Source organism: Osmerus mordax, chromosome 10 (assembly GCF_038355195.1).
Source record: "Osmerus mordax isolate fOsmMor3 chromosome 10, fOsmMor3.pri, whole genome shotgun sequence".
NCBI lineage: Eukaryota > Metazoa > Chordata > Actinopteri > Osmeriformes > Osmeridae > Osmerus > Osmerus mordax.
The window spans coordinates 1,184,158-1,256,246 of record NC_090059.1 but is presented as its reverse complement, the minus strand read 5'-3'; the positions used below and the strand labels follow the sequence as shown (position 1 = coordinate 1,256,246).

General features: G+C 41.9%; 1 protein-coding gene across 1 annotated transcript; it reads left to right on the top strand.

Moving 5' to 3' along the window:
• The first annotated feature begins 13,745 nt into the window (after nucleotides 1-13,745).
• slc4a1b (solute carrier family 4 member 1b (Diego blood group)) lies at nucleotides 13,746-50,150 on the top strand. The gene is made up of 18 exons (XM_067244161.1): nucleotides 13,746-13,787; nucleotides 16,893-17,073; nucleotides 18,405-18,540; nucleotides 18,647-18,719; nucleotides 18,818-18,860; nucleotides 19,008-19,192; nucleotides 36,872-37,082; nucleotides 39,906-40,143; nucleotides 40,274-40,281; nucleotides 40,580-40,728; nucleotides 40,936-41,130; nucleotides 41,561-41,809; nucleotides 41,919-42,008; nucleotides 46,920-47,086; nucleotides 47,248-47,489; nucleotides 47,621-47,790; nucleotides 48,417-48,590; nucleotides 49,114-50,150. Exons 2-18 carry the CDS (start codon nucleotides 16,917-16,919, stop codon nucleotides 49,192-49,194), a joined length of 2,568 nt encoding a protein of 855 aa, XP_067100262.1. The 5' UTR covers nucleotides 13,746-13,787; nucleotides 16,893-16,916; the 3' UTR covers nucleotides 49,195-50,150.
• Nucleotides 50,151-72,089: the final 21,939 nt, after the last annotated feature.

Below are 72,089 nucleotides of genomic sequence, written 5' to 3'. Positions count from 1 at the left end.
CAATCAAGAACCCATTTCCAAGATGGTCCAAGATGGCGCCGATGGCGCCGATGATGGCTGCCTCTGTCGTTAGGTGCGCTCTTTTTTGTTAATTCAGTGTTCTGCCAAGATTTCCGGGGTTCTCTAACTAGAGAAGTACTTCTAAACATCAGGACTACAACTCCTGTGGATTTATTTCCCACTTTTCTGCTTCCAGCGGCGGAATTAGTGGGAATTATAGTCAAAGCCGCCCTCGGCTTTGTCCTAGCAGCGAAGCGCCGTAGGAGAAGCAAACGAGCCGGTGCTCTGGTGCGACTCCGTCGGCGTGGGGCACGCACAGCGTTACCGGGGATATTTCTCTCCAACGTGCGTTCACTGAGCAACAAACTGGATGAACTTCAGCTACTGGTGTGGAAAAACAGAGACTTTCATTCATCTTCCGTTTTGTGCTTTACGGAGACATGGCTGAGTGAACTGATCCCAGACTCTGCGCTACAGCTAGCAGGTTTCAAACTGCTGAGAGCGGATCGTGACCCTGTGCTCTCTGGCAAAACGAAAGGCGGTGGTATTTGTTTTTACATTAACAGTGGCTGGTGTGAAGATGTGACAGTGATTCTGCAGCACTGTTCTCCTGATCTGGAATCATTTTTTATTAACTGTAGATCTTTTTACTCGCCACGAGAGTTTGCATCATTCATTCTGGTTGGCGTCTACATGCCTCCGCAGGCTAGCGTCAACGAGGCTCAACGTGTGCTCGCCAGCCAGATACTGAGTGTGGAGCATGAAAATCCGGATTCCTTGGTTATTGTGCTAGGCGACTTTAACAAAGGCAATCTCACTCAAGAACTCCCAAAATATAGACAATTCATCAAATTCCCTACCAGAGAAGGAAACACCTTGGATCACTGCTACTCTACAATCAGCAAAGCATACCATGCGGTCCCCCGAGCAGCACTGGGTCACTCTGACCACGCCATGGTCCACCTGATTCCTGCATACAGGCAGAAGCTAAAGCGCTGTAAGCCTGCTGTGAGGACATCAAAACAGTGGACCAGTGAAGCTATGGAGGATCTGCGGGCGTGCTTGGACTGCACTGACTGGGACATGTTCACGACAGCTACCAATAGTCTGGATGAGCTCACAGAGGCTGTGACATCATACATCAGCTTCTGTGAGGACTGCTGTATACCAACACGCACCAGGGTAAGCTACAACAACGACAAACCCTGGTTTACAGCTAAACTCAGAAGGTTGAGGTCAGAGAAAGAGGCCGCGTTTAGGAGTGGGGACAAAGACAGTTTCAAGGAGTCGAAGAACAGGTTTAGCAAGGCGGTGAGGGAGGCTGAACGACTGTACTCAGAGAGGCTAAAACACCAATTCTCTGCAAACGACTCTGCTTCTGTCTGGAGAGGGCTCAGGCAAATTACCAACTACAAGCCCAGAGCCCCCCACTCCACTAACGACTCCCGCCTGGCCAACAACCTGAATGAGTTCTACTGCAGATTTGAAAGACAGTTGGACAGTCCTGAACTACCCCTTCCCACCCAGGAGGCCTCCCACCTCCCCCCCTCTACAGTGACGACTCTCTCCATTCAGGAGGGTGAAGTTAACAGACTTTTCAAGAGGCAGAATCCCCGCAAAGCAGCTGGGCCGGACTCTGTCTCTCCAGCCACCCTCAAGCACTGCGCTGACCAGCTGTCTCTGGTGTTTATCTACATCTTTAACACCTCCCTTGAGACATGCCATGTGCCAGCCTGTCTCAAGTCCTCCACCATCATCCCTGTGCCCAAAAAGCCAAGGCCAACAGGACATAATGACTACAGACCCGTCGCCCTGACCTCTGTGGTAATGAAGTCTTTCGAGCGCCTGGTGCTGGCACACCTTAAATCCATCACTGACCCTCTACTGGACCCCCTGCAGTTTGCCTACAGAGCCAACAGGTCTGTGGACGATGCGGTTAACATGGCCCTCCACTTCACCCTACAGCACCTGGACTCCCCAGCATCCTATGCCAGGATCCTGTTTGTGGACTTCAGCTCTGCCTTCAATACCATCATCCCCGCCCTGCTTCAGGACAAGCTCTCCCAGCTGAACGTGCCTGATTCCACCTGCAGGTGGATCACAGACTTCCTGTCTGACAGGAAGCAGTGCGTTAAGCTGGGAACACAAGTCTCTGACTCCCGGTCCATCAGCACCGGATCACCTCAGGGCTGCGTCCTTTCTCCTCTGCTCTTCTCCCTGTACACCAACAGTTGCACCTCCAGTCATCCGTCCGTCAAACTCCTGAAGTTTGCGGACGACACCACCCTTATTGGGCTCATCTCTGGTGGAGACGAGTCTGATTATAGGTGGGAAGCGGCCAACCTGGTGACCTGGTGCAGCCAGAACAACTTAGAGCTCAATGCTCTTACGACAGTGGAGATGGTTGTGGACTTCAGGAGGAACACAGCCCCACTCACCCCCATCACCCTGTGTGACTCCCCAGTCAACACTGTGGAGTCCTTCCGCTTCCTGGGCACTATCCTCTCCCAGGACCTCAAGTGGGAACTGAACATCAGCTCCCTCATCAAGAAAGCACGACAGAGGATGTACTTCCTTCGGCAGCTGAAGAAGTTCAACCTGCCAAAGACAATGATGGTGCACTTCTACTCAGCCATCATTGAGTCCATCCTCACCTCCTCCATCACCGTCTGGTACGCTGCTGCCACTGCCAAGGACAAGAGCAGACTGCAGCGTATCATCCGTACTGCTGAGAAGGTGATTGGCTGCAATCTGCCTACCCTCGAGGACCTGCACACCTCGAGGACCCTGAGGCGAGCGAGGAAGATTGTGGCCGACTCCTCCCACCCTGGACACTGTTTCAGTCACTCCCCTCCGGCAGAAGGCTGCGGTCTATTAGGACCAATACCTCACGCCACAAAAACAGTTTCTTCCCTTCCGATGTTGGCCTCTTCAACAAGGCCAAGGGACCACACTGACTCAAATGACTTCTTGCTTAAAACACTCTGCTTTTTGCACTGCATTACAACATGGTATCTTGTACATTTGTATTTTTTGTAATATTTGTATTTTTGTATTTTTATATTGTAATTTACGGCAACTTATATTTTATTGTATATTTAACTCTATTCTAATCCCACTTAGTACGGCTAGTTTATGTACCCTTAGTATAGTTAGTCCACATATTTAAATTTTAGGTATATGTTTATTGTATTTACATTTACATTTAGTCATTTAGCAGACGCTCTTATCCAGAGCGACTTACAGTAAGTACAGGGACATTCCCCCGAGGCAAGTAGGGTGAAGTGCCTTGCCCAAGGACACAACGTCAGTTGGCATGACCGGGAATCGAACTGGAAACCTTCGGATTATTAGCCCGATTCCCTCACCGCTCAGCCACCTGACTCGCCATGTATGCACCTTCCTGCCAAAGCAAATTCCTTGTCTGTGCAAACTTTCATGGCGAATAAATCCCTTTCTGATATCTGTGTTTAATCATTGGTGTTCGACTGTTTGCATCTCATTTGACTCAGTTACTGCTTGATCATGGGAGATAAGGTGATGCTGGGACTGTAACTCTTTTCTGCTTCAGGACGAGTCAGACCGGCGGGTCTGACTACCTAACCCCTGTTCTAAGGCCCCATTCCCCTGGAGACCATGTCCCCCCCTTTCTCACTGGATGATCTACCCCTTCCCCTTGAAGACCCTGTCCCACCTGCCCCAATACATCATCAGATGTTCGGGGAAGCCTGTTGTACATTTATGGACAGGACCATTCAAGGTCATCGAGAGAACCTTGCACGCCCTAAGGGTGCTGGGGAAAGGAAGTACGTGGTACCACTGGAGCATGTGTTGTGCTGCTCCAGAATACAGTTGTACGTTGCAGGAGTTGGTGGAGAAGGGCCAGTGAACCTTTTGCTATTGCTACGAATGTGAGAGTCTGGAAAAGAGGGTTACGACTAGGTCAAGAGTGATACTGCTTGACCACACTAGAATAGTACTGGACTAAGAAGGTTTCCGCTATTTTACTTAAGAGTGGGCTATATCAATATCAACATGATTGTTGCTCTATCCCGTGTATCAGGTCCCTGTGCAACCAGATCATTGGCTCAGCTGTGGAGAACCCAAAGACGGGGTTCCAAATGCCGTTGCTGGGGCTGGCTGACCAGGACGAGGAGGCGGTGGTTGGTCCGGGCTATGTTGATTGATCTCTGGTGTTTTCAGAGATCAAAAGAGGGATTAAAGAATATATTGTGCTTATTAAAGTTTTGCATTGTGCTTATTAAAGTTATGAACTTAGAAGTGTTATCAGGCTTAAACATTGTGTCTCACACTGAGTGTGGGAAGCAGGCTGTTCTTTGTGTCTTTGTAATTTTGAGTATGTACTTGTAATTAAAACTACTGTTTTTGTTAGTATTCCTATTATTATTATATTTCTCCGTTAAATGGCTCAATAGTTCAAAAAGTCCTTGACCCGATTTTTTCAAATTTGGCCCAATGATACAACAGGTCACTCACTACTCCCAGACCGCTAATGGCCCATGTACGCCCATAGGTGGCGCTATAAGCCACGCCCAAAGTCTACGTGATTTCCCCAGTGCCCCATTATTCCAAAATGCCTGAAAATTGGTATCCATGCCTTATTTCTCATGGGGAACATAAAAGTCTCAAGAACCCATAAGGTCCGCCATGATAGATTTTGCTGTACTGTCCAAATTTGGTACAACCTTCAAAACCCTTCTCCTCAAGAACCATAGATCCAATCGACTTGAAAATTGTTACAGATTTGTAGAATACATGTCTTTCTATAGGGTGAAATTGAATAAGGAATGCAATACAAAATGGCTGAAAGAAGTGTATTTATGTAAATGTCCACATTGCCACAATATCTTTGTGTTAATAAATCAAATATAATTTTGACTGATGGTTTTTCAAACCTTTGTGCCTTCAAGATGACATCATTCTGAAGTACCATACGCAATTTAATCTTGATATGTCAATATATGATTGAATTCAATTGAATTGCTCCACAGCGCGTGTGCTCCAAATTCTCAGACTCATCCTGCCCCTTGACACTAGGGTGACCACCTGTCACGCTTTGCGTTGTGTTGCACAGCATTTTCACCCCTTGTCCCGCACGTCCCATATTGAAAATGCTGTGCGATACAGCGCAAAGCGGGACAGGTGGTCACCCTACTTGACACACGCGCGAGCTTGGCAAGACGCACACACATCCTTTCTGGAAATTGTGTGCTGACCAAGCCCCCACCCTCTGCTTTTAGCTCCTGTTTCATTTAGCTTCCAATCGCAGCTCGCCATTACGAATATAAATTATTTTTCGGCGGCCATTGTTGTTTTCAACTGGAATCGCCTGATAGTGTTGGAGGCAGCCACGTTCGGTAAGTCCTGTTTTTACACATTTTAAGCTAGAATCAATGATTGGTTTCGTGAAAGTACACTACTCTTGAATTATGGTGAAGGTTTTAGTACTTTTAGACCTTTAAATCGTGAGTCTGAAGTGACGGAAAACCGAACTCGAAAAGTAGCTACTGTAGCTCTAGCTTTTTTCCTCTTGTGTTTTTAATTAGTGAGTCATTTTGCATGTCGGCTAATTGTTCATCAAAAAGGTCGAGGAGGGTAGCCTTTAGGAGAAAAAGCAATTCCCCACAGACCTGTCGGCTCAGAATTTTGATTTGGGGCGTGAAAGTCTTTGTAATAAGCCTATGCGCCAGGGAGACCGCATAGGCTTAGGCGGCAGCCATGTTTTGGTCACGTCATGTTCATAAGTTCACCATTTTACAGTTAGGTCTTAAAGAATGTATAATACATTACAACACATATTCTAGAACTGTAATCACCAGCTGCATATCAGGCACGGAACTAACTATGATCCCAGTTATTAATATGTGTGGCATTTTAATCACTGAATGCATCACGGGCACTGTGCACGAGTGAATATAACAACATGATTTATGAAGGATGCATGTCCTAAAGTTATGTATTGTGCTTATTAAAGTTATGTCTTATGAAACTTAGAAGTGTGCTCAGGCTTAAACATAGGGTCTCACACTGAGTGTGGGAAGCAGGCTGTTCTTTGTGTCTCTATCTTTTCATTTTCAGAAACAACCTTGAATCTGGGTGGAGATGGCACCCGAGCAGGTGGGACGCGGAGGCAAGAACAACTCCCTGATGCACGAGAGAACAAGCTCAACCCTTTTTTGATACTTGTGTTTTCAATTCCATTGTATATGATATGCTGGGGAAGGGAAAGATAGCCAGTTGGACTTCGTGAACCAGCCCAAACTCTGTTGCGGGTAGGGAAACGTAGACAGCCCCAGAGCTCTGTACCTGTTGATTTCCAACTGCTGCATTAAAGCTGATATTATCGGACCTCTGCGACTCCAGACCACTCTTTCTAGAACACAGATTTCTGTCATAGAATACCATCATTACATATTGGAATAGACACAAAGATTTGGAATCCTTCAAAAGGCAGGAATGACTTCCTGTGGCGCTCTGTGGTGCTTTTTGGGAGGATGAGTCTTCCGCTGAAGGTACTCCTTTGCTTGACCAGCATGTCATGGAGTGGGTGGGAGACACTGTCCAAGATGGCATGTAGCTTGGCCAGCATCCTCCTCTCTGACACCACCGCCAGAGAGTCCAGCTCCACCCCCACAATGTCACTGGCCTTACGGATCAGTTTGTTGAGTCTGTTGGCGTCCCCTACCCGTAACCTGCTGCCCCAGCATGCAACAGCATACAGGATAGCACTGGCCACCACAGACTCATAAAACATCTTCAGCATTGTCCGGCAGATGTTGAAAGACGTCAGCCTCCTTAGAAAATAGAGGCGGCTCTGGCCCTTCCTGTAAACAGCTTGAGTGTTCTTGGCCCAGTCCAGTTTATTGTCTAAGTGTACTCCCAGGTACTTGTAATCCTCAACAATGTCCACACTGACCCCCTGGATGGAAACCAGGGTCACTGGTGCCTTGGCCCTCCGTAGATCCACAACCAGCTCCTTGGACTTTGTCGCATCAATGCAGTGGTCTCTGTGATTGGCTAGCACTGGTCAGTGACAGTTAAGACAATATAACCCCCCAGGCCAAGTGTCCAAAGTCCTTTGATGTCACAGCTCCCTCTCTAAATGAGGATAGTAAAGATACCTTTAATGAAACACAAACAGGACACAGGACACAATCTCCTTGGCCAAAAGGTCAGAGCTGCTAGATCAACTGATCCATCTAAACTTCTCCCTTTAGGCCACGGGAACTCAAGAATCCCCCAACCTCCGTGCCTCCAGCTTCTTTAGTTAGGCATCATAAAACAACACCATAAATACCTTAAGACCAACTGCTACATCCATTCTACAGAGCTTGCATCCTACAAAGCCCCAGTTCATTACATTACCTATCTACAGTATGTAAAACACATACATTGTAACTATATTCTAAATTTGCACCACATCGCGTAGCCATGATCCGAGATCTATCCACTCCATCACAGTGGAGGTACATGAGCTCCAAGCAAAATCCAGCGGATGATGTCACAAGGAGATTGAATGCAAACGCTTTCCTGAAGAACGAGCGATGGCTTTTTGGTCCTGACTTTCTACGAAGGCCTGAAGCCAAATGGCCGCGGATTCCTGCTGGAGCGACCACACTGTCTTCAGATGATCCAGAAATCAGAAAAGAGGCTGTTGTCAACACTATTAGTCTTGAAGAAAGAAAGCCAATGAGCAGACTTTTTGAATATTTTTCTAACTGGAATGGCCTCCTGCGAGCCGTAGCATGAATGCACAGACTACGGAGCACTCTTAGACAGTTGTGTGGGAAACGAAAGGAGATGATTAAACAAACCAACACAAATCGGAGAACAGATGACCATGTTCAAAGGTACACCAGCGTCTTACAGTGGAGGATTTGGAATGAGCTGAGAAGCATGTTATCTGTTATGTGCAACGACAACACTATGAAGAAGAGCTCTGCAACCTAAAGGGGAACAAAGGCTGTGCCAAAAGAAGCCCGATCATGATGCTGGATCCAGTTGTGGTGGATGGCATTCTGAGGGTTGGTGAATGATTGAGCAAGAGCACAATGCAACTGGAGCTGAAGCACCCAATGATCATCCCCAAGGATTCCCATGTCTCCAAATTTCTACTGCAGCACATCCATGAAAGAGTGGGTCACTGGTCAAAATCATATGCTGTCCAGATTGAGTCAAAGATACTTGATACCTTGTGGAAATTCTGATTCCAATTCCAAATGCAATCCTGAATGATGGAGTAACATGGAAGTTCAACCCTCCACCAGGAGCACATCATGGAGGTTTTTGGGAGAGGTTAATTAGATTGGTCAAGAAGATATTGTGTTCTGTTGTCAGAGAGCAGACGCTGGATGATGAAGGTCTACAGACGGCTTTGTGTGAAGTGGAGGCCATTATGAACGATAGACCTATAACACCTGTTTCATCTGATCCCAATGATCTACAAGCCCTAACACCAAATCACTTACTCCAGATGAAGGGCAAGCCTCTCATGCCACCTGGTGTTTTTGAGAGGACTGATCTTTATAGCAAGAGAAGATGGAAACAGGTGCAATACATCTCGGATCTCTTCTGGAAAAGATGGATAAGACAGTATCTGCCTCTCATGCAAGAGAAACGCAAATGGAACTATCTGAAGGGAAACCTCTCAATAGGCGATCTTGTGTTCATAGTGGATGACACAGCCCCACGGAATACATGGCTGATGGGACGTATAGTAAAGACGTTGCCAGATTCCAGAGGTTGTGTGCGAAGTGTCATTGTCAAAACAAAGACGGGCATCCTTCAGAGACCTAATAGCAAACTTTGCCTTCTGATAGCGGCAGCAAGCTAACAAACAAGATAGGGTTTGGCCTTTTAAGTCAAATTAATTTTATTATCTGAAGTGCTGAACCAAACCAAAATGACTGAAAGTGTGTCATTGTTCAAAAATGTATGATGCTCAGTGTGTATCACAGAGAATCTCACAGAATACTGCTTAAAGATACTTCAATGTAATCTACCCCCCTGACTAATGTAGCATGCAATGTATGCAGGCCTACATCTGGCCATCTATCTTAGTTCTTTACCTCTGTGGTGTTTCTTTGTATGGCCCCTTTGTGGGATGGACCGTGGTTAGGGAGGGGATGATCGCTGGTGGGATAGCTAACTGTATTAGCCAGATGCAAGATGGTGATAAAGGACGCCCCCTGAACAGTTGGGTTTATCTTCAACTCATCCATGGAGACCTGTTTGGGGGAGGAGATGTCGATAAACTTCTGTCCATCTGTAAGCACTGTCTTGGAATCAGTTTGTTCATTCTCTATCTTTTTGATATGATAACTTGAAAATGGAACAAGAGACCTGGATTCAGTGTTTAGGGAGACTGTTCAGAACCTCCAAAGAGAGTCCCCTGAGAGCTGGACGTACATGCAGTCTCATCAGTAATCCACACAGAATGAGCTGCACACCTGCATGGTGCCACATCTGGAACACTTCTGCCTAAGGTAAAATTTACTTTAATATGTTTTTATAAATCTATTTATTGTATATGTCAAAGTCCTTTTTTATGGCAATCAGTACTTTTTTGTTGTAAAAATGACTGGATAATTTGTAATTGCTTTAGGGATGTACATTACAACCATACCACATCACATCCTCCACACATTGGTCAATTTTCATTGTTTTGGTCTTCTACAAAGTTTAGAGAAACTGATGAGTCTACGGCATATTTAATCATAAAACAATAATACACTCAATTAGTTTTCCATTTGTAATTCTTCTTTTTTTTGCAGACTAAAAACACGGCATCGGCATTCTGAAAATGCAACTGAATATCAGAGCAAAATAGAGTACAATACTGCAGAAACAACATTTCTTTCTTTTATATATATAAAAAAGCACCCTTCCCTCTGCCTGTGCATGTCACCTTTCTGAAAATACATTTGATTAACTAATGGCTGAGACTGCCACAATGGCAAACCTGTAATTGCTTACAAAGTTTTTATCTAACTGACTAACATCAACTCAGCACCTTATTGTTATTCACAATGGTTAGCATATTTAGTACACAGCTGCACAGTGTGCACAGCCTCGGTCACTTATCCTGATTCTCGAGACTGAAGTACAAGCCACAGAACAGTACATAACAAAAGGTGCAGGCAATGACACTTTACGGAAACACATACTAATACTCACAGATTTAATGTATAAAGATAATGTATAAAAGATCATAATGACAAGACATTCATCAAAAGTATTTCAGAACATAGACAGATTGATCTTGGGCAGCATATTGTGATGAACAATTTCAAGTTTGTGATTCAATAGGTATATTTATGTAGTGAAAATGAATACTTAAATTTTATAATTTTATAAACATTCTAAAATTGTTTATTAGAAAAACATTCACTATTAGTAACTGCTGTTAGGGCGGTCCCCCCAAGTGGATGACGGGCTCCTGCCTACATCGCTCCACCACTTTTTGCTTGTGGTAGATTATGGTAGATTGTGTAAAAACAGTGTCTCTGCTCTCATTGTAAATGCATACATAAAAACTACACTTGCTCACTCACTTTCATTTCACATTCAGTACTTTTTAAAATACCAATAATCCACATCAAAATACCATGAATCCACTTCAGACATCCCTCTTTCATGTTGTCTCTTTATGTCATGCTCTCTCCCTCCATCTCACCAGTGTAATAATATGGCTCTTAAGAAGTAGGACTCCTTCCTCAACATACCTTTCAAAAGGTGAGGCATCTGTTTGTCCTCTTGTCTACATTCCACTTGGCTCCAGGTGGAGACTTTCATTGGTGCATATCATCAATGGGGCTCCTTTAAGTATCTTGAAATTGAATTGTCAAGAAAAATTCACATTTTGGCCCATTTAGTATAAAGACTGAAGATACGTACACTACAGCTGAACTGATCATGTTAAGAAACTGACTGCCCATTCTGCTACACCAGAATCATGGAGTTCTTCATACTTACTGCACTTGTTTTGTAAAAATTCATGTGCATGCATGTAAAAGGCACTTTTTTATTTAAACCTTTTATGACACCTTTAAACAGTTTCATGACAGATTCACATTAAACAGGTCTTTGTCACACAGGTCTCAGTTTGGGGAATCTTACTGCTATAAAATGTCAATGGGACAGGATGAGGAAGGAATGGAGGAGGATGACAGAGACTCCTTCTTTCAAAGCTTCAACATCTATGAGGATCTTGAAGGTGAACATGTCTAGGGTGGCCCCTAGCCTTTGTTTATCCCAAACATGACCAACAAATATGATAAGATGGAGGTGGGATAATGGGACAGTACGTCTGGTCTATAGTTATCAAGAACCCTATTTACTATCAATATTATGGGTGAGATCAGGAACACATGCCCTGTGTGTGTGTATGTGTTCCATTCATCCTATAAGTCGGATATTACACCTCATCTTTATACACTGTTATAAAGAGGAGGTGTTTGTATAGTTGGCTTCTGTTCTGAAAAGTAATTCCCCTAGTCACTGTGGTTGGATTAGTGTGCAGGTAAGGAAAAACTTTTATATCACTTTTGTTTGTATTACTCTTATCATGTACTAACACAAGAATATGTCAGTAAAAAGTAATTAAGATATATGTCATACATAGTGATTCAATAATAAAGCATATTATTGTCCTATTCCTAGTATTGTGACAATGAAACTTAGGGACTTCCATAAAAATCAATGATTCATAATATTGTATGAAATATAACATTAGACACTAGCCATACTATTAAAGAGCCTTGTTCAGAGATTGCAGGGTTCTACATAAGACCACTTGACTGTAAGTTTACAGCTGTCATCACACAGAAGCTCCATCAGTTACTTCTTGATGATGTGGTGACGAGCTTTGCCTTACATAATTAAATTATCCAATTGCAACACCTGTTGATTAGCAACAACAAAAAACGCAATTTAAAATGACAGACATTGATAGACGGTTCTCACATCTCTGTTGTGCACTGAGATGAGCTGAGGGAGCTGAGGGAGGGGACTGTCAGTCAGATCCTGTAGATTTTAGGACAGCACATATTTTGTTCTTATTCTTGTGTTAAGTCTGGGTTTGTAAAAATCCTCAAAAGAAAACTGAAGTAAATAGCAACCATAACACCAATTACATGTACACAACCTTTACATCTTTTACAATCCTATTATACAGCTGTGTTGAGAATCATGTCCTGACGTTTACTCAGTATTTCTCCTGGTCGGTTGAAATTCAGAATTCACTTCTCCAACAGGTTATACTTTCATGTATGTATGCAAGAAGTTACAGTTGTAGGAGTGGATAGGAAATTTAAACAATAGTTGATAGGATTTATACTGTATTTCAGATAGGGATAATGTCACAATGTTTGTTTGCTGTTGTGTCCTTAATAAAAGAGGCAAAATAATAATAGTTTAATCTTGATGTTTTAATTAATTTTGATTAGAAATCAAATATGATGGATACATTACAGTGAGACGGAAATTCTATTGACCTCATATTGTTGGAGGGGCAAAGAGGTTCAGCATTTAAAATGTTTTTATTACATTTAGTCATTTAGCAGACGCTCTTATCCAGAGCTCATATTGCTCATGGGAAGCATGCTTGAATTGCAGCTAATGCACACAAGTGAAATGTAAATATAGCATTCAAAAACATAGTGTACAAATATTACTCGGAATGCACTGCTAGTGAAATTAGAGTATATCCTAATAAACGGGTTATGCTAGCAAGCCATACTATCACTGTTGCCCCGAAAATTGTAAGCTTGTTTGGTAGCTAGGTATTTTTGCTTGGCTGCCAGGCAGTGGGCAGACCTACCTCAAGTCATAAACTGGTCCAATTATTTGTGGCATTTGTTTTACTTTACTTACCAAATCAAATTAAATCAAAATGTATTTGTATAGCCCATGTCACAGAGGGCTTCACATACGCCCATAGAACTGCCCCTCAACCAACCCAAACCCTCAAGGAAGACAGGAAAAACTCCCAGAAAAAACTCACTTGAGGAGAAAAAATGGAAGAAACCTTGGGAGGAGCAATTCAGTGAGGGATCCCCTCCAGGGACGGTTGGTGAAAGAGAGGAGCAGAACACAAGCTTAAAATAGTCATACAGCAGGGAAGTGTCAATGGGTGTTGAAACACCTAAATCCATTGTTAACACACAGCAAAGCCAGAGAAACAATGAAACTGTGAAAGAAACCATGTCTTTCAATGCAGTTAATAAAATGTGTTCTTTGTAAAAAAATTATTACAACAGAAGTCCACACATTCTCTCAAAGCAGACATTATGGATCGTTCTTCACTCACCTAGTGTCGGGGCATTGAAGATTTTGTAAACACAGGCATGTGCAGATACACACCAAGAACACAGTCTAGTCAGTCAGATCTGTCTCTTCTAACCTTGACTTTGTTTTGTTTTGTGTTGTAAGAAAGACATGCTGTTGTCAGATACAACAGAGAAGGATTTATGTAACAAGGAAGATGGAATATTGCAGATAATGCACATGCCATTTGCCAAACTATATAATCTGAATCCGCCCAAGAATTTACTCATCCCAAATTCCCTAAATTTTTTATCCATTCTACTGCATCTGATTATAGTGAAGTTAATAGTCTCTTTTAATTCATCCTGAACTTTTTATACATTCTACTGCACCCAATTTTAGTGAAGATGATAGTCCATCTTAAAAAATGATTTCTCTCTTCCTGTGTTCCAGCTGCTCTTAACGTGAATACCAACGCCAATCCCAGAGGAGAGTGTCAGGTGAGGTTGTGATACACGGTGGCTTTGATGGGTTACAATTGGTGTGCCTATTCATGGGAGGCTTGAAAAAGATATAGGAAGTGTCAATTCTTTTTTCTTGTGCCACAGTAGAACATAATACACTATTATACACATACACAAATATTCCCCATGCAAACACAGATACAATTACACATGTAATAAACATGTAATAAAAGTCAAACACACTCCACTGTCCTTTGAAGCCACAGGCACACATTGTGTGTTTACAATCCAAACATGCTCAACAAGTCATCAGTCATCTTTATATCGGAAACTGTTGGAGCAATAGAACATCGGACGCTTGTGACAAGCCTGGCGAAAAGTCACAATGTTGTGTAAAGTCACCCTGCCACCATGTTTACATTATAGACACAACTGGCCATCATCGTTGTCGTGACCACAAGCAGAGCATGATGGTGCCTTGGTCAATTCCCTCCTCACTTTACTCTCTCCATGTCTGAGGGACTGTGTGTCCACGCTGTGTAGAAAACAAACACTTTGTTGAAAGTTCTAAAGGAGGTCCCTTGAGTGATCACGGTCTCACATGATCTCATCCTGAATACATTGAAAATTATAGCTACCATTGATTCACCAAAAAGCCTTTTCCTTTTTTGAACTTCTTTTACTTATTACTCGGTAGATCAAGCAAATATGGATATATATTTTAAATTTGATTAACAATTTTGTAAAGCCTTCTGAAGTATAATACCCGAAACAGGAAATTGACAGGTCCCCTTTTTAACATAATTTTTCTTTGGACTAAAAAAGTATCAAATAGAAACTAAACATCACTACTGTTGCACAGAAATATCAGACATGCAAATAAAAACATCATGAACCTGCATAGTCATCTTGGATTATGTTTTGGAAAAGCAGCAGCAATTTGGTGCTGTCTAAAGTAAACAATGTTGTTTGACAAATGGTACTGGCAAAATTGACAGTAACTGGAATTTTGCTTGCATAGTTTGAAACAGTAATCTGTGTCAGTCAAATTGATTTGTGGAAGGTTCTTAATTCCCTTTCCCACTTCTCACACATCTATCTAATCTGCCAGAAATCTGTGTATGTGTCTGTGTATTTTTATAATGGAAGTTTAGGGCAGCGAGTTCCCCACGATTATCTTGAGGACCGGGCACTGTGCAGAGTTCAAATTTTGCAAGGGTCCTTTTCAGAATCCAAGGGAGGGAAGTATCCCTGGGGTTGACGTTGATAGGATAAACACTTGGGGGATAAAAAATGTCCTCTTGTTTCGCAATTGATCCCTTTCAGCTATGTTGAGCAGGCACTATAGATAGCATTGAGCTGCACCACAGACTACACAGCATTTAGCATAGCTCAACTAAGCTCTTGAACAACAGGGTTGTCTTTATAGATGAAATGCTGGCTAGCTAACTAAGAGAAAGACAATAATATTGTATGTGACAATAATATTAAAAATGATCAGCTACGATGTGATTAAACAACTGATCTCACGCGATAGGCCTACTGTGTGGAGTTGAAATCCTGTGTAGAGTTGAAATCCTGTGTATTGCTCTGATGAGTGGTTTGTGGAAATTAAATAGTCCTACAAAGTGAATAGCTTTCTATGACAAACTCTTTAAAGAAAAGCAGACAAGCGAGAGATTGCGAATGCCAATACGGCCAGGTGAGCATGGATTTCAGTTTGGATGAAATGCTGGCTATCTAATGTTGTAGCAGAATTTGCCACCAGACTAAGACGATATTTAAAGTGGATACTTTATTTCAGTAGGTACAGCTGGAAGAGTATTAGCTACAATTGTTGTTGTGTAGACTTAGACTTGAAACCAAGGGGTATGTTATACTGCGCTACCTGCAACAATGGCGGACAGATGATCCAGAGAGTCCATTTAATATTTTCGGCTTAAATAATTGATTAAAAAAAAATGATGACAGTCTTGTTTGGTACTTTACACAGTCCTGTACATATGTATTTGCAACCATGTTCTTAATTGAAACGTTTTTAAAAATAGCTAGTTTGCTACACTAACGTTACATTGCTGATTTGCACAACAGTCCCGCATTTCTCTGATTAGCCTTGAATGGACTTCATGCATGTCTACCGTTTTAATTAAACTCCATTAGCAGCAAATTTCAAAGGAATTTTGTTTGATATCAGTGCATAACATTACTTGCTTTGGAGATCAATATACTGTAACGACCCTGTGTTGTAGTTATTGTTTTCATGCATTCAGAGTTCAGGGGAGACAGTAAGGTTGGGGGGGATGTTGGGTAATCTCGCGGGGTTGGGAAGTTATAAATCAGAGCGACTGTCTTGATATCTCTCTCTTGTGTTTTGGCTTGAAGAGTGAGAAGACGTGTTTGATTTACTGTTTGTTTCTAGCGTGCTGGTTAAGCGGCGTGGGCTGTGGCCAGAACAACAGCCCAGTTGTGCAAATAAAGATAAAGATAAATAACTGTGGACATCCAAGTCGTCTTGACTCGTTCATACGACCATAGTCGTGGTTGTTACAATACGTAACCGTAACCAAGTGGTGTCTCATTTCATATGGCTATGTAGCCCTTACCCCTCAGTTTCGAGACACAAGGGCTGGGGTAAACTAAGGGCCATAAGGGGTAGGGGTTAGACAGAGTATTGGGATTCGTCCGAAGTCTACACAAAAAACTCTACGGTTTCGCCTGATTTCCATTGCTTAAGGCATCATCCAACGAGGACTTACTTGCTGGAAAACCTTTCAATTGGCAATTCACAAATTGGGGTATATGAATGCAACTTCACTTCCTTCAGAGCATAAAATGTGAACAGACAAAAATGGCATGTTAAGTGATGGAGCTAACTCATGCACAGAATATCAAATGGCTACCTTGTAGGTTATCATGAAGAACAGTACATTTTCAAAATGAACCAAATCATTGCTCAACCAGTAAACTTGTTTTGTGCTGCAATGTCCAGAGTAGATGTATTTGACTTACATGTCAAAAACATAGGAACATGCCATTCATATATTTGCCAACAGAACACATTGGCTTCAACTTTGGTATTTCTGGAAATATGTGATTGTCTAAATCATGCCAGTCATTTTTAGTACTTGCATGTTTCTTCAGGCTTATGTGGAATTGAACGAGCTAATGAAGAAGCAGGACCAGCAGGGCTACTGGCAGGAGACTGGCCGATGGATGGGCTATGAAGAGAACTACAACCCTGATGCTGGAGGATGGGGTCCCTCACACATCTCATACCTAACATTCAAGAGCCTGATTCAACTCCGACGCACCATGAACACAGGTCAGGATTCAACTGCACTATAAAAGCCTTGTTTACCTGCTTTTTTAATCAGTTTGACACCGTTTGCTGGACAGTCCCCGAACTGTGCTTTAGAAGTCTAGGTGTTACAGAATACTTCTCGTCTCCCTTGCTTTCACAGCGCATTACAAACAGACAGACACAGCTACTTTGGCTCTGACATGGTACTCGGTCTCACATACTAAGTAACTGCATCCTTAGATTTCAGAATGGAGAACTTTAAAGTACTTCTTTAACCTACTGGAGAGCAACACGCCCTCTCAACTCTCAATTCAGCGGTGGTAGAATTATAAATGATTCCAAGATATAGTAGATATATTGGAGTTCTATAACTCTATCTCACAACAGCAACCGTGTTGTGTGGTGTCAGCTTTTCATAGAATGCATATATTTATTCTAATCTATTGTAGGGAGTCAGGCTGAGCGGTTAGAGAATCAGGCTAGTAATCAGAAGGTCGCTGGTTCAATTCCTGGCCGTGCCGGACACAAATGACATTGTGTCCTTGGGCAAGGCACGTCACCCTACTTGCCTCGGGGGAATGTCACTGTACTTACTGTAAGTCACTCTGGATAAGAGTGTCTGCTAAATGACTAAATGTAAATGTTATGTAAATGTACATAATTCAATGCAGTACCTAGTAGATTACAATTGCGCAACCAGTGCTTAAATAAAGCGCTGAAAAGTTTTATGGATTTTCAATGATACAATCCTTTCTTGAAATTGGTCTTTATAAAATACATGTATGACTCACATTATTTTGCATTCCTGTATAATATCAAATCACTGTTGTAACTACAAGAACAAATATACAAACAAGTATATCATTTGGCTGATTATCCAAATGTATCTAAAAAACTATGTAGTGTAATATTATCCTGCAATGACATTATTGCAGGAGTTGTCATTACAACATAATATAGATAGTATATACTATAGAACTAATATAGTTTCACATTTTCTATTAATCTCTTTGCCTCGAGATCATGCTCAAATTAATAAAAAAATTCCATCCATGTAATTAACACACACCAACTGACTGCAGGGCATTTTGCACCAGTGCAGATCACAGACCTGAAATCTATGACCATTTTGCAGATAGTAGGTTCACTATTGACAATGTGTATTTGGCAAATGTTTTTCATATATAATTTTTTTTAATGATCTGGCAGTACAATGTAAGGTATTCAAACGCAGTTCTTTCCATTTTCAACCTCTTTTCTACACACGTTCTTTTTCACTCACGGAATGCATCTTTACATTTCTATTGAGACTTACACACATTTGACATTTGCTGTGGTAATGATGTTTTCAGGTGTAGTGATGTTGGATCATGAAGAGAGAAGTCTATCCAGTATAGCTGAGAAAATGGTGGATGCTCTAGTCAGCAAGAAGGAAATCAGGTCTGGTGACCGGGATGGGGTCCTCAGAGCTCTACTGCAGAACCGCAGGTCAAATATGATAATACAGGTGGAACTAGACTAGCATAAGTATACTTAACTAACTTGAAGTAACATTATGTTAAGGCTAATTCAATGTGGAATTATTTCTGCTTAGTCAATCAAGCACTTCAGAGAGCCAAGCCTTGACGACCGGAACGGAGATGCAGACCTTCTCAGTTAAAGAGATGGTAAGTTCAGTAGTGTATTGTGGCACCTCACTCACTAGTCTACACACTCAAAGTGCTAATTTATTTAAAGTTGTTATCATAAATCATAATTTTTTCAGAGAGATGTATCTGACAGTATAGAAGCCTCCATGGTTCTAGTAGGTAAGTAAACATATGTGATGACATGATCTCACTGATGAACAGGACTGCCTTCATTTAGCAACTTTTGGTCAAATAATGGTGCCCTGTAGTCCTGTATGTTGGTCTTAACTGACTACTGTTTGTATGTGTGTGTGTGTGTGAGTCCAGGAGCTCTTGACTTCCTGCAGCGCCCTACAATGGCATTTGTGCGTCTGAAGGAGGCAGTGGTCCTGGACTCGGCTCTGGAAGCCCCTGTGCCTGTCCGATTTGTTTTTGTCCTGGTGGGCCCAAACAAGAGTGACATGGACTACCATGAGACTGGACGAGCTATGGCAGCGCTAATGGCTGACAAAGTGAGTGCTTGAATGAAAGAATGTATCAAGTAAGCAAGACAAGGGAGAAATAGATCATAATTTCCATTAAAGATCCTGTAAAGTGGAATTAAAAACGAGTTTCAAGTTCACCACACCACCGAATAATGTGTTATTAACTACCCATCCAAATTTGAATGAAAAGAAACACCGACAAGTATGTTAAATTAGGCTTTGAAATCGTAAGAAGATTAGCAGTCTCCTCTGTTCGAGACTGGGGGGGCGTGTCGCCTGAAGGAGCTGAAGCTCGGCCCCCTCGCTGGAAGGCGCCGCCTCTCTCAAGTAAGCTCCCTACGACCCAGATAATGGACGCTACGTCAAGCCGAACAAAACAGTATAGAATTAGAATGTAGCCTATTTGTTCAATGAGTGAAACATACAGATGCATATAAATGAAATATTCCCCTGAGCTGTAACACAGGAGTAAACATTTACAGTAGAGACAGCAGACAGTGAGCTCTCCAACTACTTCTAGCACATTAGCTACCATTTCACCAAAATACCATCATTCTATACCGAGTAGTAGCGGTTTGCACTAACTATAGCAGAGATACCTCTATAAAAAAGTGTTTGCGGCGGTGGATGGTCCAGGTGCGACCGGAGGATGAACGGCCGGGGGGGCGATGCTCGGTACGGCTCCGCGCTGCAAGAGAAGCCGTGTGTTGGTGAACCCCGTCTGTCTGGTCCATGTTAAAACTGTCCGCCGTGAAATGGTCAGTGGCGCAGAGGCGGCTGTTGGAGTTTATCCAAAGCTTTCCATGAGCGTGGCTCTTCACAACATCTATCCACCTATTTTTCCTTTCATTATCAACAGGGAACTTAAATGGCGTTGCAGCGCAGCTGGAGTTCTTGCATCCAGGGAAGAGGCAGTTTCGGGTGGTGGGAGACATCCTGAAGCTAGCTAGCTAGCTGATGTAAGCTACAATAACAGTACAGCAGGAGGAGCCATTCAGTGATCTGACGTAGATGGGGCAAAATGACGTAGATAGGGCATTTTTTGGCTCCGCCCATTAAAACCTGATCTGAAAACAGAAGAGAAACTCGGTCTAACTCCACATTTCAGTGCGACAAAGTTTTAGCGCTTTGCACATGCTTTCAGGAACTCATTTCACACATATATAATGTACTTAGAAGCAAAACATGGTATTTACTTTACAGGATCTTTAAAATAAAACGTAGTTATGTAAGTTTATATAATAATTTAACAGTTTTATAGTATTGTAATGACCTGACTAGGTCAGACAGCAACAATTGTCCAGGCATGCGATGACGTTTCAGAATCTCCAGTTTAATCACCCAACGGTACACAGGCTACTGTTTGGCCGTAGCCTACGCCAAATAAAAGAATGGTAACACACAGGACAATCGTGACCGGCTCTCTTAAAACCCAGGCGTAACAGGAAGAACAAAAAGGCTAAACCTGGTCTTAACAATGCCCCATCCCTTCTGCCCAACCCCCCTCCATGCCCCTCCACCAACCACCAGGATGCCCTGCAACAGAACATTCTGGGCCTTCCTGTGATTGGCAGATAGTAGGTTGATTGGCATGTCAGAACCCCGCGAACACTGAACAATGGCAACACAACACAACCAACAGCCCAACATGCAACACACATCTGTCTGTGCGGGTCGCTACAGTATTATATATAAGTATATATAAAACTATAGAACTGAGTTGACACAAAGGGGATTACACCTCTTTATTTGTGTAAATAAGGGTGCAAGGCATGTCTCCTTTCCTCTTAGGCAGGGGGGCAACTACCCAGTGTCAGAGGGGTATGCAGCAACAATTTTGGCGCCCTCCCCCGGTCATGCTACCATTACGGTGACTAAGGCTATGTGTGCATATCCTTAACGTCGCATACCATCTGATGTGCGGCCCGCTGAGCCGGCCCACGCGCACGGCCCTCAAGACCATCCGCCCCCTGCACCGACCATCTTTCCGGTACCCTTCTCATCCGACGCGTGATGGATGTACGGGAAGGCAGCACCATGCTGGAATGGGGATATGTTATCTAGTGGGAAGGAAAACGAAATTTGTGACAGCACAAAGGCACCGCGCCCACACCATGCTGTTCCTGGCCGGTATCCGGGTATCTCCTGAGGTACTCCCCGATTGCCTTAGAGCGTGCACATGCATTCGCATTGGCAACGGAGTTCCCAAGAGACATTCTAGCACTAATGATCCAGTAGCCTTCTCATCTTATACAGGGCAGATTTATGCCACCTCTTTATGCCCTCTAGCACCCGTCGGCGACCCCAAGGATGTATGCAAAGGCGCCTGTGTACGTGCACCAGATATGGGATGTTACATGAGGATGTGAGATAAATGTGTCAGCGGAGCATCCGCTGTTCCCTGGGAGTCCAGGTCATCTCAACGGATATCTCCATGCAGACACTGTGGATTCTGATGCTACTTAGCGCATCAGAGCACGTCTGCGGATCACCACTGCTACATGGAGATCCGAAGACACATACTACCATTGGCAATGTACGAAGCCACCCACCACGGGATACATGCGGATCACATTGGTCGCTGAAGTTCTCAGACCTGCTCAGCTCGAGCGCCTAGGTAAGAATACTGAGCGTTGTCTAATCAAGCATTTAATTGCGAAACAGCTGTACAGACATAGCTCACACGGTCTACGCATAGGTGTCTGTTCATGCGCTCATCAGCTTCTGCGCATCCACAATGTCCGATGCGTTGGGGTGCACGTAGCGCTCGTAAGCCGATGACGACCAACGGCCCATCAGTTTCAGCGTAGACGTGGGCACCTTCGCAGAAGCCGAGGTGGCCGCCCCAATCCGGAAGGAATGCGCTGTGTGCAGCTCCGGGGACAGGCCACATTGCTCGGAAAGGTTCCGGAGCCGCTGCGAGAACCACGATCTGGTCATGGTCTTGCCAACTGCGTCGCTGGTTAACAGGGGCTCATCGGGTGTCGCCCGGGGGCGGCATGACAGGTACCGCAGATGGAGGAAAATGGACAGAAGGCACAGTTAGTTTGACCAATCACAATGGGAGTGCCCTTACATGTTGCATCCGTTTTGCTGTGCTTCAGGACTATGGTGAACACCCCACTTCCCATTCACGAGTTCAGTAATCACACCATAGATTGAATAGATAGCTTTTATTGAAGCAGAGCTGGTAGCAGAGCCAAGCCCGATGGTGGAGGAGGCCGGTAGCAGAGCCGGGCCTGGTGTCCGGGCATGGACTCGGGGTGTGGCGGAGAGTCCTAATGGGTCACTGCCGAGCAGCAGCTCAAGCAGATCCCCTGGGAAGCCTGGATAGATGACAGGGAGAAGCAGAGAAGAAAGGGAAGGGTGGGAGGGTGACAACAACATGCTAGCACAGGGACCAGAGGAATGGAAGATACTTTATACAGAACTCTTAATTGACCAAAGGGAGTTTGGTCGCATTCTTCCGTGCTTTACTGGGCTGATGCGTATTAGTTTGATTGGAGAAGGAGGAGTCTTGGTGTGCCACCTTCCTCCCGAACTTTAGTTAACCCTTTCAGGCCTAACTCCATTTATTAAATCGGACATGGTGAGATCGCAAGACGGATCGAAGGCAGCGCATCTAGTGGTGTATTCGCCGCACCGCAGAAACACGTAGAATGCCGTGAGAAACTCCGTTTCGAGCAGAGCGTCGACGTAAACCCCAAAGCATCCCCGTCTTAGAGCAGACACCAGTTTGTGCAGTATAGGGAGTGTGATGGGGAGACGTTTGTCTTTCCTTTCGGGCCTTTGCTTCCGTAGACCGTTAATGAGGAGGCGGACAGCCGGGCTCCCCAGAAGGCTGCATGCCGAAAGATCCACGCACCGAAGGTGAACTGGACACCTGCCATCAATGCCTTGATGGACGATGGTTGCAGCTTACGGGATTCGAAGCAGTGCACCATGAAAGCGCAGTGCACCATGAAAGCGCACAGCACGGACAGATTCATAGGCAAAGGGCTCACAGAGAAAGCACCGCAGTACGTAGAAAATTGAAGCCAGGCAGAATCGTATTAGGATTTTTTTATGTGGAGGTGCACACACCCAAACTCATGTAGCGACAGGCGGACAAAACATGCTGCTGTAGCACCTCAGCTGATCCAGCCGACCCTAGTCTAGCACGGCTTGGTGGAACTTGGGGCATACCAGGCCGGTTGGCGACGCGTGAAGGCGTAGCACGCGGAATTCCTGTAATTTGAAGCGAGATAGGGAATCAGCGCATTGGTTGGCAAGCCCAGGGACGTAGGCTGCGCGCAATACAAAATTGCCCAGGACGCTCGTCCAAGTGAGGCGTCTGACCAGTCGGTTAATGAACGGCACCGAAGACCTTCCCTTGTTGATTATACAGACCGCCGCTTCGTTGTCGCAGAACACGGAGATCTTTTTCCTGCACCATAAATGCCCCCACAAAAGACAGGAGATGACGATCGGGTATAATTCGTGAAGCGCGCTTGAATAGTGCTCTGGCGGAAGAGACAGGATCTCCACGGGCCATGCAGCACAGAACCATTCACGACCATGGTAACCCCCGAACCCGACGGACGGGGCGGCATCTGTGTAAAACTCCAGGGCGGCGGACGTTTCTAGCTCATCGTTATAGAAAAACGAAATGCCATTCCATTCGGCGCACAGGAGAGCCCAGAAGGATAGATCCGACCTGCATCCAACGTCGAGCGCCAGGGTGTCCTGCAGGTTGACTACGGTTTTGGGTTTTAGGTTGGTTGAGGGGCAGTTCTATGGGTGTATGTGAAGCCCTCTGTGACATGCTTGCGTGTAAAAATGGCTATACAAATAGATTTGATTTGATTTTGCTCAGGTCAAGGAGCCGAGAAACAAAAGCGCGCCCTTGAGGGATAATGCGCATTGCGAAGTGTAGATGCCCTAGCAGAGACAGAAATTTGCGTTTATTCATGGACACGGCACTGCAGGCGGCCCCCATTACAGAGCGAATGCGCTCGAGCTTCTCCGCGGGCAACGAGGCCTTCATTTGTACGCTGTCCAGCTGAATGCCAATGAACTCGAGCGAGGTCAGCAGGCCTACGTGTTTTCGTCTGACAACGGGACGCCCAGCGAGTCGAAGGTCTCCCGCAACACGGAAATGCAACGGGGCGGAGGCGAGCACAGAAAATCCACCACAAAAAAATCATCCAGAAGGTCCAGGACGAAAGGCAATTTGAGCACATTTAACAGGATCCAGCACAGCGCTTCCGACAGGGTGTCGAAGAGGCGCGGGCTGCTGCGGCAGCCGAAGGTTAACTGAACAGAAAAGTACAGCTTCCCTCGCCAGCGCACACCGAACAAATGCCATTGAGAGGGATGGAGTGGCATGACCTTAAAAGCATCGGTCACGTCCGACGGACGTCCGTCCATCCAAGAGGTACATCACAAAACAACGATTTTTGATATTTGCAGTTAGCAAAATGACACACATTCTCATTGAAGTGGATACACAGCGGTGGATTAGCTGCGGATGACTGATAGGGCCCTACCTTCTTCCGACCACCTCTAGACACGGCAGGGTCGCCTCAGGTTTAGCAATGGGCGCATATGCGGTTCTGGGACACGGAGATCCGCACACGGAGCAGGAGAGCGGCATGGGCCCAGTAAACACACGGCTCACCAAATCTAGATCCCTCACTGACCAGTCCAGCCGCTGATTCCATTTCTGGAGGTGCAAGGCCGCCTTAGCGGACAGACATTTATGATATTCATAGAACAAACTACCACCGTAGCGCAGGGCCAGATCGCAAATTTGAGCCAGGTAGTCGTCCAGTACGTCGCGACGCTCGGGGTACACCTCGCATAGCGTACCGCGTTAAACCCTGAACGCCACGCAGAATTCGAGTCAAGTTCTTAGACATTCTAGGGTCGTTGCCCTTTATGAACATGGACATGTCCCCGCAGTCAATCATACGTCGGTCTAGAAGGTCGGTTGCACCAAGCAATATCTGAACCAGGTTGACATCCATACCTGCAAGGATTTGGCTCCTAAGGTGTATTGACACGCCAGCCGCGGGGGACACGAACGGTACACCGGAGGCAGCAGCCAGTACAGCCGAGGCCAGGCTCCTCCGTGGCACCACGTCGCGGTCGGAGGCCGCAGGAGCACCCACGAACCCGGAGAAAGTCGGAACGGGAGCCCTTGTCGCCCCAGCTTCCAGGATGGCGATGCGGGAACTCATGTCACCAAGGAAAAGCTGGATGTCCGTGAGGGCAGCCAGCACAGGATCACGGGGGGCGCTCGTGGACAGGATTGGCTCCCGGATGCGAGCCCTCTTCGCGGGCAGCACGGCAGTAGGATGGCAGAGCCCCACTTCCCTTTCGCCAACCTGGGGGAGCGCCCAGGGGTGCGGATGGAGCAGTCGTGATCCAGGAAGAACATGAACAGTTCCTCGTGGCTGCATCCAAAGGGCGGTGTTATTCCCTTATCGTACAGGGCGTCCAGGATCCTGTGCACCGGCCAGTCCTTCAGGTTGGCTACTTTCCTGGCCAATCGCGAACTGCGCCTGACTCCCCGAGTCCTCGCCATCAGCGCAGAGGTCCTCCGATGGAGACTCCTCAGGGGGCAGATCGAGACAATCCACCAGATCCTTCCGCATCGTCCAGATCCGAGGAGGACATGACGACGCGGAAACAACGCGAAGACAACGAACAAACACGATCAACACCACGGACCGCACAGCACTGGCAGCAGTGCAGACAGCAGGTACGACAATGAGTGTGCGTGCATGGAGCGTCTTTATCAGAATCAGAATCAGAATGGGATTTATTCGCCATGAAAGTTTGCACAGACAAGGAATTTGCTTTGGCAGGAAGGTGCATACAATAAAACATATACCTAAAATTTAAATATGTGGACTAACTATACTAAGGGTACATAAACTAGCAGTACTAAGTGGGATTAGAATATAATTAAATATTCAATAAAATAAAATATAAGTTGCCGTAAATTACAATATAAAAATACAAAAATAAAATTTTTACAAAAAATACAAATGTACAAGATACCATGTTGTAATGCAGTGCAAAAAACAGTGTGTTTTGAGCAAGAAGTCATTAGAGTCAGTGTGGTCCCTTGGCCTTATTGAAGAGGCCAACAGCGGAAGGGAAGAAACTGTTTTTGTGGTGTGAGGTATTGGTCCTGATGGACCGCAGCCTTCTGCCGGAGGGGAGTGACTGAAACAGGGAGTGGCCAGGGTGGGAGGGGTCGGCCACAATCTTCCTCGCTCGCCTCAGGGTCCTCGAGGTGTGCAGGTCCTCGAGGGTAGGCAGATTGCAGCCAATCACCTTCTCAGCAGTACGGATGATACGCTGCAGTCTGCTCTTGTCCTTGGCAGTGGCAGCAGCGTACCAGACGGTGAGGATGTGGAGGAGGTGAGGATGGACTCAATGATGGCTGAGTAGAAGTGCACCATCATTGTCTTTGGCAGGTTGAACTTCTTCAGCTGCCTAAGGAAGTACATCCTCTGTTATGCTTTCTTGATGAGGGAGCTGATGTTCAGTTCCCACTTGAGGTCCTGGGAGAGGATAGTGCCCAGGAAGCGGAAGGACTCCACAGTGTTGACTGGGGAGTCACACAGGGTGATGGGGTTGAGTGGGGCTGTGTTCCTCCTGAAGTCCACAACCATCTCCACTGTCTTAAGAGCATTGAGCTCTAAGTTGTTCTGGCTGCACCAGGTCACCAGGTTGGCCGCTTCCCACCTATAATCAGACTCGTCTCCACCAGAGATGAGCCCAATAAGGGTGGTGTCGTCCGCAAACTTCAGGAGTTTGACGGACGGATGACTGGAGGTGCAACTGTTGGTGTACAGGGAGAAGAGCAGAGGAGAAAGGACGCAGCCCTGAGGTGATCCGGTGCTGATGGACCGGGAGTCAGAGACTTGTGTTCCCAGCTTAACGCACTGCTTCCTGTCAGACAGGAAGTCTGTGATCCACCTGCAGGTGGAATCAGGCACGTTCAATATATAGTGCCGCCTATCAAGCTGAGCCTATGGCCTGAGAGCACGGCGATGGGTGATATGACGCGCGCTGCCCGAGTGCCATGCCTGAACCAGCTTCGCCCATTTAGTTTCCAAAAAAGTGTCAACGTTTTTAGAGAGGACGCTATTGCTAAAGTTGTAACACCACCCTAACAGATCTAGAGGTCACAGGATCAAATCTCCCCCTGTACATCGCTTTAGATCAAAGGTCTACTCAATGAAAATGTACAGTTTTAAATGAGTTAATCTCGCACATGAATGTAGTAAATTATACTGAATCCAAGTCATTTCACTTTCAAACCGAATTGCACCAAATAGTTTCATACTTATGGAACCGTTACTGTATCGTATCGAAGCTGATGTATCTAGAAACGTGTCAAGCCTGGATATGAGAGATACACATCTCAGTTGGAAAAACTACATCTTTATTCAACATACTTCCCTATGGAGAAGTACCATGATCCACAAATCTTCCAGGATTTACAAATGTGTTCTGCGACTCACAAAAACAAAATTCCCAATCGTGACTTGTAAATTGGGATTTACATAAATGTGCTATTATTTGTATAATTTCTGTATAACATTCTTTTCGGTCTTTTGGTCTTGATTCACGCACATAAGCGTGAAATTATCCCATCTTTACTTTCTAAATTTCTAGTACGAGGTGTTGACATTTTTAACTTGTAAGGTGCTAAGCAAATTGAAAGGCTCTTTGTCATTTAACCTAATCACATTCCTGTTCATAGCTAGAGAACTAAACAAGCATGTCTGCAAATGTTACCAAGCAAACAGCCTGAATATATCATTACTCTGTAGGGTGCATAAGCTACAACTAATGTTAGCCAAACCTCAAACGACTAATATACAAGATTTATTGAAATTAATTTAAAGCAATAGATGATAGCGAAATCCCTGAATGCACTACAGCCATCAATGACATTTACATTTATTCATTTAGCAGACACTTTTATCCAAAGCGACTTTCAAGAGAGAGCTTTACAAAAGTGCATAGGTCACTGATCATAACAACGAGATAGCCCCAAATATTGCTGGTAGCCAAAACATGAAGCATACATTGTGAAAAACCAAATAAGTGTTAAAGGCAAGAACCATAAGAGCATGTAGTTAAACAAGTTACAATTAAACAACATGAACCTCAAAAGTGCAAGAGTGTACCTGTAGAAAGCAAGCAACAATAATATATTTCACAGCGAGTACAAGAATTTTAAATCAGTTACAACTAACCAACAAGAGCAACAAGTCTCTCAATAAGAGTCATTGTGATCCTGGAGGAAACTTCAGGTCCAGCAAATCATTCCTAAGTACCGTTGTACTCCCGGAACAAGTGCGTCTTGAGCCTTTTCTTGAAGGTGGGGAGACAGTCAGTGTCTCTGATGGAGGTGGGCAGGGCTGGACTGACCATCTGGCATACCGGGCATTTGCGCGGTGGGGCGACGCATTTTTGGGCCGAATCGGCGATATAATATGCTTTTTCTTCCTTTTTTTTGTCGGCCGGCCTAAAAAGAACTGACAGCGGCCCATTGGTAAAAGAAATTTGGCCGGGTTGGCCTATAGAGAACTGACAGCGGCCCATTGGTTATTTTTCTTTATTGGCACTGGCCTGACCCAATCAAATCCAGGAACCCCCTTCCCCTGAATCATAATATCGCCTCCCGCAGGCCTTGAGACACTAGCTGTCGGCTAATGCGTATGCTGGTTTATCATCGTTAAAGTTTAGCATCGCTAAAATGGAGAAACAACCACCAAAGCGCAAGGGAGGCGCAGAAAAAATAAGGGAGAAAAAGATAACAAATCTACAGGTGAATGCCACAAAATGTGCAAAAAGTTCGACATCAGCATTACCTGTAGAGGAAGGAGGAGAGGTGGCTGTCAAAGAGAGGCCGAAACATAGGCTACTGACAGAGTCAGGGAAGAAGCTGAGGAGCAGGAGAGTGACCATGACAGGGCCATGGGAGCGAGTGAAGAAAAGATGGAAGAAAGAGTAGTTGACGACGTGGTAAGGAGTAGGCAAATTAACAGGGACTCAGGAAGGGAGGGAGGCTGTGTGTATATGTTTGTATTGTATTTAGCACACACTTTTGTCCAAAGCCACAAAATATGAATCTTACAATAATTTAAATTAACAGTAAACTGTTTTACAAGTTGCTAAGCCAATATTAAGCAAAATATTAATAATACATTTACATTTAGCAGACGCTCTTATCCAGAGCGACTTACAGTAAGTACAGGGACATTCTCCCCGAGGCAAGTAGGGTGAAGTGCCTTGCCCAAGGACACATGTCATTTTGCACGGCCGGGAATCGAACCAACAAACTTCTGATTAATAGCCCGACTCCCTAACCGCTCAGCCATCTGACTCCCTCCAGAACAATACAATATCAAATATCAATATGTATATATATTTTTATACCATATACAAATCATAACTCTAAGAATTAATTAATTATTTAAGTGTAAGATCAACAGATAAGTCTTGAGACCCTTCTTGAAGGATCCAAAACTATCACATGAACGCAGAACACTAGGCAACTCATATTATAGAATGCACGCATATTTTAAGGACTGTCTGCAGGGAATGTGTCAGACCAGTCACGGTGGGTGTGGGCCGCCTGGGCCAAAAATGCCAGGGCCGATTTTTTGTCCCAGTCCAGCCCTGGAGGTGGGGAGTTGATTCCACCATTGGGGGGCCAGACAGGAGAACAGATTGTGTTGGGACTGGGCACTCTTGAGCGGTGGGACAACCAGACGGTTGTCAGAAGAAGACCGTGGCGGGTGGGGGTGTAAGGCTGGAGGAGAGACTTGATGTAGTCGGGTGCAGTCCCGTTCACCGCTCGGAGGGTCAGTGCCAGGGTCTTGAATCTGATACGGGCCGTGATGGGAAGCCAGTGGACGGAGATGAGGAGCGGGGTAACATGGGAGCGTCTGGGTAGATTAAAGACCAGGGGTCTCATGTGTAAAAGATTGCGCAGCTTTCATACCAGAAGATGGCAACAATTTGGAAAGTACCTACGCACAGAAATATTCAGTAGTTAACTCAGTTACAACTAACCAACAAGTGCAACAAGTCCTTCAATAAGTGTCATTGTGCTCCTGAAGGAAATAAAGTAACATCGGATCCAACAAATCTTTCTTAAGTACCGTTGTACTCCCGGAACAAGTGCGTCTTTAGCCTTTTCTTGAAGGCGGGGAAACAGTCAGTGTCTCTGATGGAGGTGGGGAGTTGATTCCACCATTGGGGGGCCAGATAGATCTTGGGTTGGGAGCGGGCGCTCTTGAGAGGTGGGACCACCAGACGGTTGTCAGAAGAAGACCGAAGGTGGCGGGTGGGGTGTAAGGCTGGAGGAGAGACTGGATGTAGGCAGGTGCATTTATTTATTTAATGGAATTTTTATTTCCTAATGCCACATTTATTTCTGTACTGTATTTATTTCCAATCCTACATGCAAATGAGAGGGGCGTGGTTATCCACAGACCAAAGCAATTATGGAGTACCTGGAGAAAAACAAGCTGTAGTGCAGATGTTGGTATTAGTGGTGTCAGAGATAGCATGCTGGCCTTATAGCTGTTCTATTGGTAGTAATTGTAGTGGACACACAGCGTTAGAAATGTTTAGCGCTGAATAGTACAGACCACATATTTTTCTCACCTTTATCCACTGTCATTATAAACAGTATATTACAAATCCTAATCTTTAATGAAAGGTTTTTGAAATGCCTTGCTTTGGAGATTTGGTGTAGGATTTATGATGACAGGTTTTAGGTCTAGGATGAATGTTTTGAGTTTGTACACCATTATACACAGGTTGAAAAAATAATTAACTTAACACCACACAAGGGCTGATTATGTTTATCTGTATTAGTTATATTCATACGCAGATATTAACTAAACAATAATGTATATAAAACACTCAAGAGAGCTTATAAATATATAGCTTCTACCTGTGCTTGAACAATTCTGCCTATTGACAGCAAAGCGTTAGACATCCACAAGAATAGTGTTTGCTACCCATTCACACTACCCACTATTGCTGTCACTCACATAAACTTTGAAAAATAACAAACAAACCCCAATGCCTAGCATCTTGATAACCTATCGCAGACATGAAGAGAACACAAATATATAGATACATAAATACATTACAAAATAAATGACAATGACCGGTGTTGGCACTGAATTCAGTTAACTAACACCCCCCAAACACCAAATTTAATGGTAAAACCCTTTTGAGTAGGAAAGTAGATTTACATTTAGTAGACGCTCTTATCCAGAGCAACTTAAAGTAAGTACAGGGACATTCCCCCGAAGCAAGTAGGGTGAAGTGCCTTGCCCAAGGACACAACGTAATTTGGCACGAACCAGCAACCTTCTGATTAATAGCCCAATTCCCTAACCACTCAGCCATCTGACCTCCCTAGGGCTAGGGTTAGATGCAAAAGAGTCTTGTCTGGGCTAACATGCACACCATGTAGGCTGCAGTGGCGGCCGCTGGTCTTTCAAAGAGGGGAAGCTCATTTTCGGCCTACATCCTAAAAATGTTTTATTTATTTGGCTATTCACTGGCTAGTTCACCCCTACGACACTAGCCTAGCCTACTGAATGAATGAACGAACGATCTAACAAAACAATATTAATCAAGGAGGAAATGTGGAAATTAGGTTCAACTGAAACAAGGAACGTGGTGTATAATTGTATGAAATGTATGATGAAAATTGGTTAGCAATTTAGCCAAGCAAATACCAAGAAATAGGTTGTGAAGGATTCTAAATCTATGTGTCTATTCCAATATGTAATGATGGTATTCAATGACACAAATCTGTGTTCTAGAAAGAGTGGTCTGGAGTCGCAGAGGTCCGATAATATCAGCTTTAATGCAGCAGTTGGAAATCAACAAGTACAGAGCTCTGGGGTTGTCTACGTTTCCCTACCCGCAACAAAGTTTGGGCTGGTTCAAGTCCAACTGGCTATCTTTCCCTGCCCCAGCATATCATATACAATGCAATTGAAAACACAAGTATCAAAAAAGGGTTGAGCTTGTTCTCTCGTGCATTAGGGAGTTGTTCTTGCCTATGCGTCCCACCTGCACGGGTGCCATCTCCACCCAGTTTCAAGGTTGTTTCTGAAAATGAAGAGATAGAGACACAAAGTAAGTAAGTAAGTAAGTAAGACTTTATTTATATAGCACATTTCATACAAGAATTGTAGCTCAAGGTGCTTTACATAAAATCAATAAAAACAATAATACAAGTGATTAATAATTCAAACAATAATAAAAATCCCAATAAGATCTCTGTTCAAGAGAGAAAACAACTTTAAAAAGTAGGAAAACCCTTTTGAGATAAAATTACTTAAATGCTTCGGTAAAAAGGTAGGTTTTAAGCTGTCTTTTAAAAATGTCTAGAGTATTAGCTTCCCTAATATTTATGGGTAATTTGTTCCATAGTTTTGGGGCGTAATTGACAAAGGCCGAATCACCAATCTTCTTATGACTGCTTCTGGTGACCTCTAATAGGCCTGCATTTGATGATCGCAGTGTTCTAGCTGGTGTGTAGTTTATAAAGGAGTTAGCAATGTAGCTAGGTCCTTGTCCGTGTAGAGCTTTGTATGTTAGGAAAAGGACCTTAAAGTCAATTCTGAAGGTAACAGGGAGCCAGTGTAAAGTAGCTAGGACAGGACTAATGTGTTCTCTCCTTTTAGTTTTGGTTAATAATCTAGCTGCAGAATTTTGAATGAGCTGTAGTCTTTCAGTGGTTTTCTTGGGAAGACCAGTGAAAAGTGCGTTACAGTAGTCCAGCCGGCTGGATATAAAAGCATGAATTAACTTCTCTGCATCACTTTGGTTTATGAATGGTCGTACCTTTGCTATATTCCTCAGGTGAAAGAAAGCTGTTTTGGTCACTTTATTAATGTGAGAGTTGAAATTCAAATCTGAGTCCAGGATTACGCCGAGACTCGTCACCTCTGGTTTAAGACAGGGGGTTAAGCCTCCAAGATTCTTAATAAGCATCTCTCTTTTGGATTTGGGGCCACATAGTAGGACTTCGGTTTTGTCTTCATTTAATTTAAGAAAGTTATCATTCATCCATTTGTTTATTGCCAACAGGCAGTTGGTAATGGAATTGATGGCCGTTGCATCGTTGGGTTCAGTGGATATATATAGTTGTGTGTCATCCGCATAGCTATGGAAATCTATGTTATGTTCTCTGATTATGTCGCCGAGTGGTAACATATAAAGAGAAAAAAGTAATGGACCTAAGCAGCTTCCTTGGGCAACCCCGTAGCAGTTCTCATGTTTCTTGGACCTATGGTCACCTAAACTAACATAAAACTTCCTTCCTGTGATATATGATTTCAGCCAGTTTAATACACTATCCGTGAACCCAATAAGCTTTTCCAGTCTATTGATTAGGATGTCGTGATCAATTGTATCAAATGCTGCACTGAGATCTAGCAGGATAAGGATAGAGACTTTATTTGCATCAGAGTTTAGTCTGAGGTCGCTAATTATTTTGGTGAGAGCAGTTTCAGTACTGTGATATTTCCTGAAACCTGACTGCGAGACTTCCAGGATGTTATTTTCTTCAAGAAAAGAATTTAATTGGACTAAAACTATCTTTTCCAGTACTTTACTAATAAATGGGAGGTTTGATATTGGTCTGTAATTTGCAAGTAGACTGTTATCCAATTTGGGTTTCTTTAATAGGGGCTTTACAACAGCTGTTTTGAAGGCATCTGGGAAGACGCCAGTTCTAAGGGATGTGTTTATAATCTCTAGCACCGGACCTGAGACACTATCAAACACTCGCTTAAAGAATGTTGTGGGTATAGGATCAATATCTGAGGTTGTGGAGTTAGATTCGCTGACAATTTTGGAAAGTTCACTAAGTGTGATACAGGTAAATGTGCTCATGGTTATGTTGCAGAATCTACTGATGTCAGTTTTGACCCCACTATTAATAATACTCGCTCTAATCAAAGTTATTTTGTTCTTGAAGAACAAAGCAAGCTCTTCACATTTAACTGTTGAGGATGGAGGTGGGGCAGGGACAGTGTTTAGCAGCTGGTCAATGGTGGAGAAAAGAACTCTGGAATTTCTGGCATTTTCTGTAATAATGTTGGAGAAATATTCTCTCCTTGCTAGACGGATGGTTTTGTTAAAGGTGGTTAGTGTATCTTTGTAGATATTGTAGTGGATAGTGATCTTTGTTTTCCTCCATTTTCTCTCTGCTGCACGGCATTTTCTTTTCGTTTCACTAACATTTTTATTTCTCAGCCATGGGGAGGTTCTGCTTGTGCACTTCTTTTTGGTTTTCAGTGGTGCAACAGAGTCTAACACAGATAATAGTGCATCATTGAGGTTCTCTACCATTTCATTCAGAGAGCAATCATGGTAAGTCGGCTCATATAGAGCAAATTGTTCAGAAAATGCCATCATAGCTGTATCGTCTAAATATCTTCTATGGACTAAGAATTCTTTTTTGTTTTTTGTTAGGATAATTTCCACATTAAAAAGTATATAATGATGGTCTGAGAGGGGTAGATCAGTTATTGAAATATTATTGATATTTAGTCCAGTTGTTATCACTAGATCTAGTGTGTTTCCGTGCCGGTGTGTTGGGTCTGTTATGTGTTGAGTTAGATTGAAACTGTCAAGGAGATTTAAGAGCTCAATAGTTCTTGGGTCTGCTTTTTTATTTACTTGGATATTTAAGTCTCCGTTTAAAACTACTTTGTCATATCTAGTGACACATAGTGATAATAGTTCAGAGAATTCTTGTATGAATATTGGCGAGTGCTTGGGTGGCCGATATATAATAACAAAAAGTATTGATTCGGTTTTGAGCTCTATAGCAAGATATTCATATGATGTGAATTCACCTAGCTCAGTGATTTTGAACAACAGTTTAGAGGAGAAAATAGCTGCGACTCCTCCACCTTTTTTTGATGTCCTTGAAACTTGGTGAAAGCTGTAATCAGGCGGACACGCTTCTATCAAAGTTGCTGTTGCCGTGTCATTGTTTAGCCAGGTTTCTGTTAGACAGATGCAGTCTAAGTTGTTTTCTTTGACCAGATCATTAACTAGGAATGTTTTGTTATTTAGTGATCTAACATTTAGAAGGGCCAGTTTCATCTGTGGGGTATTAACAGATAAAACATGGGTAGATAAATCAGTTGGAAGAATATGGAAGAACAGCCTGCTTCCCACACTCAGTGTGAGACCCAATGTTTAAGCCTGAGCACACTTCTAAGTTCATAACTTTAATAAGCACAATGCATAACTTTAATAAGCACAATATATTCTTTAGTTGCTGCAGCTTCGGTGACTTTTTGTAGTACAAAATTACTGTCAATCAAAAGGAGATGCAGTCTTTCGACAGACCCTCCAATCATCACGCGGAAGCCCAGCGTCCAGGCCAGCCCACTCCTCCATTCACCCCCAGAGACGCTGAGCGTCCGAGGCGGGACATAATCTCAGCATTCATCCAATGACCGTATAGTTTCGAAGCACTGAAAAAACCTGTTAAAAGCAGCCCCATTGAAGTCCATGGAAGCTGAGCTTCAACAGGGAAATGCACTGTGACGCTACTGGAATGTATGAGAAGGAAATCAGTCAGTCGACCTGCTAATATATGTAGCTGATTCTTAAATAACTCGTCTTCGATATGAACGTGTTCTAACGCATTTAAAATGTTAACACAATAGTAAATATTTGACCATTAATTTTTTTGAAATTTTAGGGGACGCTGAGCTTCCCTTGCAGTCTTAAAGAAATCGCCACTGGTAGGCTGAGGCCTCACCATGGCGGCCTGGGCTTGAATTTGGCCCAGGACCTTTACTGCATGTCAGCCCCCTTCTCTCTCTCCCCACATCTCCTGTCCTCTTGAAACATACTATCCCTGTCACAAATCCTATAAATAAACAAGCCTGCATGTGTTTTCCAAAGTCTAATGAATATTTGTCAGCCCACAACATGAAAAGCAAATTCTTGCTTCCCCGGACAGACCGAGGTCCCAGTTATCTAAGTAATTTGTCCTCCACTAAAACATCTTCATAATTTAAGAGTAGCTTTGCATTCTATAGAAATATACAACTTCAAACGTTGCTCCTTGTTGCTGCACTTGTTACTGCCTATGCACATTACATTTCCAAAATTCAGTTTGATTTATAGGGTTAATCAGATCTGATCATCTGAGGCAATGCTAACACAAATATTTGTTCACATTCGCAGGTAAGATAAATATCTTATATCCTATGACCTAATATAAAATTACAATAATCAGTCAAGACAGCCCTTGGTATAGTAGCTTGGAACATTTTTCCAAATTGTTTGTTCTTTCAATGTTTTTTTAAAACTTGCGACATTCCTCCAACCACCAAACAATCCCATCAGTTTCTCCTACTCTGAACTTTCTAGAGTCGTTGCAAAACACACATGAGGTGGCATGAAAAATATAAAAGGACAGGAGCATTTGCTTTTTGATAGGCGTATGGTAGTGTTCTAAAAACAAACCAATGTACACTGAAAGACTCATGTTCTAACATTGACCCTGTCCCAATTTATAACCTTAACAGGCTACAGTTATTGATAATACTACTGTAGAATCTATAGTGTCTGAAATTATGTAGAAAAATAATTATTAAATATTTTCCTTCCATCACTTCACCCAAGGTGTTCAACCAAAGGGCGTTCCAGGCACAGAGTAACCGTGAGTTGACTGAGGCTGTAGCTGACTTCATGGACTGCAGCATCGTGATTCCACCTACCGAAATCCGAGACGAGGCGATGCTCTCCTCGATCATCAGCTTTCAGAAGAAGCTTCTGCAGGACAGACTCCGTCCCTCGGAGCCAACGCTTTGTCTGGACATCCAGCCTCGCAGACGTTAGATGTTTATCAACACTTTTCCACCAATAGAACCTATTGCATTTGGTTTGGACATTGAGTAGCAATATGGCACATGCCCTGAAATACAGTGAGAGAAAAACAAATTTGCTCCCCTGCTGATTTTGTATGTTTGCCCACTGACAAAGAAATAATCATTCTATAATTTTAATGGTAGGTTTATTTGAACAGTGAGAGACAGAATAACAAAAAAATTGATCCAGAAAAACACATGTAAATATTTTATAAATTGATTTCCATTTTAATGATTGGAATATTCTAAACTCTCCACCATGGCCAAGACCAAAGAGCTGTCCAAGGATCTCAGGGACAATATTGTAGACCTACACAAGGCTGGAATGGGCTACAAGACCATCGCTAAGCAGCTTGGTGAGAAGGTGAAAACAGTTGGTGTGATTATTCGCAAATGGAAGATCTCACCTCTTGGAGTAGCAATGATCATGAGAACGGTGAGGAATCAGACCAGAACTGCATGGGAGGATCTTGTCAATGATCTTAAGGCAACTGGGACCATGGTCACCAAGAAAACAATTGGTAACACACTACGCCGTGAAGGACTGAAATCCTGCAGCGCCCGCAAGGTCCCCCTGCTCAAGAAAGCACATGTACAGGCCCGTCTGAAGTTTGTCAATGAACATCTGAATGATTCAGAGGAGAACTGGGTGAAAGTGTTGTGGTCAGATGAGTCCGAAATCAAGCTCTTTGGTATCAACTCAACTTGCTGTGTTTGGAGGAGGAGGAATGCTGCCTATGACCCCAAGAACACCATCCCCACCGTCAAACACAGAGGTGGAAACATTATGCTTTGGGGGTGTTTTTCTGCTAAGGAGACAGGACAACTTCACCGCATCAAAGGGACAATGGATGGGGCCATGTACCGTCAAATCTAGGCTGAGAACCTCCTTCCCTCAGTCAGGGCATTGAATATGGGTCATGGATGGGTATTCCAGCATGACAATGACCCAAAACACATGACCAAGGCAACAAAGGAGTGGCTCAAGAAGAAGCACATTACGGTCCTGGAGTGGCTTAGCAGGGAGCTGAAGGTTCGAGTTGCCAAACGTCAGTCTCGAAACCTTAATGACTTGGAAAAGATTTGCAAAGAGGAGTGGGACAAAATCTTGGGGGTGTTCCATCAACGTTGATTAAGGAAAAGCGAGACTTATTTCGCCAAGTCTCACTTACTTTAGCGAGAGTTCCGTTCCATTAAGGTGGCTAATTTTAGTTCTAGCTACGTAACCAAGGTAACTTATACTTCGGAACTAGTCTGATCCGTGTCAGGCTAAAAGTCAAGCTAAACTAAAATATGTTGCAAATAATTTTAAACAGGCGGAAACAGAATCTCAAAAGACAGTTCCGTCGAGTAAATTCCTGCGCGCAAAGCACTTTAGTCCGTGTTCGGAAACGTAAATTCAGACTTTTTGAAGTGCAGACATGAATTATTTACGTGTTTACTTCATCTCCCAAAAATATATTAATTTAAATAAACAAGTTAAGAAATAATGTCACTTTAACTGTTTTCAAAAGCCATTGGTTAATTGACATAAAATAAGGCCTTAGAAACTAAGCAGAGCGTCTTACAATCAATTATGGCGTATCCGTTCTTTGACAACCCTGTGGTGGATGAAGGTGCTCAGATTATACAAAGAGCGTTTATCCCACCAGCCCCAAGGGTCTTCAGAGACAGAAGTAATTCTTCCCTGACCAGTATCTGTGGAAGAAGTATAGGTTCATCAGGCCCAGCACAGTTTTTCTAGATAAATTTAATTGTCATTCTTAAAAAAAAAAATACATAAATATATATATATAAAATAACACTTTAGCAACTCTTAAGGATGGCAATGAACACATAAGAGCAGCCTACCATCCTTTGTATAAAGTAATAGAAAGGAGAGTAGTAGACTATAATAGTAGAAAGGAGGGTAGTAGACTGCATTCTATGTAGGTAGGCCTAGACGTAGTCTACTGGAATCACACACGGGGACCTCTCCTTTTGGCTTCCTTCAATTAATAAAAATTTTCACATGCGTTTTTTCTGAATTGGTTTGTAGCCCATTCCAGCCTTGTGTAGGTCTACAATATTGTCCCTGACATCCTTGGACAGCTCTTTGGTCTTGGCTATGGTGGAGAGTTTAGAATCTAATTTATCTAATCTAAATAACAGGGAGTCAGGTGGCTGAGCGGTTAGAGAATCGGGCTAGTAACCAGAAGGTCGCTGGTTCGATTCCCGGCCATGCCACATGACGTTGTGTTCTTGGGCAAGGCACTTCACCCTACTTGCCTTGGGGGAAAGTCCCTGTACTTACTGTAAGTCGCTCTGGATAAGAGCGTCTGCTAAATGACTAAATGTAATTGATTCATTGCTTCTATGGACAGGTGTCTTTTATACAGATAACGAGCTGAGATTAGGAGCACACTCTTAAAGGGAGTCCTCCTAATCCCAGTTTTTTATGAGTGCTCCTAATTTCAGTTTGTTATCTGTATAAAAGACACCCAGGAGCCAGAAATCTTTCTGATTGAGAGGGGGTCCAATACATATTCCACTCATTAAAATGGAAATCAATTAATAACAATTTTTACATGGGTTTTTCTGGATTCATTTTTGTTATTCTGTCTCACTGTTCATAAACCTTCCATTAAAATGATAGACTATTCATTTATTTGTCAGTGGGCAAATGTACAAAATCAGCAGGGGATTACAAAATAAATCATTCTCACTGTAATCCCTTAGAACTATTTGTAAAAAAAGAAATCTGGTATACAATGCTAATGTTTAAATATTTGTGAAATTTGTCTTCCCAGTATCTAAACGATTTGTGACTCCGTCTGAGGATCCTCTTGCTCGTACTGGTCAGCCTTTTGGTGGAATGATACGAGATGTGAAACGACGCTACCAGTATTACATGAGTGACATAACAGATGCACTGAATGCCCAAGTCCTTGCTGCTGTCATTTTCATCTACTTTGCTGCCCTGTCCCCTGCCATCACCTTTGGGGGACTGCTTGGTACTGTTGCAATCTTTTTCTTGTGTGTGCTTGTGTGAGTTATGTGTTTACCATAAACATGTAGAGAATACAATTGCATTTGATGCATATACCAGTATATTCTGTAAATATTCACATTGTTTGATTCTGTAAGCATATTGCCACATTCGCACTATTTTTTACAGACTCGCAGGTGGTATATTTCAATACAATCTCTATGTATAAGTGCATTTGTCATTTTCTTTACGGCTGTGTCAGTATTTTACACAGTAACACAGACTCAAAAGTTGACAATATCTCAACTTTTGGGGACCGTATAAGTCTGTTAGACCAATTAGACATGGATATTTCAAAGCTCTTGCACAGTAGGCTGTCTGCATGTGGCACATAAGTAGCGAGCATGTCATTCCATACCCGCCCTGTACTGTAGGTCTGTAAACAGACCCCTCACCCCCCCCCCCTCCCTCCACCCTTTTCCACCCTTCCTACAGCTGATAAGGTGGACAACATGATGGGGGTCTCAGAGCTCCTAATTTCTACCAGCATCCAGGGAATCATCTTCTGCTTTGTAGCTGCCCAGCCTGTCTTGGTCATTGGCTTCTCTGGTCCGCTGCTTGTTTTTGAGGAAGCATTCTTTGCTGTGAGTGAAAAAACCTTTATTTTGACTTTTTAACTTACAATCCATGTGCTGCATTAAATAGGTTACATGTTTCGAAATGTAAGTCTCAGAAGATGAACTTGCTCAATTAATGTCCTATATGTTATTAATAACTATATTGTAATGTTTATGATTTCAGTTGAGAACTAATTCAGCCACAGACTAACATAAACTTCATTCCCCATCCAGTTCTGTAAATCACAGGAAATAGAGTACATTGTGGGGCGCGTTTGGGTAGGTGTGTGGCTGGTGATCATTGTGACAATAATCGTAGCCTTTGAAGGCAGCTTTCTGGTCCGCTTTATCTCACGCTTCACCCAAGAGATCTTCTCCATCCTCATCTCCCTCATCTTTATCTATGAGACCTTCGCCAAGCTGGGCAGGGTATGTTTTTATTGTGCGTTAATTTCCGATCATATCATTTTTCCATTCATAGTTCATAATTATCATTAAAACATTCATATGAAAAAAGTATTGGATCAATCTGTTTCTGGATTAAGGCTGATTTAAACTGACCTCAAGTGTTCAATAACACGTAAATTTACATGACAAGTATGCAGGAACGTACAATGCCTTGTGGAACTATAGAGCATTGTTGTGGGGGTCCCAAGTTAACTGCAGACTAGGAGTCCTCCTCACTCTTGATGCTGATATTTGTGGTGATATTTATGTGGAGGACTGATTATATTCAAAGGAACGTGAGTTCTGTAATCACGATGGTCTTTGCAGTACATATAACTTGGCCTTCAGCCATCATTTAAAATCCTGTTGCATTTTATATATCTAAAACTACAATATTTGTATTCTTTTTTAGACATTCAATACCCACCCACTGATCCTGAACTATGATCATCTAAATAAAACAATCAACAACCCCTGGCACCCTGTGGTCATCCATGACCACATCTTTGACAACAGTACAGGAAACATTACGACTATTACCAACATCATCAACCGAGCCTACCCCAACACAGCCCTCCTCTCCATGTGCCTCATGTTAGGTTGCTTCTTCATTGCCTTTTTTCTGAGACAGTTCAAGAATGGAACCTTCTTGCCTGGAAAGGTCAGCAAACATGATCCTGGAATTGCACTGGTATTTTACAGTAACGCTGAACACTTTACATGGAGTTTGTGTTGAAAGATTGCAAACCATGCTCTACTTTCTATTTCAGGTCCGTCGCTTGATTGGGGACTTTGGTGTCCCCATTGCCATTTTCCTCATGATCGTTGTGGATATAAATATAGAGGACACCTACACTCAGGTTAGTTCAGACATCTCGCTTTTTTAACAATGCTCTATTGCAAAGGTGTTTCAGTAGTCATTGGCTGGCAGACAGTTTCAAGACAATTTGGTCTAGAACATTTGGGTGCATGAAAATTGATAGATCGGGAAGGGAGGCACTAAAATACAGTCCTTAAAACATCTGTTTTCTTTGAGGAATATTGAGATATTGGATTTTACAAGAGACACTGCAGACAGGGGTGTGTCCAGGGAGTGGCCACCGCTGAAAAGTGATTGTCCACCACTGGTGCCACCCCAACCATGCGATCGGCTATTTGCTGACAGTCTTGTCCATATGCATGAATACTGGCCAATGAAAAAAAGAATCTAAAATATGAGGGGCGGGAGTTCAGGCTGAGCGGCATGTTCATCAACTACACTGGAGAAGCATGAGAGAAGACGCTGATGATACTAACTTCGATTTTTCCATATGTGTGCTGGGAGATATTCGTAAGGATATAAACATTCAGAAACTAAACATGAGCTAGAAATGTGTATGACGTTATTCAACACCATTACTTTACTTTCGGTGTATGGAATACAGTTCGTATTCCAAAAATAGCCTGATGTAAAGTCTCTACAGACTGTAGCTTGCTTTGCTAAATAGCATGCTGGCTAGCAAGCATTCACGATATGTGAGACATTTTATTTTTAAGATGTTAAATACCCATGTCATTTGTCTGTTAGTGTTTCACATGATAATTGGTTTGTAGAGTAGTTAAACATAAGTAACGCAATGCATTGTATTGTTATTTTGCCAAGTTTACTATATTAAGTGGAAATCATGATCCTGGCTTCAGTCATAAAATGACCGAGGTGAAGTTAGTTTCATATTCGACATTTGACATTCGTCTCACATTCGGAAGACGTTACTTTGCAGTGTCGTGTTAGGGACCGGGTAAAAACATGCAGCGGTTGGAAATCAACAAGTACAGAGCTCTGGGGTTGTCTACGTATCCCTACCCGCAACAGTGTATGGGTTGGTTCACGAAGTCCAACTGGCTATTTGTCTCTGCCCCAGCATATATTATACAGTGCAGTAAAACAAATAGATGAAAAGAGGGGTGAGCTTTCTCGTGCATCAGGGAGTTGTTCTTGCTGGCGCGTTCCACCTGCTCGGGTGCTGTCTCCACCCGGTTTCAAGGTTGTTTATGAAAATGAAGAGATAGAGACACAAAATATTTTTTTTTTCCCACACTGTGGTCGGGACTTGTCTGGATTGTTCCTCTTTCTCCGCCCGCACCCATGACTCCCCCTGCCCTGTGTGAGACACAATGTTAAAGTCTGAGCACACTTCTAAGCTCATGACATAACTTTAATAAGCACAATGCATAACTTTAATAAGCACAATACATTCTTTACTTATAATCTTTTTATAAATATAAAACCTCAAACGGACACCAGAGTATTCTAACAATGTCTGGTGTACTTCCTCAGCCTTTACTTTTTCAATTCAGTTTCAAACAAAATGATAGAAAATCACTAATCTCTGAAAATAGCTTAATCCTCACAAATCTTAACGTTTTCAAAATTGTGTCAAAAAATCTCAAATATACACCAGATTGTTCTAATAATGTCTGGCCTACTTCCACATACAATACCAAATAAAAACATCTTTGGAATTCTACATACGGCTGACTTGAGGTGAACATAATATTATTGAACAATGTGAACTTTCTGAAGAACAAAGAAATGACTCTGACACAGGCAGCAATGAGCCCCCAACAGTGCCGGATGCAGTGTCTGCTCATTATGTATGTCATTATGTATGTCCTCTGAACATCAGTAAGATTTAATAAGTATGTAATACAGTAAAGGTATGATATCAGTTATATTGTTTATGTTTGTTGTGTGTACTCTAGGAATCTATAAATAATGGTAAAATTACTGAATAAATGGTTCTAAATGTATGAGTAGTTTGCAGTTAGAATGTTTCTGATGTGTATGACTGTTAGAACTTACGGAATCCATCGAAGAAACTGTTGACACATTTCTAGACTGTTAAATACATTAGAATAAATCATAATTTGCAATAGGGAAATCCCATATGCAGGATGCTCAATTTAGATTAAGGATGTGACCATTTACTAACAACTACACACAGGAGGAACATTTTAATAGAAAATGCTTAGTTTATTGAGATATAACACGCAGTTTTTCATTACCTACAACAAAAAGGGTAGATAAAAAAATTGAACTTGAGACTCGATAAGTGGTTGATGGCCACCCTGCTCTGAGGCTGTGCCCCTGCCTGGCCACCCTGTTTAAAATGATATAGACACGCCCCTGGCTCCGTGTCAGGCTAAAAGTCGACCTAAATTAAGATGTGTTGCAAATAATTTCAAACAGGCGGAAACAGAATGTCAAAAGACAGTTCCGTCGAGTGAATTTCAGCCTGCAAAGCATTTTTGTTCTGTCCGTGTTCGGAAACATAAGTGCAGACTTTTTTTCTCAATATGGCTAACAAATAATGTCACTCTCCCCGTTTTCAAAAGCCATTGGTTAATTGATATAGAACAAGGCCTTAACTAAGCAGTGTGTCTTGACAAGTTTAGTAAATTATGTCAATCATGGCGTATCCGTTCTTCAACCCTGTGAATGAAGGTGCTCAGATTATACAAAGAGCGTTTATCCCACCAGCCCCTAAGGGTCTTCAGAGACAGAAGCAATGCTTCCCTGACTAGTATCTGTGGAAGAAGTATAGGTTCAGCAGGCCCAGCATCATGGGCGGCGCTAGGGAGGGGCTAGCAGGTGCTTCAGCACCCCCAAGAAAGACCAAAGCACCCCGATAGCACCCCCAAAAATATTGCTCATTTATTAATAGTATTCAGGCCCGGAGTGGCCATCGGGAGAATCGGGAGAATTCACGGTGGGCCGCTCTGCCCGCTCATAAATTGGCCCAGCATATCGGCTGCTTTCTCTAAGTTTTTTTCACACACCGAATAAAACGATTAAGTTAAGTTACTGTGACTGATAAGTAGGCTAATAGGCTACACTAGGTTTTAATCTAAATAAGCGCATGATCAGACCGTGGATTAAAAAGTGCCGTTTTCAGTTGTCGCGCATGCTCTCTTTCTCAAACACAAGTGCGTGTACCAAGTTTGTTGCCACGGAGACAAGCCTAAACAATCATTTATTGTTGTGGAGTTAGCAAGATTAAGCTGATGCAAAAATAATAAAATGGATGGGGAAAGATGCCAGGAGGAACTGAAAAAGCCAGGTAAAAAAAGAAAGATCTGTCACTTCATAAATCTAGGTTCCTGCAAGGGTGGGAAAAATATGTTTTCTCAAAAGCCCTGAATCTTTCAGGAACAAATTTGGGTTGTAATTTCCAGAAAATATTACAATATGAGTCCAACGAAATATTTATATTAGCCTACAGAAAGCTCGAAAAACTATTTTGCACAGAAAATAAAGCAAAAAATTGCGGTTCACAAAGAATTTCTGTTCCATTCATGTGAAGTTCCGATTTCACCTCGCATCAAAACCTTGACTAGGTTCTAGGTTCGGGTTAAGCCCCGATTGTTCAACGTATGGCTCGGCCCCTGATGGGGGATGGGCTGGCTTTGGCCATTACACTGCCGGGCTGAAAATGGGTCCCATTCCGGACCTGATAGTATTTATATATCCACTCGCGACAAATGTCCTTCAGTAAAACTACTAGATTAATCCCTATGTGAGCCTCGTTGAACACTGGTTTGTAGAACATGGTTTTGCAAAACCCACTCGTCATCAATGTAGTGTGCCGTGACTGTGACATACGAGTCAGTGGCGCAAGACGTCCAACCATCAACTGTTAATGCAACTCTTTGGGCATTGCTCAATGACTCAATTTCTTGTTTTACTTTCTCGTACAGAAGAGGGATTTGTTTCTCTGAGAAAAGTTTTCTATTTGGAATGTGGTACCTCGGCTCCAGTATGTTGAGGAGGTATTGGAAGCCCTCGTTTTCTACAACACTGTAAGGCTGGATATCTTTACAAATAAAGAAGGCAATGGCTTCGGTTATTGCCTTAGAACGAGCTGAGTTGGTAGCCATCGGGGCATGAAAAAAAGTGGCAATACTTTGCTCAGTCTGCTTGCTAGGTCTACTGGTGGAGCTAGCCACTGTAGCCATAGCTGAATCCACCATGTCGCCTCTAAAGGTGAGTAGCTAAATTAGTCGTGCTGCCGGTGTATTTTATGGCAGCACAACATATTTTGCAGATTACATGGGTCTTATCGAATTTGCCATCTTTCTTCGGAAATCCAAAGTGTTGCCAAACCTGGGATTTATTACAAGTTGTAGGGTTGTGTAACTCTTCACCCGCCATGGTAACACTCCCGAACACGCCTCCAACTCACGCGAAACTTGGCAGAGAGACTTCACGAGAATCGGCCACTGACAGCAGTGGAGACCAGAGCGCGCTTAAGAAACTATCTAAATATAAAATTATTGGTCACAAATCATTGGTAAAATTTCTGAAAAATAATAAAGGTGTTCGCATGCACATAATTCTATATAAATACATCGGATTATACCGATGCAAAGATGTTAGAAACGATGCATCGCGATTTCATCCCACATTGTATCCGGTGCACACTTTTTTGATCCGGGCCATAGCATCGTGAGCTTTTATGCCGATGCACCGATGCGAATCTGTGAATCTTCCCATCCCTAGTGCTCTGCCACTCTGTGTGACTATACTGAATAAAAACATTTGATCGCAAAAAAAAGGGATTTCAAGGCACTTTATGCTACAGTATGTACACACAGGAAAGCAAATCAACACTAGCAAAGAACAAGTTTAGCATTTTCGTGCCTAGATGTATACACACCTAAACTGTTTGCATTCCAGGGTGAAACAACCACATTGTATTAATGTTGGCCAACTCCTGTGTTTTCTTGGATAGAAACTAGTGGTGCCAAAAGGCCTGATGGTGTCTAATCCACAAATGAGAGGATGGTTTATCAATCCTTTTGGGGAGCACAAGCCTTTCCCTGTGTGGGTTATGTTTGCTTGTGTTGTCCCTGCCTTGCTAGTCTTCATCCTCATCTTCCTTGAATCACAGATCACCACGTGAGTGAAAACAACATTAACACATGGTAGTGATTCATTCAAAATACCTCAAGAAATAAATAATTCAAAACAATTGTAGATGGCACACTTTACATTGAACACTTTTTGGTCGATTGACTCATAGTCTGAAACCTTTTTGTAATGATTTATCCACTCTTCAGGCTGATTGTGAGTAAACCAGAGAGGAAGATGGTTAAGGGGTCTGGCTTTCACTTCGACCTGCTCCTCCTGGTGGGCATGGGAGGGTGCAGCGCAATACTTGGAGTGCCATGGCTGAGTGCAGCCACAGTACGTTCTGTCACCCATGCCAACGCCCTAACCATCATGAGCAAAGGGCCAAAGCCTGAGATCGAGAAGGTGTTGGAGCAAAGAATCAGTGGGATTTTGGTGGCCCTGCTTGTTGGTACGTATTTGGATGTTAATCTTTACTCATTTGACTAGTGTCAATAACAAACTTGTGCCATATAGCACATTCATAAAAGTACATGCCATTTTGAAGACAATACTGCACATTGATCACCCATCTTTTCTCAGGTCTTTCAATCCTCATGGAGCCTATTCTCAAGATGATACCCATGGCAGCTCTTTTTGGGATCTTCCTTTACATGGGAATTACTTCTCTCAACGGCATCCAGCTGTGGGATCGCATTCTACTTCTGTTCGTTCCCAAGAAGTATCATCCCAACGAGCCCTATGCCACAAGGGTAAACCTGAATGCTTGGATCACACTATCCAGGGGCAGCATACCAAAAGTCTGTAGTATCCTGGACCAGTAGGATAGTGGCAGAATATTTCAATAAAGTGTTCCCACATTTAAAAAAGTAACATTTGTATTATATTATATTTAGTAATAGACACAAGTTTAGAAGTATTTAAAGCAGTCTACAGTAGTATATAGTAGTAGTATATATTTAGGGGCGGCTGTGGCTCAGGGGGTAGAGAGGGTTGTCTGTTAATCGCAAGGTTGGCGGTTCGATCCCCGACTCCTCCTAGGTCATGTGCCGAAGTATCCTTGAGCAAGACTCTGAACCCCAAGTTGCTCCCGATTGGCAGGCCGGCACCTTGCATGGTAGCTCGCTGCCGTCGGTATGTGTGAGTGAGAGTATGAATGGGTGAATGAGAGGCAAAGATTGTAAAGCGCTTTGCGTGCAGCTAAGGTAGAAAAGCGCTATATAAATGCAGTCCATTTACCATATAGTATGTATGCAAATTCCATGTCATCTTTCAAATGAAGCCTTTCAGATATCGTTTAAAAGTCTGACACAATTTCTTTCTTAGATGTACACTACTACATTCTAATTCTGAAATAACCTCCACATTTCTGTTGCAGGTTAACACTAGCAGGATGAACTTGTTCACCATAATCCAGATGGTTTGTTTGGCGTCCCTCTGGATCATTAAATCCAGCCCAGCCTCCCTTGGCCTGCCATTTGTCCTTATACTCACCATCCCCCTTCGCATGTTCATGACTGGACGCTTATTCACTGATTTGGAGATGAAATGTGTAAGTTGTCATATGTAAATACATTTTGTTTAGTAAGGTTCGTTTTGGAGGTGATTTACAGATGTACATGTATTACATTTACAATTAATGGCAGCAGATATATAAGGACTAGAATGCCATAGTTTATAACAGTATTATAGCCACAACACAAGGAGCTCATTTCCTGCTCAACCACCTCCTTTTGCTGCGTGAAGGTTGGCTCAGGAATGGGTAGTTTTATATAACATGTTCAGTTTTTGTCTTATATTTCTGAAAATAACCTAACGTTAGTGCAGCTCATATTGCATTTTTTTTTGGTATGGTTTGCTATGTTGACTAACTATACTGTGCTGTGTGTGGTCAAATGTCCCCACGACAAAACCTTGGCGTGTACATTGCATTTCAAGTTCTGTCAAGGTAAAAAGTATCTGTGTGTGAATTGTATATGTATGCATTTAGTCATTTAGCAGAAGCTCTTATCCAGAGCTCTTATCCATGCTCACGATTTAGATATAAATTGTGACTTCTTGTTTTTTTGTTTCAGCTGGACGCTGATGATGCCAAAGTTACTTTTGAAGAAGAGCCAGGACAGGATGTATACAACGAATCACAGATGCCATTATAGAAATGTTCAACCGGAACAGGATGTGTTCAACAAATCACAGATGTCATTATAGAAATGTTCAACCTTCAACTTAACTAGAACACAAATTTGTGTTTTTGAACTGTACAAGATATTTTTATTGGTTTTGAAAATGCTTTGCTCGAATGATGCATCTTTGACATCACCCCCCTGTTGATAAAACTGATCAAATATACATAATTTCCATTTTCATTGTTGAATTAATCTGCTATAAAAGTATTTTCTTCACAACTCCAAAAAGTAAGTACAGGCAGCTATCTATGTGTTTGATTTACAGTACATAGTGTAAATGTGAATGCATCTCAAAAGAAACTGCCTTGTAAAAACATTCAGATGCCATTGAATGTGTAAGACTCTAAACATGTATAAATATACAGCTGGGTGACAAATTAAAGGAAAAAACACAGATTGAAGTACCTTAGGCCAACAGCACAGGTTTAATACACAATGACACAGATTCTACAAGTGTCTTTGGAACTACTGGAGGGATGGGACACATTCTTCCAGAAGACCTCATGTGATGGTGGAGACAGCATTGGTTCAAAATCTCAGAGAACTTGGCTAAAATCTCCAATTTAATTGGCTTAATATCTGGTCACACGTAATATGATTCACATTATTTGCCTACTTATCAAACCATTCAGTGACCCATTGTGCTCTAAGGAGGCAGGCATTGTCATCCTGGAAGACACCACTCCCATCAGGATAGGCAGTGGCCCTTCTTAAGGAGACATACTGTTGAGCAGTCGTTGTGAATCTTCTTACTGAACCCTCTCACTTACATCCTTTCCTCTTGCCATCACAAGTTAGGCGTATTCGATTTATATACTCAGCATCTTAAATCTGTCTATTATTTCATTTTCTTTCTTTTTTCAATTGCTGTTTGAAATGTGTGAATAATCCATTAGGATTTCTACTCAATATTTGTTGTACTCTCAATAAAGGAATTCAAATTCTAATTGATTCAGTTTGATGGATCCAGATGGGTGATACAAGTAATGGTATTATTGTATAATGCAGTAGGCCTACACATCTGTGTATGGAATCATCTGTATTCATCTACTTTCTCCATTTATACAGGTTTTTCATTTATTCAGTCTGAAAATTGAACAAAAATCTAAAATGAACTGGTATTTTAAAAGTAGACACTGATGGATGAGCATTAAATGTATAATTTTTCTTATAGTGTTATATATAATCTATCGTTAACTACTAAACTACCACTATAAATACTACAAATATTTACTCAGTAAGAAAAATCCAATCAACAATTTTCACAACTTTCAAATCTACCTTTGTCAAAATAGGTTCCTAAATGCATGTAAAAATATGTATGAACATATAAAGACATTTAGATAGATAGATAAATACTTTATTAATCCCGTGGGGAAATTCAGGTATCTCTCACAGCTCTCATACCACAACAACCACAGACAATATGTAGGCTACAGACAACACGATACAATACAAACAGACAACACAACAAAACCATGATGTAGCCTACAGTGTAGATAAGATGCAGTAGCTAGTAGCTAAGCTGCCCGTTACGGAGCCTGCTGGACTGTCCTGCCAGGACACGGTGGAGATGATCGACACCGCCCACGATCACAGTTACTAGTTACTGGTCACGCCTTCCTGACCAGTCTGTCCAGCCTGTATCTCATCCTCGGCTCGACTCTGTACCACTGGCCGCTAGCCGGTAGCGGAGGGGTGGTGGGGGCGGGGGGCCGAAAATCCCTGGCCCCGCACCCGAGGGGGCCCCCGATCTATGTATTTTTTTCATAATTTCTCTGTGGCAACAAAACGTTGATTGTATCCATGGTAGACACTTTTACTAAATATATATAGGCCTACATTTTACGAAACATTTTTGGACCGCGATGCTGCTTGCGGAGTTCTATTCGGAGGATCTGTCAAGGCCGATGATGTGGTTGACGAATTTGTTAAATTTCGTAGGCTACTATGTACCGTGAGCTGAGCATGGAAAAACATGAACTAAACACACACAGCATCCTACCATTTCTCATTGACAACGACATGGAACGTGCTTTCCCCAACCTTTCCATTCTCTATCGCATTTACTTGACAATTCCGATAAGCAGTTATATGGCAGAGAGGACGTTCAGCCGTCTGAAAAGAGTTTCTTGCGATCAAGCATGGGAGAGGAGTGGCTGTCCAATTTAGCACTGCTGTGCATCGAGAGGACGTCAAGATTGACATTAACAAAGTAATCGCCAGATTTGCTAACGATAAGAACAGACAGATGATGATTTAAATAGGCAAGGGCATTTGTTGTGGCCTATGTTTCATGTCTGCATAGCCTATATTCTGACTTTGTAAAACTAAAGTTAAATAATGTGTTTGTGTTTTGACCTGTGTGTAGGCTATGAGTTTGCTGGTTTTGAATATCTCAATACATGTCAATTCGGAAAAGAAAATGATTATAGTCTAATGGAATTTGAGTTTAACTGTAGCATGCTGGCTGTAGGTGGCCTACTGCAGTGTGCGTCACGCGTGTGTGTTGCGTACTCGTTTTTTTCATGGGAGCTTGGTTCGCGTGTGTAGCTCGACCCAAATTATTGCTGAAAGAATTGTTATATATGTCTGTTTGTTTATTATAAGTTGTCACTGTTAGGATGACTAGGCTACTGTCTTTAACTTCATTTTGGGGGGCTTTAGACCTCTTCGTTGAATTTGAATATAATGTATTTGGTAAATGGACAGAATCATTAAACCTATTTTATGCATGGATTTGTGTAGGCCTACAGTATACTGTGTGTGAGAGATTCTAAAGAATGCTGAATGCGAGCCAACTGGCCTACATTTTGTTCGCACATTATGGGCTATGATGACTGAACACATTTATTATAGGCTAATATGTGCTGTTCACAATAGAGGTTGCTATTGGTTACTTTTTATTGTTATATTTTATTGCACTGCAAAATATTAATAACAGGGGGCCCCCCAATCAGTTTCCGTCCCCCCTGAGACACATCCCTTGCTCCGCCCCTGCCGCTAGCCCAGCCTTCTGCTTAACTCCAGCTCTGCACACCACGCCATGGCAACCAACAAACAAATCAAATAATGCCGGCAGTGTGTTTTTAGCTCCGGCTGGTCTAAAAAAACAAAAAACACAACCAACCGGCCAAGCAAGACCACGAAAAAAAAAAAATCATGTATTTAGACAGCAAGTTAAGAATTGCCTTAAAAGAAAAGATCTTCAAATCACCATTATAGGTCTTCTTTCTCTCAGTAATGTGACACTAATATTAACTTTTGGAAACCAATGACTCGGAATGAACAGGTACATGATGAATAAGGTGTTTTTGGACTGGATTCTTATCAATCTGCAGATTGGGAAAGAAAACAAACCTCTGACAATAAATGTAAACACAACACCAGGCTTAGGTCTCAATCATGTCTCTCTCAGCTCTGCAGGCCGGAGGACCATCTTTTATAGGGCACAAGAATGTAGCATAGATAGTGACAGTCAGGCAGTAATGTTGTTACAACAGTCACAGAGAAGGAGATTCACAGCTCCAAGCCCATGACCACTCTCAGGGCAGAGAGAGATCATAGGTGGAACTCTCCCAATAGTAATCACAAGGGATGTTTACCCAGAACTTTCTCCTGACCCTGAACATCTATTCAGCTTAACAAATAGTCACAATAAACTCTTATCAATAGCGAACGCACATGAGAACATATTAACTAGTTTCCAATGACTAGTTCTATTGATTAGTGAATAATTCTTTCGTCAGAGTATTCCTTTTATTTGGAGAGAACTGAGTTTTGTTATCTTAGTCAGGTCACATTTAGAATTGCAGTTTGAGTACTTCTTGCAGAATTGTTCAGGTAGGTCTTGCAATCACTGCAAGTCAACGGTTATTAAATGCTTGTCAACACAAGGGACGCCGTAATTAAAACCAACTGGGCCTTCCATAGCTAGATGGTCCTTAGGTGGGCTGTTGGCTGTACTGTATACCAGGTTTGGTTATAGTCCATTTTAGTAGGGGGGGGCAATGAGACATTTTGTGGGGGCAAATAAATGTTTGTAGGGGGGTCTGGGGAAATCCTCGGCTGGATAATTTCTTTTACATTTTAGTCGTTTAAAGCTTCAATTTGGTGCAATCTGAGAGAAACTTTGATTTGCTCAAACCAGCAAGGTGAACAAAGCAAGCTAGTGAACCTGACAGGGGTGCTGCTGCAGCTGTGTGCTCCTCACGTGCAACAGGCTACAATCCAACAACACTAACCGCTCCTTTCCCAAAAAGCAAAACTAAACAAAAAAACTCAAACAAATATAGGAATGCAAAGTTATTTAACAACTAAAAAAGTTGAAAAAAACGAAACAAGGAAACAAAATGACCTTTTTTCCCCTTCATTTTGGTAAGGGGGGCACAAGGAACATCTGGGGGGGGGGGGCAGTGTCTCCCTCAGCCCCCTTAGGGCCCGCTGTATACCCCTCAATTTGTGTTAATAAAGGTTATTTTTCTATACTCTTGAGCTTCCTCCTCTAATTGTGTGCACACAGTGGACACTCTTATCCAAGAGAAGGTATGTTATGTATAACAATACTGCATTTCATTCATAATTTGGGAATTTCATTCATAAAATGTAGATTTCAGTTCTTATTTTATGTTAAGAAACTGACATTGACATTCATTATTTTAGAAAATGTTTAGAAGGTGTGTTTCACTAACTTAAAAACTCAAGGTAATCCACGGACCTTGTTTTGAGCAGTTAAAGCTTGGTAGAAAGAATATAGTTGCTACATGAAACTGCTCACAACAAGGTCCGTGGATTATCTTGAGTAACCAGGTAATTCGTTTTTGAAATTAGTTTAAAAATATATATTACGGCACTTTGAGCCACGTTGAGTGCCATTTAGATCCATTATAGTCCAGAGAAGGCAGGCATCTCAACAGGCATCTCGACGGACGATATCTCCAAAACTCAGCAACTCACTCCTAGACAATCTAGATGAATAAATAGTACTACAGGTAAGATATGTAAGGTGAGAGACAGAAAACACATTTAACATATTGTTGTGGTGGGAAGGGGGAGACTTTTGAACTGTCCTTCTTTCTTTTGCTTTTCTTTTGGCTCTCGACGAAGGCGGTCGCATTTTTCTCTCCCTCCCCTGCCCCGACCTTCCCTGCTTGGCTTCTATCGTATTGTCTTGTCCTGTATACTTGAGAGACTCTCTCCGCATCACTCTCCGAAGCAAGAAATATGGAATTGATTAGCTGGTCTCTCAACGCAATTGACACCATCTTCTCGAAGAGAAGCTTGGGTTCGGGGGAACCTTACTGTCCTGACGGGACGTTCGCAGGCTACTCGATGGACGCGTGGGAGAATTGGCGTGTTGTGTGCCTAGCGGGGCTTTCTGTGGAGGACATGGAAGACATCTACCTATTCGGAACCATGATTACAGGCTTACTGCTGATTGGATTGCGATGGGCAGAGCTGTTGGCGCTCCGACTGTTACTTTACAACGCAATATGGATAACATCATGGAGAAGTTAGCAGTTCCGCAAAGGAAAGTGGACCGATTTGGAGACGAAAATGTGTAGACGTGGTAATTGTATGCGGCTACTTGACAAAACAACAACCCCAATCTTATCTGCTTTCAGCCCCGTAACCAGCACAGGCCTTGGCCAAGGCCGTTGCTGGAACAACAACTCCCCTGGAGAGTGCTGCAGTGAGACTCTCTTGTAGTCTCTTCCCTTCCCCCCTCCCACTGACACCTGTGGATTGCGGTCTCTGTCTGGGTCACGACCAAGGATGCTCCCATCCATCCTCCCTGACGCGTATTGTTACGGTAGGGTCACCCGGCCCAGCTATCTGTAGGCTATCTGAGAAAACGTTTTGGAAAAGACGGCTATGGACCCAACCAACTCTATTTGAGAGGGGAGAACTCCCTCACATGGTACAACCCATGCAGAGGCTGCGATGTCAGAATGCAGAACGTGTGTAGCCTATTTTAAGAGAAGATAGACTAACGTGGCAAATGTCAACAAAAAAAAATCCTTGACCGGCCCAAAAGTGAAGCGGCCCACCGGCCCAAAAGTGAAGCGGCCGACTGGGAACTCTCCCGATTCTCCCGATTACCCACCCTGGGCCTGCCTAGAGGTGGTAGGCATTAGCTAATTTCAGAGCCAGTCAAAGCCAGTTTGAGAAATTCGTTTAGAACGAGTGTGTGTGTGTGGGGGAGGGTGCAGGACGCACAGACCTAGTTGGCTGTAGAGGGGAGAATCGATAAGGAATCGAATCGATAAGCAGGACATGATAAGGAGTCTGAATCGTTAAAATCTTATCAATACGCATCCCTAACCAAGAGAGGCATCACATCTTTTGTCCTAAGAAGTATCCAGCTGCTCAATCAAATCAGATAATGTTTTTATCCCTTTTTTTAATCCTTTTTGGCACTATGCACTTTACAGTGTACTGGACCTGCTGACATTCTTAAATTATTAGTGTGTTTGCTGAAAGCAAAAACCCCAGCAAGAAGCCACTTAAGTGTGTCTACCTTTTCTTATTATTGGTGGCCAAGCCGCGAAGCGGAGAAGCCACTTAAGTGTTTCTAACACTAAATTTTTCATTGGTAGTATTGCATACTCTCTCTAGCTTCACGCCTTCGGTTATTATTCAAGCCTACGGTGTTAATACAGTCTGTAAAAATACCACTTTGACACACTTGCAAGAAATGATCCGCTGGTTAGATGAAGCATGATCTTATTATTTAAGTATAAAAAACTCACCAGGGACAATGACAACATTGGCAATCCTGCATGAATTATCATTTTGATGTCATCTTCAATTAAGTGTCTGAACAGGACTGGGTGTGCAGGCACACGATTAGTTTCTCCTCCATCTTGAACCTGAAACCTAGATTCTAGGTTAGAAATGTTGCCAGTCTGTTGCCAATGACCAACGGTTGCTACGTTTTTCCAGCAAGTTCAAGTCATTCCAGTGTTGTCCTTTTACATTCAAATTCGTTCAACCCAGACTTCAGCAACTGGTTTTCTGCTAAATTTTCACATTTTCCTGCAGCTCATCTTTCTGAATTTTTGCCCTTATTGTTTTGCATTTTTCTTCTTTTCTTCTGTTTTCTGCGTTCATCTTGCTCCAGGTCCTTTCAAAAATACCTTTCACAGCAGTACCTTCCAACTGCCAGTACTTCTGCATTTTTCTTCTCTTTTCTGTACTCTTCTGCCTTCATCTTGCTGCAGGCCCTTTCTAACATACATTTCAGGCCTTTTGAAACTCCAGCAAATAATTTTCTGCTAAATTTTCAAATTCTTCAGAATTATTTATCTTTTTGCATTTTTCTTCTCTTTTCTGTAGTTTTATACCTTCGTCCAGCTCCAGCCCCTTTCAAAAATACCTTTCAGGCGCTTCAGCTTATAACTTTCTATGAAATTTTCACAATTTTCCGCTTTTTTAGCATGGTCAGCTATTCCCATTCAGGTTTTCAGCATTCTCACTGCTGTTTCGCAGGAACAGCCATTTCTAGTTGTTGGAATGCTGCTTCAGCATTCCAAGTATTGTTCTTTGAATCTTTATTCAACTTCTTCATATTCTTATTCTTATTCCATTTCTTCCGTGACACCTTTCAGCGCCTTCAAATCTTGCTCTGAAACATACAGCAGTAGGGCCGACACAGGAAGACACAGCGACACTTTGTTGCAGAAGGATGATGGTGCAAGTTTTGTCCGTGGAGCATACAACGATTAATAAAAAGAATCACGTAGACGCGCTTATTGAGTAATCGCATAACTAATTACACATGTAAACGGAGTAATCGTATGGCATAAACCGACAATTGCTAGTAATCGGGTTTCTCATGGTCAAGTAAACGCACTCAGTGGCGTAGTAGAATAAAACAGTTCCATTAGCAATAGTAGTAAAAGAGATATTAGCAGCACCTGCAGAGTCACCTCTTGTAAATTGTATTAGGTTGAAATACTATCAAACTCTGTCTTGTGACTCCACTAATCAGCTAATACCAATCACCTGCATGAGACTGAGTGGTCCGTGTCTGTCGTTGCCACGGTGCAGCTATGATTGCTAACGCGCTGAGGGCAGAGAATAACAGAAATGTAGCTAGAATCCAGACCTCAAACAAGTTAACCTAGACGCAAAACTATACGTCCAATCCAAAAAATAAGGATATTTTCCGAGGCCCAAGACTCTGCCGTCCTTTATATTTCTGTGCGGTCAGAAATACGACTCTACCGGCAGTTTCAAAATCTTGTTATTTTTGCTTTCTCTGACGATTTTGTCACCAGATTTGCATTGGTCTCTATGGGGCGAGAGTTGGACTTTGTCTCGCTTTCGTGGGGCTCTGAACAAATGTGTACGTCTGTTGGATTCAACAGACAACTGTCTACGACCAGCACAAACGTAGTTATCTATTGATCCAAAAATGAAGCATGAAGAGCTAAAATTGTGGCAATGCTGGCAAACTAGAAATATTTTTTCAACGACATCCGAAGCTGCCCTCCAGTCTAAGCATTTCAGTCTGCACTCTAGGGTTTCACGTACACACCCATGTAAATCTCAGAAACGGCTTGAAAAGGTCATGAAACATAACCAGTGATATTGAAAAAAGTTGAATTATTTAAAAATAGTTCAGGGTTTTGTCAACATTTTAAAGTTAAAATGGTGGCTCTAGCTGAAAGATTGAGGAAGAAGAAGGATTTGGAAGTTGAAGAAGTTTAAAGAAGTTTGAGAGGATTTGAAAGAAAACTCCATTGGAAACCCATGTTAAAATATTATGAATATTGATTTATATTACTTCAAGCATAAGAGGTACAAAGCTGAAAAGTCATAGCACCCATGGCCTGAAACTGCTGAACTTTTTGATAGCTGAACGGTTTTAATAGCTGAACATTTGAAGGCGCTGAATGGTGCCACGGAAGAAATAGAAGATAAATAATAACTAGAAAAGGCATTTCCTGCTGAAAATGCGTCGGAATGCTGAAATCTGAAATTATTTTTTTTAAATGACTGAAAATACAGAAATGAGAAAATACCTGCAAGCTGAAAGCTTAAATTAATTAAAAAAATGTGTGATTCACACAAAAGAGGGAGTGTGGAAGCTGAACTGCATCATCTAACAACGCTAAGAGCTGAAATACAATGCGAGAGAAGCTGAAAGCTGAACTGTTAAACAGAAGTAGGCCTAGGCTAGCTAGTCATAAAAATAATATTATAGTCTTAACAGCTGAAATTATAGTTGGGATAGTAATAGCTGTGACTCCCTCCCAAGCACAGTCAGACAGCAAATGGTTTCCTTTACGGGTTTTTAATGAAGTCTTCTCCACATCAAACCGTGAAAACTATGTAATACACGGTATCAAAACACATAAGACATAACGTTAGCTGGTTAGCAAACACAGCATCAAAAGTAACACAAAGTTAAAGTACATACAGTACCGCCGCTCCCATAACGCGCACTACGCGCTGTGCATAGGGCACCAAGTCCTGAGGGGGCACCAAAAAATGGCCTACTCAAAAATCATCATAGTACTAATAATTATAATGCCGATATTATATCAGTATATAAATATTAGGCACCTTTTAGGCATGTGTATCACAAAACAGGCAGAACAAGAGATATATTTAATTGCTCAAAAAAAGTTACGATAGTAACTACATACACACAACTTCCCATGCTCGCCGTGGGTGCCCTTTCCTATCTCAGTGGCCTGACGAACTTTGACAGTAGGGTCAACTTTTCGAAAATGGCCTCAAAAAGACAACAGGAGTCAGGGGCAGAAATAAGAAAGAGAAACTGCGAAATGATGCCCGTGCATCACTTTCAGGTAAGTCCATGTTTAATCATTGTTAAATACGGGAAATGTGCAGCTAATTTAATGGTTAGCCTATGCATACACCTCGAACTAGCTGACGTTATTGCTAATGTTAGCACACTCAAATATGTTAGGTGCAAGCTAAATTTAGATTTTACTGTTAAACATTATCTATGCATTTTACAAGTAACTGACGCCAGCTAGCTGATACTTTACTTTACATTCTATGATGCTTTTATATTCGATTTATCCAATAGTTTTTAAATGAGTAATAAAGGTGGAGAGCTCCTTGGCTAAATGCTTTCATGTTTAAATGTTTATAATTTGGAAAACCAGGCTAAGAAACGTAAGGGTAGGGCTGAAGCATTAAGAGACAAAAATACATCACCTTCACTAGACAAGGTTTTACCAATTGAAAAACGGCTGTTTATTAGTGATGGGAAGTTCGGATCATTTTACTGATTCGGTTCTTTGAATCTCGTTCAGTAAAATGAACTAATCTTTTTTCGAGTCAATCGTTCATTTCAACGGGGGGGAGGGGGGGGGGGGGGCTATCCGTCCACCGCAAACACGTATCATATTCTCATCTAGGTTAGTGCATGACATGTGCACCAGCAGATACTATTTTAAAAGAAATTCCTGCATTAAAATAATGTATCATGACAGTTTGTATGATTTGTTCATTTATTATCACACTAGCATTTAATTATCACGGCAAACAATTACACTGCACTAAACTGTAAGTGTAAATGTAAAGTGAAAATAACAAAACCAGTCAGTGTGATGACTGGAGCGAATATCATTCACGTCTTACTAAAAGTGGCTACGTGAAAGGGAATGAGGAAACTGTTTCCTCTACAAAAAAATACAATGCGGGTCACGTGAAAAAAGGATCCAAAGACTCGTAGAAAGACCGAGTCGGGAAATGAACGAATCGTTGACTCTAGCGTTTCCTCTAGCTACCACTACAGAGCCTATGCAGGTCACGTGAAAAATTATCCAAATACTTGTACCTGAAGACCGAGTCGGGAAATGAACTAATCATTTATGTTTACTTGGACGAGCCTATGCAACAGTCTCGATGCACGGCCACGAGAAAATGAACGAATCACTCTTTGAGAGGACTCGTTACTCCCGAGTCCTTGTAAGTATTCGTTCAAAATGAACGAATCGTTCACGAACGACACATCACTACTGTTTATTTTACATGAAGCTCAAAAACTATTTTGCGCTCAAATGAAGGCCCGTGCGCAACACCGCTTGCATTACGTTGGGAACTCCGTAACTAGCATCACATCAAACACAGAATGTGGATGCATTGGCAGGGCAGCTGTGGTGGCGTATACGGGGGCCGGTTCTGGTGGTGCCTATTTTTACTCCCAGTCCGTCCCTGCCAAGCCCTGATCAACCACCCTCAACCAGCTGTTTAGGGACAGAGACACAGCAGAGAACCACCACCTCTGAATAGGTGTTACATTGTGATGCTGCTGTTGTGTTAGGCTATTGGTATTGAGTTGTTTGGTAATAAAAAGTTAAACTGGCAAAAACAATCAGGTTTTTTTTAGGGGGGGGGGGGGGGGGGGGGGCATCATAAAGGAATTATGCTTAGGGCACCAAAATGGCTAGCAGCGGCACTGAGTACATAACAGACAAAATACCTTGTTGGCTGCATGCTCTAAAAAGAAATCTTATCTTCTTTTACAGTCCCTTTCAGCTTTTAAAGGCATTAATATCTTAATGTAATTCTCTTGACTAATGTACTACCTAACTAACTTGTGTGCAAGGACATCAGCTTTCTTCTCTTTCGCGCTCAAAAACTAGCAGCTCCACCAAGGTTCCAAAATAAAAGTCTTCTCTGTTATTAAAATAATGTCAATACAATACAGTAATGCTACATACAAATACAAAATGTACAATTCTGAAAACCTTTACAAAATATTAAAGTAATATGGTGGCAACAGTTACAATAGCAGTAGCAAATGTGTGCATTGAGTGCGTTTACTCGGCTTTCTTAGTAGGATTCAATGTGTTGATTGAATGAAACATACAGCAGTAGGGCCGATACAGGAAGACACAGCGACACTTTGTTGCAGAAGGATGATGGTGCAAGTTTTGTCCGTGGAGCATACAACGATTAATAAAAAGAATCATGTAGACACGCTTATTGAGTAATCGCATAACTAACTAGAAAAGGCTGTTCCTGCGAAACAGCAGTGAGAATGCCGAAAACCTGAATGGGGATAGCTGACCATGCTAAAAAAGCTGAAAATAGTGATTTTTTTTTTGAAAGTTATAAGCTGAAGCTTCAAAGCGCCCGAAAGGTATTTTTGAAAGGGGCAGGAGCTGGACGAAGGCATAAAACTACAGAAAAGAGAAGAACAATGCAAAAAGAGAAATAATTCAGAAGAATTTTTAAATTTAGTAGAAAGTAATTTGCTCAGGTTTCAAAAGGTCTGAAATGTATTTTAGAGAGGACCTGGAGCTATAACTGATTAAAATGCTGCTGCAAAAAAAGTTGAACTATTGTGGGTAGTAAATAAGATCATGCTACATCTAACCAGCGGATCATCTTGCAAGTGTGTCAAAGTGGTATTTTTACAGACTGTATTAACACCGTAGGCGTGAATAATGAATGCATCGTGATTGTCGTCCATCTGTAGCCGAAGCTAAGCTAGAGAGAGGATGCAATGGGAGACTTTCTACAGTAAGCCATATCTACTGCTTCAAATTGAAAACGGAGACCAACTTTTGATTAAAGACAAGTTCCTTAACCTCTGTTGTCAATATCGCCAATAAAAAGTAAATACTCTTCAGTTACGAAGCATTTGTTTGTAGCTAGGTAACGAATATTATGTCTGGAAAAACGTAGCTAGCTATGTGACCTGGTTTCGCCGTATGATGACAGTCTTAGTGTCACTAGAATGGCCATAACAAAAGATCATATTTCAAATCTGTCTGCTGTTCTACATTGCCCACACATATCTCAACTTTAACATGGCTTGTATCGAAAGTGCTCGAAAATTAGCTCGTCTAATGTATGGTGGACTAAGAAAACACATTTGTTAGTCAAAGCAGAGCGAGCGGATGCCGTGGGAGAATTCCTACTGTGTTAGATTTACTGATCCAAATTGAAAACGGAGAAGATATTTAGAGTAAAGACAATTTACTTAACATATGTGTTAAATATCGTCAATTAAAAGTAAAAACTTTCCAGTTACGAAGCGTTTGTTCGTAGGATTAACGCCAGCTGCAGCAAACACTTACCCCAGCCCCGGTTTGGCTGTTCATGACGGTCAGCTATGATAGTCTTGATCCTCGATTTTTGCAAATTTCTGTCAAACTTGCTAAAATCAAAACGATCTAGGTAGATTAGGTACACTTTAATCTCAATGTACATACCTTGTTTGGCCTATTTGGTCGATAGTGGAAAAGAAGTCGAAATGTTTTTAGTTATGGAGAGCCATCGCGCTAGCTTGATTATAAGAGAGAATAACAGAAATGTAGCTAGAATCCACACCTCAAACAAGTTAACCTAGACGAAAAACTATACGTCCAATCCAAAAAATAAGGATATTTTCCGAGACCCAAACTCTGCCGAAACCATAGACATCCTTTATATGACTGTGCGGTCAGAGATACAACTCTTGGCAATTTCGAAGACGTGTACCCAATTCTGCTTTCATGGTGCGTGTCTGTTTGGTTGCCACGGTGATGGCGCAGCTGTGATCGCTAACGAGCTAGGCAGAGATAAAAACGAACATTTACCTAGGATCCACACCTCAAACAAGTTAACCTAGACGCAAAACTATACGTCCAATCCAAAATATAAGGATATTTTCCGAGACCCAAGACTCTGCCGAAACTAGAGATGTCCTTTATATGTATGTGCGGTCAGAAATATGTCTCTACCGGCAGTTTCGAAATCGTCTTCCTTCCTGCTTTCTCTGACGGATTTTACCCACCTCTCCATTGAAGTTAGTGAGAGAATTTGAAAGGCTGCTCTCGCTTCAAGGCCCATAGCTGAAAATCTGTAAATGTGAGCTCTTTAGTAGTTACATTGGCTGAAAGAGGACAATGTTTACTACATTTTAAGGTATAACTTGTTTCTGTACGTTAAACTATATGAACGTTAGAGGAATTTGTTTGACAATTTAGTTGAATATCAGAAAAAGAGCAGCCAGCAGAGTGTGTCACTCTGCTTGCTGCTCATTCATAAAAATCATGAAGGAGCAAACATTTTAATGTATTTCAAACTGTCATAATTCAAAATTGGCTGAATATTTGAAAAAGCTGAATCATTTGGGAATAGCTGAATGTCTTGTGAACATTTTAAAGGTTGAATGGTGTCTCTAGCTGAAAGTATGCTGAAGTAGTTACGTTTGAAAGAGGAGGAAGCTTTTTAATGATTTGAAAGGATTTACCATTACTTTTAATGGGAGAATAATTTGCACAAAAACCTTAATGTCTTAAAAAGTGTAAAAGTGAGAAATACCAAAAGTCATAGCCAACATCTCCTGAAGGAGCTGAACGTTTTGATACAAAAATTGTAGGAATCGGTGAAAGTATGCAGAACTAGTTAAAGGCCAAAAAACGGCGGAAGAACTAAGAAGTTGATATAATAATAACTAGAAAAAGCTGTTCCTGCGAAACAGCAGTGAGAATGCTGAAAACCTGAATGGGGATAGCTGACCATGCTAAAAAAGCTGAAAATAGTGAAAATTTGGTAGAAAGTTATACGCTGAAGCTTCAAAGCAACCGAAAGGTATTTTTGAAAGGGGCTGGAGCAGCATTCCAACAATGATTTGAAAGGATTTACCATTACTTTTAAAGGGAGAATAATTTGCACAAAAACCTTAATATTTTAAAAAGTATAAAAGTGAGAAATGAGAAAATACCCGCAAGCTGAAATGAATTTCAAAAATGTGTGAGTCACACAAAAGAGGCAGTGTGGAAGCTGAACTGCATCATCTTAACAAAGCTAAGAGCTAAAATAGCCTACAATGTGGGAGAAACTGAACTGTTAAACAGAAGAAGTAGGCTAGCTAGTCGTAACAAGAATATCATCGTTTTAACAGATTAAATTATAGTTGGGATAGTATTAGCAGTAGCAGATGTAGCCTATGCGTTTACTCGGCTTTCTTAGTTGGATTCAATGTGTTGATGGAATGAAACATACAGCAGTAGGGCCGATACAGGAAGACACGGCGACACTTTGTTGCAGAAGGATGATGGTGCAAGTTTTGTCCGTGGAGCATACAACGATTAATAAAAAAGAATCATGTAGACGTGTTTATTGAGTAATCGCATAACTAATTACACATGTAAACGGAGTAATCTATTATTGGCATAAACCGACAATTGCTAGTAATCGTGTTTCTCATGGTCAAGTAAACGTACCAATCACCTGTGTGAGAGACTGAGTGGTGCGTGTCTGTCGTTACGGTGATGGTGCAGCTATGATTGCTAACGCGCTGAGGGCAGAGAATAAGAGAAATGTAGCTAGAATCCACACCTCAAACAAGATAACCTAGACGCAAAACTGTACGTCCAAACCAAAATATAAGGATATTTTCCGAGACCCAAGACTCTGCCGAAACCAGAGATATTCTTTATATGTCTGTGCAGTCAGAAATACGACTACCTGCAGTTTCAAAAACGTGTTCCTTTTGCTTTCCTGGTGCGTGTTTGTTTGGTTGCCACGGCGATGGAGCAGCTGTGATCGCTAACGAGCTAGGCAGAGAGAAAAACGAACATTTACCTAGCATCCACACCTCAAACAAGTTGACCTAGACGCAAAACTATACGTCCAATCCAAAATATAAGGATATTTTCCGAGACCCAAGACTCTGCCGAAACTAGAGATGTCCTTTATATGTATGTGCGGTAAGAAATATGTCTCTACCGGCAGTTTCGAAATCGTCTTCCTTCCTGCTTTCTCTGACGGATTTTACCCACCTCTCCATTGAAGTTAGTGAGAGAATTTGAAAGGCTGCTCTCGCTTCAAGGCCCATAGCTGAAAATCTGTAAATGTGAGCTCTTTAGTAGTTACATTGGCTGAAAGAGGACAATGTTTACTACATTTTAAGGTATAACTTGTTTCTGTACGTTAAACTATATGAACGTTAGAGGAATTTGTTTGACAATTTAGTTGAATATCAGAAAAAGAGCAGCCAGCAGAGTGTGTCACTCTGCTTGCTGCTCATTCATAAAAATCATGAAGGAGCAAACATTTTAATGTATTTCAAACTGTCATAATTCAAAATTGGCTGAATATTTGAAAAAGCTGAATCATTTGGGAATAGCTGAATGTCTTGTGAACATTTTAAAGGTTGAATGGTGTCTCTAGCTGAAAGTATGCTGAAGTAGTTACGTTTGAAAGAGGAGGACGCTTTTTAATGATTTGAAAGGATTTACCATTACTTTTAATGGGAGAATAATTTGCACAAAAACCTTAATGTCTTAAAAAGTGTAAAAGTGAGAAATACCAAAAGTCATAGCCAACATCTCCTGAAGGAGCTGAACGTTTTGATACAAAAATTGTAGGAATCGGTGAAAGTATGCAGAACTAGTTAAAGGCCAAAAAACGGCGGAAGAACTAAGAAGTTGATATAATAATAACTAGAAAAAGCTGTTCCTGCGAAACAGCAGTGAGAATGCTGAAAACCTGAATGGGGATAGCTGACCATGCTAAAAAAGCTGAAAATAGTGAAAATTTGGTAGAAAGTTATACGCTGAAGCTTCAAAGCAACCGAAAGGTATTTTTGAAAGGGGCTGGAGCAGCATTCCAACAATGATTTGAAAGGATTTACCATTACTTTTAAAGGGAGAATAATTTGCACAAAAACCTTAATATTTTAAAAAGTATAAAAGTGAGAAATGAGAAAATACCCGCAAGCTGAAATGAATTTCAAAAATGTGTGAGTCACACAAAAGAGGCAGTGTGGAAGCTGAACTGCATCATCTTAACAAAGCTAAGAGCTAAAATAGCCTACAATGTGGGAGAAACTGAACTGTTAAACAGAAGAAGTAGGCTAGCTAGTCGTAACAAGAATATCATCGTTTTAACAGATTAAATTATAGTTGGGATAGTATTAGCAGTAGCAGATGTAGCCTATGCGTTTACTCGGCTTTCTTAGTTGGATTCAATGTGTTGATGGAATGAAACATACAGCAGTAGGGCCGATACAGGAAGACACGGCGACACTTTGTTGCAGAAGGATGATGGTGCAAGTTTTGTCCGTGGAGCATACAACGATTAATAAAAAAGAATCATGTAGACGTGTTTATTGAGTAATCGCATAACTAATTACACATGTAAACGGAGTAATCTATTATTGGCATAAACCGACAATTGCTAGTAATCGTGTTTCTCATGGTCAAGTAAACGTACCAATCACCTGTGTGAGAGACTGAGTGGTGCGTGTCTGTCGTTACGGTGATGGTGCAGCTATGATTGCTAACGCGCTGAGGGCAGAGAATAAGAGAAATGTAGCTAGAATCCACACCTCAAACAAGATAACCTAGACGCAAAACTGTACGTCCAAACCAAAATATAAGGATATTTTCCGAGACCCAAGACTCTGCCGAAACCAGAGATATTCTTTATATGTCTGTGCAGTCAGAAATACGACTACCTGCAGTTTCAAAAACGTGTTCCTTTTGCTTTCCTGGTGCGTGTTTGTTTGGTTGCCACGGCGATGGAGCAGCTGTGATCGCTAACGAGCTAGGCAGAGAGAAAAACGAACATTTACCTAGCATCCACACCTCAAACAAGTTGACCTAGACGCAAAACTATACGTCCAATCCAAAATATAAGGATATTTTCCGAGACCCAAGACTCTGCCGAAACTAGAGATGTCCTTTATATGTATGTGCGGTAAGAAATATGTCTCTACCGGCAGTTTCGAAATCGTCTTCCTTCCTGCTTTCTCTGACGGATTTTACCCACCTCTCCATTGAAGTTAGTGAGAGAATTTGAAAGGCTGCTCTCGCTTCAAGGCCCATAGCTGAAAATCTGTAAATGTGAGCTCTTTAGTAGTTACATTGGCTGAAAGAGGACAATGTTTACTACATTTTAAGGTATAACTTGTTTCTGTACGTTAAACTATATGAACGTTAGAGGAATTTGTTTGACAATTTAGTTGAATATCAGAAAAAGAGCAGCCAGCAGAGTGTGTCACTCTGCTTGCTGCTCATTCATAAAAATCATGAAGGAGCAAACATTTTAATGTATTTCAAACTGTCATAATTCAAAATTGGCTGAATATTTGAAAAAGCTGAATCATTTGGGAATAGCTGAATGTCTTGTGAACATTTTAAAGGTTGAATGGTGTCTCTAGCTGAAAGTATGCTGAAGTAGTTACGTTTGAAAGAGGAGGACGCTTTTTAATGATTTGAAAGGATTTACCATTACTTTTAATGGGAGAATAATTTGCACAAAAACCTTAATGTCTTAAAAAGTGTAAAAGTGAGAAATACCAAAAGTCATAGCCAACATCTCCTGAAGGAGCTGAACGTTTTGATACAAAAATTGTAGGAATCGGTGAAAGTATGCAGAACTAGTTAAAGGCCAAAAAACGGCGGAAGAACTAAGAAGTTGATATAATAATAACTAGAAAAAGCTGTTCCTGCGAAACAGCAGTGAGAATGCTGAAAACCTGAATGGGGATAGCTGACCATGCTAAAAAAGCTGAAAATAGTGAAAATTTGGTAGAAAGTTATACGCTGAAGCTTCAAAGCAACCGAAAGGTATTTTTGAAAGGGGCTGGAGCAGCATTCCAACAATGATTTGAAAGGATTTACCATTACTTTTAAAGGGAGAATAATTTGCACAAAAACCTTAATATTTTAAAAAGTATAAAAGTGAGAAATGAGAAAATACCCGCAAGCTGAAATGAATTTCAAAAATGTGTGACTCACACAAAAGAGGCAGTGTGGAAGCTGAACTGCATCATCTTAACAAAGCTAAGAGCTAAAATAGCCTACAATGTGGGAGAAACTGAACTGTTAAACAGAAGAAGTAGGCTAGCTAGTCGTAACAAGAATATCATCGTTTTAACAGATTAAATTATAGTTGGGATAGTATTAGCAGTAGCAGATGTAGCCTATGCGTTTACTCGGCTTTCTTAGTTGGATTCAATGTGTTGATGGAATGAAACATACAGCAGTAGGGCCGATACAGGAAGACACGGCGACACTTTGTTGCAGAAGGATGATGGTGCAAGTTTTGTCCGTGGAGCATACAACGATTAATAAAAAAGAATCATGTAGACGTGTTTATTGAGTAATCGCATAACTAATTACACATGTAAACGGAGTAATCTATTATTGGCATAAACCGACAATTGCTAGTAATCGTGTTTCTCATGGTCAAGTAAACGTACCAATCACCTGTGTGAGAGACTGAGTGGTGCGTGTCTGTCGTTACGGTGATGGTGCAGCTATGATTGCTAACGCGCTGAGGGCAGAGAATAAGAGAAATGTAGCTAGAATCCACACCTCAAACAAGATAACCTAGACGCAAAACTGTACGTCCAAACCAAAATATAAGGATATTTTCCGAGACCCAAGACTCTGCCGAAACCAGAGATATTCTTTATATGTCTGTGCAGTCAGAAATACGACTACCTGCAGTTTCAAAAACGTGTTCCTTTTGCTTTCCTGGTGCGTGTTTGTTTGGTTGCCACGGCGATGGAGCAGCTGTGATCGCTAACGAGCTAGGCAGAGAGAAAAACGAACATTTACCTAGCATCCACACCTCAAACAAGTTGACCTAGACGCAAAACTATACGTCCAATCCAAAATATAAGGATATTTTCCGAGACCCAAGACTCTGCCGAAACTAGAGATGTCCTTTATATGTATGTGCGGTAAGAAATATGTCTCTACCGGCAGTTTCGAAATCGTCTTCCTTCCTGCTTTCTCTGACGGATTTTACCCACCTCTCCATTGAAGTTAGTGAGAGAATTTGAAAGGCTGCTCTCGCTTCAAGGCCCATAGCTGAAAATCTGTAAATGTGAGCTCTTTAGTAGTTACATTGGCTGAAAGAGGACAATGTTTACTACATTTTAAGGTATAACTTGTTTCTGTACGTTAAACTATATGAACGTTAGAGGAATTTGTTTGACAATTTAGTTGAATATCAGAAAAAGAGCAGCCAGCAGAGTGTGTCACTCTGCTTGCTGCTCATTCATAAAAATCATGAAGGAGCAAACATTTTAATGTATTTCAAACTGTCATAATTCAAAATTGGCTGAATATTTGAAAAAGCTGAATCATTTGGGAATAGCTGAATGTCTTGTGAACATTTTAAAGGTTGAATGGTGTCTCTAGCTGAAAGTATGCTGAAGTAGTTACGTTTGAAAGAGGAGGAAGCTTTTTAATGATTTGAAAGGATTTACCATTACTTTTAATGGGAGAATAATTTGCACAAAAACCTTAATGTCTTAAAAAGTGTAAAAGTGAGAAATACCAAAAGTCATAGCCAACATCTCCTGAAGGAGCTGAACGTTTTGATACAAAAATTGTAGGAATCGGTGAAAGTATGCAGAACTAGTTAAAGGCCAAAAAACGGCGGAAGAACTAAGAAGTTGATATAATAATAACTAGAAAAAGCTGTTCCTGCGAAACAGCAGTGAGAATGCTGAAAACCTGAATGGGGATAGCTGACCATGCTAAAAAAGCTGAAAATAGTGAAAATTTGGTAGAAAGTTATACGCTGAAGCTTCAAAGCAACCGAAAGGTATTTTTGAAAGGGGCTGGAGCAGCATTCCAACAATGATTTGAAAGGATTTACCATTACTTTTAAAGGGAGAATAATTTGCACAAAAACCTTAATATTTTAAAAAGTATAAAAGTGAGAAATGAGAAAATACCCGCAAGCTGAAATGAATTTCAAAAATGTGTGAGTCACACAAAAGAGGCAGTGTGGAAGCTGAACTGCATCATCTTAACAAAGCTAAGAGCTAAAATAGCCTACAATGTGGGAGAAACTGAACTGTTAAACAGAAGAAGTAGGCTAGCTAGTCGTAACAAGAATATCATCGTTTTAACAGATTAAATTATAGTTGGGATAGTATTAGCAGTAGCAGATGTAGCCTATGCGTTTACTCGGCTTTCTTAGTTGGATTCAATGTGTTGATGGAATGAAACATACAGCAGTAGGGCCGATACAGGAAGACACGGCGACACTTTGTTGCAGAAGGATGATGGTGCAAGTTTTGTCCGTGGAGCATACAACGATTAATAAAAAAGAATCATGTAGACGTGTTTATTGAGTAATCGCATAACTAATTACACATGTAAACGGAGTAATCTATTATTGGCATAAACCGACAATTGCTAGTAATCGTGTTTCTCATGGTCAAGTAAACGTACCAATCACCTGTGTGAGAGACTGAGTGGTGCGTGTCTGTCGTTACGGTGATGGTGCAGCTATGATTGCTAACGCGCTGAGGGCAGAGAATAAGAGAAATGTAGCTAGAATCCACACCTCAAACAAGATAACCTAGACGCAAAACTGTACGTCCAAACCAAAATATAAGGATATTTTCCGAGACCCAAGACTCTGCCGAAACCAGAGATATTCTTTATATGTCTGTGCAGTCAGAAATACGACTACTTGCAGTTTCAAAAACGTGTTCCTTTTGCTTTCCTGGTGCGTGTTTGTTTGGTTGCCACGGCGATGGAGCAGCTGTGATCGCTAACGAGCTAGGCAGAGAGAAAAACGAACATTTACCTAGCATCCACACCTCAAACAAGTTGACCTAGACGCAAAACTATACGTCCAATCCAAAATATAAGGATATTTTCCGAGACCCAAGACTCTGCCGAAACTAGAGATGTCCTTTATATGTATGTGCGGTAAGAAATATGTCTCTACCGGCAGTTTCGAAATCGTCTTCCTTCCTGCTTTCTCTGACGGATTTTACCCACCTCTCCATTGAAGTTAGTGAGAGAATTTGAAAGGCTGCTCTCGCTTCAAGGCCCATAGCTGAAAATCTGTAAATGTGAGCTCTTTAGTAGTTACATTGGCTGAAAGAGGACAATGTTTACTACATTTTAAGGTATAACTTGTTTCTGTACGTTAAACTATATGAACGTTAGAGGAATTTGTTTGACAATTTAGTTGAATATCAGAAAAAGAGCAGCCAGCAGAGTGTGTCACTCTGCTTGCTGCTCATTCATAAAAATCATGAAGGAGCAAACATTTTAATGTATTTCAAACTGTCATAATTCAAAATTGGCTGAATATTTGAAAAAGCTGAATCATTTGGGAATAGCTGAATGTCTTGTGAACATTTTAAAGGTTGAATGGTGTCTCTAGCTGAAAGTATGCTGAAGTAGTTACGTTTGAAAGAGGAGGAAGCTTTTTAATGATTTGAAAGGATTTACCATTACTTTTAATGGGAGAATAATTTGCACAAAAACCTTAATGTCTTAAAAAGTGTAAAAGTGAGAAATACCAAAAGTCATAGCCAACATCTCCTGAAGGAGCTGAACGTTTTGATACAAAAATTGTAGGAATCGGTGAAAGTATGCAGAACTAGTTAAAGGCCAAAAAACGGCGGAAGAACTAAGAAGTTGATATAATAATAACTAGAAAAAGCTGTTCCTGCGAAACAGCAGTGAGAATGCTGAAAACCTGAATGGGGATAGCTGACCATGCTAAAAAAGCTGAAAATAGTGAAAATTTGGTAGAAAGTTATACGCTGAAGCTTCAAAGCAACCGAAAGGTATTTTTGAAAGGGGCTGGAGCAGCATTCCAACAATGATTTGAAAGGATTTACCATTACTTTTAAAGGGAGAATAATTTGCACAAAAACCTTAATATTTTAAAAAGTATAAAAGTGAGAAATGAGAAAATACCCGCAAGCTGAAATGAATTTCAAAAATGTGTGAGTCACACAAAAGAGGCAGTGTGGAAGCTGAACTGCATCATCTTAACAAAGCTAAGAGCTAAAATAGCCTACAATGTGGGAGAAACTGAACTGTTAAACAGAAGAAGTAGGCTAGCTAGTCGTAACAAGAATATCATCGTTTTAACAGATTAAATTA

What these genes read in the sequence shown, in the direction of transcription:
- slc4a1b (XM_067244161.1), top strand. Translation starts at nt 16,917, where the DNA reads ATGAAGAAGCAGGACCAGCAGGGCTACTGGCAGGAGACTGGCCGATGG. An exon ending in AGCCTCCATGGTTCTAGTAG is followed by an intron (nt 18,861 to 19,007) that starts GTAAGTAAACAT and finishes GTGTGAGTCCAG; the next exon opens with GAGCTCTTGACTTCCTGCAG. An exon ending in GGACATCCAGCCTCGCAGAC is followed by an intron (nt 37,083 to 39,905) that starts GTTAGATGTTTA and finishes TTGTCTTCCCAG; the next exon opens with TATCTAAACGATTTGTGACT.